Source organism: Balaenoptera borealis (assembly GCF_965194805.1).
Source record: "Balaenoptera borealis genome assembly, chromosome: X".
NCBI lineage: Eukaryota > Metazoa > Chordata > Mammalia > Artiodactyla > Balaenopteridae > Balaenoptera > Balaenoptera borealis.
In genome coordinates, this window is record NC_138881.1 from 26,925,683 (window position 1) to 26,997,771 (window position 72,089).

The 72,089-nt window shown below is 38.2% G+C and overlaps 1 long non-coding RNA gene and 1 pseudogene across 2 annotated transcripts; one reads left to right on the forward strand and one right to left on the reverse strand.

Annotated features, from left to right (window-relative positions):
• The first annotated feature begins 771 nt into the window (after window positions 1–771).
• Window positions 772–59,354, forward strand: LOC309621183. Its single transcript, XR_014239796.1, has 2 exons — window positions 772–6,948; window positions 56,870–59,354. It is a non-coding gene; the product is annotated as an uncharacterized lncRNA (long non-coding RNA).
• Window positions 19,143–24,405, reverse strand: LOC309621133 (5-azacytidine-induced protein 2 pseudogene; annotated as a pseudogene). The gene has a single exon. The product of its transcript is annotated as a 5-azacytidine-induced protein 2 pseudogene (transcript).
• Window positions 59,355–72,089: the final 12,735 nt, after the last annotated feature.

The window sequence follows — 72,089 nt, forward strand, 5'->3', positions numbered from 1 at the left end:
TATACAAAGTGTGGCCCATAGACCAACAGTAGCCGCATCACGTAGGAGTTTTTTAGAAATGTAGTCTCAGACCCCAGCCCAGAACTACCGAATCAACATATGCATTTGAACAAGATCCCCAGGTGATTCCCAGCACCTTAAAGTTTGAGAAGCATTGTCTACATCACCCCCAAGGGCGGTCAAATAGTAAGGCTTTCCTTGAACCCCTTCATTGCTTAGATGTTTTCTTCCTCCCCAAATGACGCATTTTATTTTCAAACAGTAGTGTTTTACAGAAAGATTTTTGTTATATGAAGTGGAAATTGGCATGTAAAGTGTCAACTTGGAGACCAGCACAGAAACAGCATTCCACAAGTGATAAATCCCTTTTCTTTCCCACATAAGCGCCACGCACTGGCATCAGGCTATCTTCTGATGAGCTGATCTTCTTGTACAATTAATCAACTTAAGCTTCTTTGCACAGGGCAGTCTCTCAGCTGAAAATAGAGGAATCTTTGTGACTCGTCACCTCCTCTCTCACTCTACACCTAAACAGTCAACAATTCTGATGAATTTACATTCCAGATATTCCTCCAATTAAGTATTTCTCAAGTTAGCATCCAGCAATCCTAGGACAAGGGAGGAGTGGTCAATAAACATAGAAAGTCATGGCAAAAAATTCAACATTCACTGTGTTCATTTAATGAGACGCTTAAGCCACATTCTGGAAAAAAACAACAAAACAAACTGACAGTTCTGGGTACGTACTGTTAATAAAGTGCTATTGTTTTGACCTCAAGAGGCAGTAATGCTCCAAGGGGTGCCACCACCTGGGGTACCCTACTACCACCCATTGCTTGTCAAGCAATTGCCCACCTCCCTGGCTTCTGACTCCTCTCTCTGGAAAATTTGGAATATTCTGCACGCATTCAAAATGCAATGACTATTTCTTTTCTCATGCTTTCCATTTTGCCCACCTGGAGCTGGATAACTGTTCTCACTGTTCATTTCAAAGTGTGCCTCCCACTGTGTCAGCTGTTGACCTGGAGAAAGGCCACTCGATCATCCAGCTGTGATGTAAAATGTAATTGAGAATTGTCCCTGGGCTGATGCATATTCTCCTTTGAGACTCCACTGATTGAAGTTGGGTTACATACAAGTGTGAGTATAAACATATTTCCCATATCTTTTTGACATTCAGAATGGCTTGTATTCTTAAGAACAAGAAGAGGACTTTGGTATTCAAGGGGATGTCTCTGGGCTGATAAGATAAAGTCGTGAGGATAGTTTCCCATTCTTTGGGAAATGTCTGGGATGTATGTTGAGGGGTAAGGGAGTTGTCAGGCCAGTTCTGTGATCTAATTCCCTGCAGATGAAGTTTCCTTCTTAAAATCAGTTCTTGGTGTTACTTATTACTTTGCTGCCATTGGGTCAAGGAAAAACAATTTAAACTTCTAAGCTTTAGAGTCTAAGGCATGGGGCTGTCTCGTGAGCAGGAAGATGGAAGAAAGAACATTTCCCAACTTCTTCCTCTTTGTGTGAATTCTGAATAACAATCTAGTTATAGACAGGGCAGCCCTCTGCATTACTGGGGGAAGAGTTGATACTTATACAATCCAAGCAGGACATCAGGCCCTCTGCTCACCATGGAGAATTATTTTTATTGTTTTGCTTCATGTCCAACAACTGAGGTGAGCGGTACTGAAAACAGAATACAACTAAACTCTCATATCATTGCCATAGTAACCTATCAGATGACCTAATGTTAATAAGTTTTGTTGGGAGTAAAGGTAGATAAACACTCTTTTTTATTTTATTTATTTATTTATTTATTTTTGAAACCCTTTTATAGGAACATTTTTGCGAAAGCATCAGAGTACACCCAGAACTGTCTGTAAATGAACACTCTTTTTTAAAAAACAGTTTTATTGACATACCACAAATTCACTAAATTGTTCAATTCATTGGTTTTTAGTATATTCACAGAGTTGTGCCTCCATAATCACAGTCAATTTTTGAATATTTTCATCATCCCAAAAAGAAACCTCATACCCATTAGTAGTCTCCTACCATTTCTCCCATCCTTCCATCCCTAGGCAAGCACTAATCTACTTTCCATCCATGTAGATTTGCCTATTCTGGACATCTCATATAAATGGATTCATACGATATGTGGTCTTTTGTGGCAGGCTTCTTTCATTTAGCATAATATTGTCAATGTTTATCCATGTATGGTAGCATGCATCAGTACTTTATTCCTTTTTGTAGCAGAATAATGTTCCATTGTATAGATAGTCCACATTTTGTTTGTCCATTCATTAGTTGATAGACATTTTAGTTGTTTCCACCCTTCGGCTATTTTGAATAATTCTGTGATGATCATGTACTCATTTTTGTGTACACATGTGTTTTCAGTTCTCTTCGGTATATACCTAGTAGTGAAACTGATTGGTCATATGGTAACTCTGTGCTTGACTGAGCAGCCACCGAGCTGTTTTCCAAAGTGGCTGCACAATTTTACATCCCCAGCAGCAATATATGAGGGTTCCCATTTCTCCATGTTCTCACCAACACTTGGTATTATCTGTCTTTTAATTCTAGCCATGCTAGTGGGTTTGAAGTGGTATGTCACTGTGGTTTTGATTTGCATTTCCAAGAATAAGCACTCTTAAAATATCTCTAACTCACTCCCATGTAAAAAGTGAATATTTAAATTCAATTAATTCCTGGATAGACCATGTCTGGAGAGGCTGCTAAAATTGTTTAAAATAGCTGACTAATTATCAGTCCTTATAGGAAGACCTTTTGTTACAGAAGATAATATCTTGGTTTAGGATTCAGAAATCATCATTTTAAATCATTAAATTCCCAGAGCCAGTTCCAGCTTTAACCTTAATCAATGATTCAGTTTTTACTAAGGGTAGAGGTGGTAAGAATTAGGGAAAAATTAATTGTGTATTCATTTGACAAGTTGTACAAGTTGTTTATCTTCTCTGTGGCTAAGTTTTCTCATCTACAAAAACGAGCTTAATAATAGTACTTAACTCACACCATCATGTAAGGATTAAATGAAATCTTTTTCCATGTAAAATTCGGTGCCTAACTGAAAATAAATGTTAGCTACTACTAATTTACAGGTGAATAGCAGAGGTTTTACCTATTGTAAGAGCTCGAGAAAACATCCTCTGCAAATATGAAGGATTTATTGAACATATTGATCAGCTGTTTTTCATCTCTAAAAAAGTTATTTAAAGACATTAGCTCAAAAGTTTATCAGAAACCTAAGTTAGCTACTAGTAAGAACAAACTCTGAAACAGTCTATTAAGGGAGGTGGTATACTGTCCTTTGCAGCAGTCTTTAATGATGGGAAAGACTTGCAGCTTTTCAGCAAGTAAGCTACCATCTTACCAAAGGGTGAAAGTGGCGTCTAGTTCCCTCAACCTAATAATTCTTTGCTTGTTACAGACTGAAGGTCTTTGGATTCCCTGGCAACCTAGGAAATATAACTCCCAGGCCTTGAATTCCTCAGCCTTGTCCTCAGAGATGAAGCTGGACAAAACTATAAAGTAGGTAATGCTTGTGGTTTTTTTGTTGTTCTTAGTTGCTGCTTCCTCATCCTGTTTGTTGCCCTTTGGGGAGCCAGTGCCTGCACGAGGCGCCCTGTTTACAAAGGGTCTTTTGGCATGGATCCTACTCTTCCTATTCCCCTCAGAACCAGATATGCTAGCCTTCTCTTGATCCTCTACTCCAGTCCCATCTAAACTTACCTTAACTCTGAACAACTTTTTCCATAGCTGATAATTCATTCCATAAGCCTCTATTGAGTACTTACTATGGGTCAGGCACTGTGCTAGGCTCATAGATGACTATAATATGATCCAAGCCCTGTAGTAGAATGGAGAAGATCAACAAAAGGCCAGTGGTTATAAAACAGTGTGATAATAATGGGGTAGCATATATGTCAAGGGTTGCTAGGAAAATTAAGAGAGTTAATAATTGTGAAGCACTTAGAACAGTGCCTGGCACGTAATCATTAAATGCATGTTATTAAATAATTTACATGCCAGAAGAGGGTTATGCCCTGGGGGCTGTAGGAGCACATACTAAGACCACCCATCCCAACCTGAAGTACTGAAAGCCTGAGCTGTGTGTTGAAGACGGTTAAGATTTAGCCAAGTTAAGATGTGGAAGAAACGTGTTCCATGTAGAGGGAACAGCATCTGAAAACACAAAGAGACATGAGAGAAGATGACATATCTCAAGAAGTTCAAAAGGTTCATCATGGCTAGAATATAGGCAAAATGGGAAGAAACAGGGCCTGAGACTCAGGTCAATAAATTGCTTTAATGGCCTCTCTCAGCCTCTGTTACATGAGTCATGCTTTGCCATCAAGGAACACTGGGGAGGGGAGTGGGTATTGGGTAGGCAAGCAGTAGCATTTGCCATAGTAAAACATCAAGAATGGTGTTGGGAAATATTTTCAGGCCTTAAGTACCATTCAAGTTAATGTTATGACCTATGTTTACAGTGATCTTTTCCATAAATATAATTAAAATTGAATAAAGCCGCAGGATGTTTGAAAGAATATTAAAAAGTTATTTAACTTTTTAGAACTTACAAGAAATCTAGCAGTTGTTCCAGTTGAGAGCTGCACTTTCCAGGTATTGAGGGTCAATACTGTTGTTAGATCAAGGTGAGATCCTGAATAAGATACGATGTACTACTGGTTTACTACTTAATGAACTATGCTTGATTAGTTACTTAGCTCTCAGTGCCCTTTGGGAAAAAAAAATCCTATTGAATGCTGTGTAGGTGACATTTCCAATATAAATAGGGCCACCTTTCATTTAAGTTCCAAGGAAATGTTGAAGGAATAATATGTATGTGTTAAAATACTGTAATTTAAAATAAAATTGAAAGCCAGAGTCACAGAAACATATAGAGTGATATCTTGTGATAGGCAGTATAATTGGTTCTTATAACCCCACCAGATACTTCATGTGCCCTGTAAACGTGCTTTAAAATTCATCAATTTTTCCATTGAAATGTGATTATTATTTGGGGGATGACTAACCAAATACTTATTACCACAAAGCTAAAATGTTTTGTTAAAACATATTAACATTTTTAAGTAATAATATTTTCAAAATATATAAAATTTGCTACAGTATAATTCTTCAGGACTAAATGTAAATATCTTGGGAAAATTTCTGTGGTATTTTAGGAGCTTCAGGACCTGTCCCTAGCCTACTTTCCCATTCTTACTGGCCTCTAATCCCAAATGTATTCTCTACCCTACAGTCAAATTAAAATACTGACTCTCTTTTCACTTCCTACTTCTTCATCTTTGCACACTGTGTTCCTATCGTCTCATTTTTTTCCCCTCTTTTCCTCCTCTAATCATTTGAATCCTCACAGTTTTTCAGTGCCTACTCTTTCACGGAGCGTTCCGTGGTTCCTTCAGTCATAACTAAATTTACTTTTTTTTTTTTCACTCCGTAACTCTATGTATTTACTCTTCCGTTATATGTTACCTAGCTTTACATGCTTTTCTGTCAGTGCTCAAGCTACTGCGTTCTGGTTTCTGCCTCTTCCACACCACTGAGGGTGGCCTTCAAAAAATACCTTCTCTGACTTGCCAAATCCAGCAGAAATTTTTTCAGTCCCTATGATACTCTCACCATTCCCTCATTTAAAGCTTTTCTTCCCATCTTCTGCCCAGCCCTTTGAAGGAGGACTCGGTTTCAGACTTGCTATTTCACAACATTTGGACGTTGGGTCTACTCGCTGGGCCATAAGTTGTTCTTCCACGGGTGGGTAGAAGGTGCCACAACGTCATGGCCCATCACAGCCATGTGGCAGCCCTAATCCTCCCAATGGGACATGTTATATACTCATTGCATTGGCAAAGTGGTGAGCAGAGCCTTTGGGGAAGGGAAGAGATGACAAAAATTATAGCTAACCTTGTTCATATGTTCCTCTTCCGAAATGTGACGTAATCACTCTCACTTCTTAAGTCAGACAAAGATATCATATGGTATCACTTGTATGTGGAATCTAAAAAAATGATACAAATGAACTTATTTACAAAACAGAAACAGACTCACAGACTTAGAGAATGAACTTATGGTTACCAGAGGGTAAGGGTGGAGGGGAGGGATAGATTGGGAGTTTTGGACTGACGTGTACACACTGCTATATTTAAAATGGATAACCAACAAGGACCTACTGTATAGCACAGGGAACTCTGCTCGGTATTCTGTAATCACCTAAATGGAAAAAGAATTTGAAAAAGAATAGATGTATATGTTTAACTGAATCACTTTGCTGTACACCTGAAACTAACACAACATTGTTAATCAACTATACTCCAATAAAAAATTTAAAAAAACCTCTCACTTCTTATGAGTGTTGTGATGATTATTGCTATCTAACATACTATTTATCTCACCTCCTTAGCTTGTTTATTTTCTGCATCCCCACTAAATCGTAAGTTCTATGAGGACGAGATATTTTACCTTTTTAGTTCACTGTTGTGTCCCTAGCACCTAGAACTGGGCCTGGCACATAAAAGACACTTAAAAAAAAAACAAACATTAGTTGAATGAGTAAATGAAAAGTACCTAACATACGAGAGTCATTCAATAAATTATAGCAGTACTGAACCTCAGGGAATTCTATACTCTTGTTAATTATTATAATATAGGTAAGAAGTTTCTCTCTCCCCTTTGGGTAGTTTAATCTCGTTTTTTTGCAACTTTATGGGTTTTTACTGTGGTTGCTTTTTATTGTTTCTCTTTTGTACTTTTAGTATGTACACTTTTTAGCTTGATTTTATAGTAACTTTCTGTTATTTTGTATTCTAGATGGGGTATCTATAAGGTGGACTTCTTAGAGAAGACTTGGAACTTGAAAAGGATGTCTCAATCACTTCAAATTCCTTTTGAAAGAAGGCAAAGCAGAAATAGGTAAGAATATGTTGAGTGAAATACAAAGATCGTTTTATGGGTAGAGGCAGATCCTCCTGGCTGTTTTGAACTCAGTACATATTTTTGTCATTATTGAAAGGCTTTGGACTAGAATACATTTTGAAAAGCAATTACATAGCGATTGGATAATTCCTGTGCTGATCACCTCATGTATGAGATTAGGCTGTCGATCCCCCATGTGTAGAGCCTGCTTAAGGTGTTAATCCCAGTAATGATACAGAACTCTTCACACATTGGCTTGTCAGGTGACCAGAAGCCAGAGATAGGTGAGGATAAGGATGCCACTATTACCATGAAAGAGAAATAAACTAAGTGAATCATATGGAAATAAAATCATGCTTTTGGCTTCATAAATGTTTTATTACTTCCAGCCAGCTGATCTACTTACACTTGTCACTTTCTGGCTCTTCATGTATTTATTCAACAGCTACTATTTGTGGAGCATCTGCTATAGATTTTGAGTCCCAGCTTCATACTTACTAACTGCATATGGAAATAATAATAGTACCTGCTATGTAAAACTGTGGACATACTAGCTTTTCACTGTTGAGTATGATGTTAGCTGTAGGTTTCTCATACATGGCCTTTATTGTGTTGAGGTATGTTCCCTCTGTGCCCACTTTCTGGAGAGTTTTTATCATGAATGGGTGTTGAATTTTGTCAAAAGCTTTTTCTGCATCTATTGAGATGATCATATGGTTTTTATTCTTCAGTTTGTCGATGTGGTGTATCACACTGATTGATTTGCGGAGATTGAAAAATCCTTGCATCCCTGGGATAAATGCCACTTGATCATGGTGTATGATCCTTTTAATGTATTGCTGGATTCGGTTTGCTACTGTTTTGTTGAGGATTTTTCCGTTTATGTCCATCAGTGATACTGGCCTGTAATTTTCTTTTTTGTGGAATCTTTGTCTGGTTTTGGTATCAGGGTGATGATGGATGGTCTCATAGAATGAGTTTGGGAGTATTCCTTAGACTGTGGACATATTAAATAAGCAAATATACTTGAAATAGGCTTCAGCAAACAGAAAGGTCTCAACAGATGTTAATTATCCTAGAGGCAATACATTTCCTTTTTTTAAACACATCTTTATATTAAATTGCCATTGCTTGCAAGCAAGAGTCTTAATTTAAAGAAACTGCAGCCCAGAGAGGTGACATGACCTGATTGAGATCATACAGCAAAATGAGTGGGAGGTATATCTAGAAACCCAAATAATTGATGTTATGAGTCTGGTGCCCCCGAACAGATTATTGAGACTCAAGGTTCCTACACACAGCAGGAGCCTGTGCAATTACTACTGGTCAAAGCAAGCCCACTGGATGTGGGGAATACAGTGCTGAGATCTACTTCCTGTTGATGCTTCCTTTACACCACTGCAAACTTGAGGTCCCCCAGCAGATATACTCCTCACACTATCCTGCCTACCTCCAGTATTACAGGCTCTGCACAAACACTTTTAGATAAAAACACTACCATAAGATAGCCCTTTCATTTCTCTAAATTGTCAAGAACACAGGAGTGGAGAATATGTCTGTTACTCAGATGTTGGCCCACTAGTTGCCTTGCATGTTGCTATGAGTAGTACCTGCCGACGATAGCTTGAATAAATCAGTACTCCTGATAGTAGCAAACCTTCAATCTCCACAAAAAGGCTTGCCGCTCATTGTTATTGCCTTCATGGAACTTATATTCTAGTGGGGAAATAGGATTACTTAAATAATCACACCTTTAAATTAGAGTTACAAACCCCCCAAAAAAAGTGATATGAAAGAAAAAATTTAAGTGGGCCGTGAAAACCTTGATTAAATACAGTAGAGGTCTTTCTCTTAGCAGTTTTGGGGAAATTAAAAAAAAGTTGGTTGGTTATTTCCTCCTTTTTGAAACTCTTCCATTGGAGTTCATGATAGTAGTTCATGATTTTACTCCTAATTTTCTAAACATACTTTTCTGTGCTCCATAGATAACTTATTCTCTGTTACCCGTATTATTATACAAATGTTGCCCTTTCTCTGAGCCCAGTCTTAGGGCCTCTTCCTATCTCACCTCACACTCTCCCAGTTAGTGATCTCACCCACTGCCCAGGGTCAGTTTCCATCTGTTTGCCAATGACTTCCAAATATTCATTTCCAACACAGGTTTCACCCATTAGCTCTAGTTTTATGTATCCAGCGGCCTTGGCAAATTAACCAGTCTCAAACAACATGTCCAACTTAACCCCTCTGTCATCACTCTAGAATATGTTACCATCATTCTCTCATCTGGACTAGCGCAGTAACCTCCTAGCTCATTTCTCTGTTTATACTCTGACCTTCTACCATCTGTTCACCATGTTGTAACCATAGTGATGTTTTTTTAAAAGAATGTCATTGTTCCCTTCATAAGATATATTAGCCATGTGACTTCCCTGGTGGCACAGTGATTAAGAACCCACCTGCCAATGCAGGGGACATGGGCTTGATCCCTGGTCCAGGAAGATCCCACATGCCGCGGAGCGACTAAGCCCGTGCGCCACAACTACTGAGCCTGCGCTCTAGAGCCTGCAAGCCACAGCTACTGAGCCCAAGTGCCACAGCTACTGAAGCCCGTGCACCCTAGAGCCCATGCTCCGCAACAAGAGAAGCCACTGCAATGAGAAGCCCACGCACAGCAACGAAGAGTAGCCCCCGCTCACTGCAACTAGAGAAAGCCCCCATGCAGCAACGAAGAGCCGACTCAGCCAAAAACAAATTTAAAAAATTTTTAAAAAGATATATTAGACATTAAATGAGATCAATCGAAAGGAAAAATTGTCTTACATGTGTGAAATATCATATACAGCTTTATTATTACCATGTCATTTGTAGTAGCAGTATTGAAAACAATGCTTTCATATGTGTATATTAATAAGGGATCAGCTAAGGAAACTATGGTACAGCCACCCAGTGGAATATTATGCAACCATTAGAAAAATGAATCAACTCTATTCGTAAGAGTATGGGATGGATTCCAAGATGTAATGTAAAGTATAAAAGGGAAAGCCCAAAAGAGTGTGTATAGTATGCTATCACTTGTGTTTAATAACTATAAATATTTGTCAGTTTAAATGTTTCTAGAAGAAATTGATCTTACTTGTTGACTCTAGGGAGGGGACCTGAGTGGTTGAGGGACAGAAAAGCTTTCCATTTTATACTATTCTGTATCTTTGCATTGTCTATTCCAAAATATTTTTTTAAGTTTAGGGTTTTTTTAAAAAAGGAATCAAGAACCATACAAAAATCCTGTCCATAACGGTTCAGAAATTATGGGCTTGGGGGTACTAATTAAGGCATAGATACAGGCAGGACTGAAAACAAGAAGACATGTAAAGGCTCTATAGACACCTAGGTCCCCTCCATACTCCATGCAGCCAGGACCCCTAGAAGACAGGATTTGTGCTCTCTGGCAATGTTGAACCAGAAGGACTTTCTATTGCTGTGACTCTCAACCTTGACTGCACATTAGAATCATCTTGGGAGTTAAAAAAAATCCCAATACCCAGGCTGCCCTCCAAACCAATTAAATCAATGTATCTGAAGATGGTACCCTATGAATTATTATTTTTAAAGCTACCCAGATGATTACAGTATGCAGCCATGGTTGAAAACCACTGTTGCAGTACCAGGGAGAAATACTGAAAACAAAGGAAAAATGACCCACAACATCTATGCCCAGTCGGCATAGAGAGACCACCATTCAGCAAGCCCTACCCACACATACAGAGCTATCAGCCAACACTTTAGTGCCTGTATCATGTATATATAAACATCAGCCAAGAATTACTGAACATTTGAGGAGAGCCTCAAACATGAAAGGCACAGACCAAAACAAATGGTTATAAGGCAGGGAACGTAAGAAGGCTTTTTTAAAAAACTACAATTAGCATCCTTAAGAACATGTGAGAAGATTGGCTTCCATAGACCAAGGACAGGATAACCTTTCTATAATTCAAAGAATATCAAAACGCCCTGGAAATAAAATACAGATAACTGAAGTAAAAAATATATATATATACGGTAGGGAATTCCCTGGCGGTCCAGTGGTTAGGACTCCGAGCTTCCACTGGAGGGGGCACAGGTTCGATCCCTGGCTGGGGAGCTAAGATCCTGCAAGCTGCACGGTGTGGCCTAAGTAAATAAACACATAAATAAAGTGGAAATGTTGGAAGATAAAGTTGAGGTCATTCTCCATAACACTGAACAAAAAGAAGAGATGGAAGATAGAAGAGAAAATAAAATTAGAAAATTACCTTAGGCTATCCAACATCTTACAAACAGGAGGTACAGAAAGAAGGAACCAATAAAACAGAGGTGATGAAATTACAAAAATAAAAATACAAGAATTTGTAAAACTGAAGGACATGAGTTTCCAGATGACTGCTCAAATACCATGAATGTAAAAATACCCACACTATGACGCATGACTGTGAGATTTCAGAATGCTGTAGATAAAGAGAAGATCCTAGGAACCCTCAGAGTTAAAAACAAAACAAAACACAGGTAACATACCATGGGTTGAGAATGAGAATGGCATCTGACTTTGTAAAAGCAAAACTAAAATCTGGGAGACAATGGAAATTACAAGCAGAATTCTAAGGGAAAATGATTTCCAAACTAGAATTCTGTACCTGGCCAATCCACTAATTGGATGAAAAAGAATAAAGACATTTTCACATATGCAAGGTCTAAAAATTTACCTTAAATGAACCTTCTCAGGAAGCTACTGGAGGATGCTTCACTAATACAAGGAAACATCAATAAAACAAAAGACGGCACTGAATGAAGAAAGCAGGGAATCTAACACAGGAGAGATATAAGGTGAAGTCCCAGGAAGATGGTGACAGAAAGTTTCAGGATAACCTTGTACAAGCCTAGAGAAAAACCAGGCCAAATTGGAGTAGGAAGACAGAGGACACCTCACACTCTAAAAAATGTTACTGATAAATTGCTTGATGTGTTTGAAAAGTATTGATAGGATATTAAAAGTTCGTTATGAGTTTAGGGGCAAATTGGTTAAGTAGTACATATTACACTAAGAACAAGGAAAATGTAATTATTAACTCCAGGGAAAGCAGATATAGAGAACAAACTACTGGTTACTGGTCGGGGGGACAATATACAAGTGGGGGAGTGGGAGGTACAAACTCTTGGGTGTAAGATGGGCTACAAGGATGTATTGTACAACACGAGGAATATAGCCAATATTTTTGTAATAACTGTAAATGGAGTGTAACCTTTAAAATAAAAAAATTTTAAAAGTATAATAACATAATAAATAGATAAATAAATAATTAAAAAAGAAAAGATACATATAATTGTTACCTGTAAAAAAAAATAAATAAGGGCAGAATTAGGACTAATGAGGGGAAGATTCAGGGAGGCAGACTTCAACTCAATGTAGGGCAGAACCATTAAATAATTAGAATTATCTTACAGTCGAATAGGCTTTCCCCAAAAGCAGTACGTTCCAGTCACTGGAAGTTAGAAAGTATTCCAACACAAATTATGCCAGAAGATGTTCCCAGACTGGGTGTAGAGGTCAGAGTAGATGTATTCTCAGGTCCTCTGTCAAGTTAAGGTTCTATTATTTAAGAGAAGTTATTGCCTTTTAGTTCATTTAACTTGATTAGCTTCATATTTTTTCCATCGCAAAGTTCTCCTCTGAAAAGGTGACACATGCTCCTTGGTATTTGAAGGATGAGAATAACTAGGTCACTGTTTAGGTAATTGCCTTTTGGTTGATATTCTCTCCAGAGATGCCATAGATATATTGAAGTACCAGATTGAAATGTGTTACTTTCCTTTTACTTTTCAATGAGTGTTTGATATACTTAATATTTATAGCTCTCATGATTGAATCCCGGGTTTTGCAGTCCAATATTTTCCTCCCAGAAATATTTCCCAGGCCTACATTTTCACCTCAGAAATTGGTTTAAAGTTTGGACATTGCTTAGCAGCGCACAGCAGTGTAATTAACTTTCCCTTTATTTTCTACTGTCACTTTTCATCTCTTAGGCCAGAGTATTGATGTTTGATACTTTATCCATACCCATCTGAGACTCATAATCAAGAGAAAGTTTTTTTTAAAAATTTATTTATTTAATTTATTTATTTTTGGCTGCGTTGGGTCTTCATTGCTGTGTGCGGTCTTTCTCTAGTTGCGGTGAGCGGGGGCTACTCTTTGCTGCAGTGCGTGGGCTTCTCATTGCGGTAGCTTCTCGTTGCAGAGCACAGGCTCTAGGTGCACGGGCTTCAGTAGTTGTGGCACACGGGCTCAGTAGTTGTGGCTCACGGGCTCAGTAGTTGTGGCTCATGGGCTTAGTTGCTCCGCGGCATATGGGATCTTCCCGGACCAGGGCTCGAACCCGTGTCCCCTGCATTGGCGGGTGGATTCTTAACCACTGTGCCCCCAGGGAAGTCCTGAGAGAAAGTTTTTTAAAAAAACTAATGTGAGGAGTAGAATAATAGTATTGACCAGGTAACGTGTACCCTAAATCTGTTATCTGCATGAATCATCAGGCTAGTTCAATGATGAAACAACTAGCCTGTATGTTTTGTTTTGTATAGTTCCAGCCCACTTATAATCGTGTATGATCCTCCCAATGCTGAACCCAGAGAGCAAAGGTGATATTAGTGTCTCATTTTATAGATGAAAAAAAACTGAGTTTCAAGATTATAAATTGCCCAGCACTATATCTAGCAAGGGGAAGAAAACAGAGCACTACTCCAAGAATTTGGATTCAGAACACATTTTTTCTCCTCCACACCATTCTCCCTCTTACATGAAAATGTTTCTCATGGCTTGTCATCCTCACCCCTGCACTAAATGTTGACAAAGATGAGTTGGCTGCACACTGCCAAGTTATCAGTTGCATAATAGTCTTTCTCTGAAGTCTTCTGTCAAAAGTGAAAATCTGTCAATTTACCTAAATTATCTGAAAAGCAGCTTATATAAATTTTCAAATATGCATTTATGTGTCAACTCATATTTACTGGCTCATAGTACAAAGATTTCTTGTCGATATTTAAAGGATTTCCATGTGAAACTTCCCCAAATTATCACCTTAACAAAGTATATTTGAAAGGAAAATAATATCAATAGCCTTTATTATCATCTAAGAAAATTAATACTACTGAAATTCAAGTGCTAAAATTTTATATACTTGATATGTTTTTTCCAAACTTTGCTGTACATTGGAATCACCAGGAATCTTTTTTAAAAAATGCACCTGCCTCCAGACATTCTGATTTAGTTGTTATGATGTGCCACCTGGGCATCAACAACTTTAAAATGTCCCAAGTGATTTTAATGTATGTCAAATTTTGGGAAACATTGCTGTTTAGTCTACATTTGGAAAGTGAAAATCAAAGATGTCTTAAAATAGTGTATCTTTGGTTCTCTTTGATTTGAAAGATAATTGATTGACGTCTGATAATTTCTGTTGATTTGTCCTCTGATTTCAGATAATTACAATCAGAAAATTAAAATGTCACACACAACTGTGCATTATACATTAATATATAATTTAATATGAATGTGGTTGTTGTATTCTCTTTTATTTCATGTTATGTGTAACAATCTGACAATTAATTATAAGATTTGAGGGCTAAAAAAAAGTCTGCCCATTGCCTTGTTTAATTTTAGCTGATCTCATGAACCATTTCGAAAATTACTAGGTTACAGTAGTGCATTAATAAAATCTATAAAACTAGCTAGAAGACAGAATACTTGGACACTTACATGGAAAAAGGAAATGGCAAAATATTTAAACAAATTGCACTGAAAGGCATTTTTTTTTAAATTCACATTACTGTACCATTTCAGGTTTGGGTTTAAGTTTAGGTATTTGTTAAATCACTATTTTTAATCCTATCAATACTGCTAAGGATAATAAAGATGATGGAAAAATAAAATCTTATTTGACAGTTGGCTTTTAGTATCTACTTTCATTTTATCAGTCATATCAAAGCAAAAATGAACTCAGTTGCTTTATTTCTATGAAAAATATTAAAAGTAATACCATGAATAATTATACATATGTAGCATGTTATGTGTATATAATGTTATATATGTACTAATATATATATGTATTGATCCCTGTTTACTTGGGCTGTTAATGTTTACGTGACACAAATACCGGTTCAAAAGAAATGGGCTATTATTCCCTAGTGTCTGTCACCAGGCTTCTGACGTTGCTAGGAAAGTATTGATATTTAAGGTTGCTAAAAATAAAAATGGGCTTATTGCTCCCGCTCTCTACCCAAATGTTTGTTTTGTTCACTATTATGTCAAACTAGAATCTATTGATGTAGAGCCCATAGCTTTCTGGCTACCATGACATAGGAGTTTTCCTGTAGGTCAGAATTGTAAAATGTTAGAATCATTTGTGTGGCTTATTGCATTGGTTTCTTAAGATTAAAGATTTCTAGTCAAATATTTTATTTTAAATAGTAATAAACTGTTAAGTATTCCTAAAGTATATTACCAACAGAATGTGGTATAAATATCTCTTAGAAGAGATACAAAAAACAATAAATAGTGGATATACAGGTGTTTTTTCAAAACAGAATTTTGAGCTTACAGAGGTAGGTAATGTATTCAATTTTATCAACTTAAAGTCATCAAGTTTTGATGTTTCTATTTCAAGTAAATCAATGTGTTTAATTATTATAGGAGATACCTAAGGAGGTCATCAGTTATTTGCAAACATTTATATTGCTTATTGCTGGGGTAGGATGATAGACAGTATAATCAAATAGAAGCAAAGATTTGGAAAGTGTGAGGGCAATGGAGAAATTAACATGAGTTGGGAGAGCTAAGGGAGGTGAATAGAAAGAAGCCAGATTAAAGAAAGGACTGGGAGTACCACAAAAGCAATTTAAACTGCTTATCTGTGCACTGTATTCCCAGTTGTATATTGCTATTCTCACGTAACATTGAAACCTTCATGGGGTTCACCACTGTGACTGGGAATTCCATGTAGATGAAAAACAGTAGTTAATTTTTGCCCATTATTTAAATGGGTTATTTGGTTATTTACTATTGAGTTGTAGGACTTCCTTATATATTTTGGATATTAACTATTTTTCAGATATATGGTTTGCAAATATTTCCTCCCATTCTCTATGTTGCCTTTTCATTTTGTTGATTGTTATTGTTGCTGTGCAGAAGCTTTTTAGTCTGTCTATTTTTTGCTTTTATTGTGTGTGCTTTTGGTATCATATCCAAGAAATCATTGCCAGGACTAATGTCAAAAACTTTTCCCCTGTTTTCTTATTGGAGTTTTATGGTTTCAGGTCTTATGTTTAAGTCTTTAATCCATTTTAAGCTAATTTATGTGTGTAGTATAATAGTACAATTTCATTTTTTTGCATGTGGATATCCTTTTCCCAGCACCATTTATTGAAAAGACTATCCTTTACCCATTGTGTACTCTTGGCACTTTTGTCAAAGATCAGTTGACTGTTTATGTGTAGGTTTATTTCTGGGCTCTCTATTCTGTTCCATTGGTCTATATGTCTGTTTTTATGCAAGTACCATATTGTTTTGATTACTGCAGCTTTGTAATATATTTTGAAATCTGGAAGTGTGATGCCTCCAGCTTTGTTCTTGTTCAGAATTGCTTTGGCTATTTGGGATCTTTTGTGGTTCCATATGAATTTTAGGATTGTTTTTCTATTTCTATAAAAAATGCCATTGGGATTTTAATAGGGATTCCATTGAATCTGTAGATTGCTTTGGGTACTGTGGACATTTTAACAAATATTAATTCTTCCAGTCCATGAACATGGAATATTTTTCTATTTATTTGTGTTTTCTTCGTTTTCTTTCATCAGTGTGTTATAGTTTTCAGAGTACAGGTCTTTCACCTCCTTGGTTAAATTTATTCCTAGGTAATTTATTCTTTTTTTTTAACATCTTTATAGGAGTATAATCGCTTTACAATGGTGTGTTATTTTCTGCTGTATAACAAAGTGAATCAGCTATATGTATACATATATCCCCATATCCCCTCCCTCTTGTGCCTCCCTCCCACCCTCTCTATCCCACCCCTCTAGGTGGTAACAAAGCACTGAGCTGATCTCCCTGTGCTATGCAGCTGCTTCCCACTAGCTATTTTACATGTGGTAGTGTATATATATCAATGCTACTCTCTCACTTCATCCCAGCTTAACGCTTCCCCCTCCCCGTGTCCTCAAGTCTGTTCTCTACACCTGCATCTTTATTCCTGTCCTGCCCCTAGGTTCATCAGAACCTTTTTTTTTTTTTTTTAGATTCCATATATATGTGTTAGCATATGGCATTTGTTTTTCTCTTTCTGACTTACTTCACTCTGTACGACAGACTCTAGGTCCATCCACCTCACTACAAATAACTCAATTTCGTTTCTTTTTATGGCTGAGTAATATTCCATTGTATATATTTGATGCAATTGTAAATGAGATTGTTTTCTCAATTTTTCTTTCTGATAATGTGCTTCAGTGTATAGAATGCCACAGATGTCTATATATTATTAATTTTTTATCCTGCAACTTTATTGAATTTATTTATTCTAACTTTTTTTTTTGGTGCAGTGTTAAGGGTTTTCTGTATATAGTATCATGTCATCTACAAATAGTGACAGTTTTACTTATTCTTTTCCAATTTGGATACCTTTTTTTTCTTGCCTAATTGCCATGGCTAGAACTTTCAGTACTATGTTGAATAAAAGTGGCAATAGTGTTTTGTTCCTGATCTTACAGGAAAATCTTTGAGCTGTTTACTGTTGAGTATGATGTTTTGTTATATATGGCCTTTACTATGTTGAGGTATGTTCCCTCTATACCTACTTTCTTGAGAGTTTTTATCATAAATGGATGTTCAGTTTTGTCAAATGCTTTTTCTGCATGTATTGAGATGATCATATGATTTCTATCCTTCCTTTTGTTAATGTGATGTATCTTGTTGATTTATTTGTGGATGTTGAACCATTCTTGCATTCCTGGAATAAATCCCACTTGGTGGTGTATGATCCTTTTAACGTATTGTTGGATTTGATTTTCTAATATTTGTTGAGGATTTTTGCATCTGTGTTCATCAAGAATATTGGCCTATAATTTTCATTTTTGTGCTGTCCTCATCTGGTTTTGGTATCAGGGTAATGCTGTCTTCATAAATGTGTTTAAAAGGTTTTTCCTCCTCTTCAGTTTTTTGAAAGAGTTTGAGAAGTATAGGTATTATATCTTCTTTGAATGTTTTGTAGAATTTACCAGTGAAACCATCTGCCCCTGGGCTTTTGTTGGGGACTTTAACACCCCACTTTCACCAATGGACAGATCATCCAAAATGAAAATAAATAAGGAAACACAAGCTTTAAATGATACATTAAACAAGATGGACTTAATTGATATTTATAGGACATTCCACCCCAAAACAACAGAATACACATTTTTCTCAAGTGCTCATGGAACATTCTCCAGGATAGATCATATCTTGGGTCACAAATCAAGCCTTGGTAAATTTAAGAAAATTGAAATCGTATCAAGTATCTTTTCCGACCACAACGCTATGAGACTAGATATCAATTACAGGAAAAGATCTGTAAAGAATACAAACACATGGAGGCTACACAATACACTACTTAATAACGAAGTGCTCACTGAAGAAATCAAAGGGGAAATCAAAAAATACCTAGAAACAAATGACAATGGAGATACGACGACCCAAAACCTATGGGACGCAGCAAAAGCAGTGCTAAGAGGGAAGTTTATAGCAATACAAGCCTACCTCAAGAAACAGGAAACATCTCGAATAAACAACCTAACCTTGCACCTAAAGCAATTAGAGAAAGAAGAACAAAAAAACCCCAAAGCCAGCAGAAGGAAAGAAATCATAAAGATTAGGTCAGAAATAAATGAAAAAGAAATGAAGGAAACAATAGCAAAAATCAATGAAACTAAAAGCTGGTTCTTCGAGAAGATAAACAAAATTGATAAACCATTAGCCAGACTCATCAAGAGAAAAAGGGAGAAGACTCAGATCAATAGAATTAGAAATGAAAAAGGAGAAGTAACCACTGACACTGCAGAAATACAAAAGATCATGAGAGATTACTACAAGCAACTCTATGCCAATAAAATGGACAACCTGGAAGAAATGGACAGATTTTTGTTGGTAGATTTTTGATTACTGTTTAAATTTCCTTACTAGTAATTGATCTATTTGGATTTTTTATTTCTTCATTATTCATCTTGGAAGATTGTATGTTTTTAGGAATTTATCCATTTCTTCTAGGTTGTCCAATTTGTTGGTATGTAATTGTTCATCGTAGTCTCTTATGAGCCTTTGTATTTCTATGGTATCAGCTGTAACTTTTCTTCTTTCATCTCTGATTTTATTTATTTGAATCCTCTTTTTTCCTTGGTTAGTCTAGCTGAAAGTTTGTTGATTTTGTTTATCTTTTCAGAGAACCAACTCTTGGTTTCATTAATCTTTTCTATTGTTTTTTTCAGTCTCTACTTCATTTATTTCTGCCCTAATTTTTATTATTTCCTTCCTTCTACTAATTTTGGGCTTTGTTTGTTCTTCTTTTTCTAGTTCCTTTAGATGTAAAGTTAGTTGTTTGGGGGGGATTTTTCTTGTTTCTAGAGGAAGGTCTGTATTGCTATGAACTTCCCTCTTAGATTTGTTTTTGCTGCATTCCACAGATCTTGATGTGTTGTATTTCTGTTTTCATTTGTCTCTAGGTATTTTTTTATTTCTCCCTTGATTTCTTCAATGACTCATTGGTTGTTCAGTTGCTTAACCTCCATGTTTTTGTGCGTTTTCCTGTGATTGATTTCTAGTTTCATATCATTGTGGTAAGAGAAGATGCTTGATATAATTTCAGTCTTCTTGAATTTATTGAGACTTGCTTTGTGACCTAACGTGATCTATCCTGGAGAATGTTCTATGTGCACTTGAAAACAATGTGTTTTTGCTGCTTTTGGATAGGATATTCCATATATATCTATTAAGTTCATCTGATATAATGTGTATTTTAAGTCTGTTGTTTCCTTATTTATTTTCTTTCTGGATGCTCTTTTCATTCATGTAATTAGGGTGTTAAAGTCCCCTATTATTGTTGTATTGCTTTCGATTTCTCCCTTTAAGCCTATTAATATTTGCTTTATATAGCTTGGTGCTCCTCTGTTACATGCATATACATTTATAAATGTTACATCTTCTTGCTGGATTGATTCCTGTATCACAGTGTAATGCCCTTCTTTGTCTTCTGTTACAGGCTTTGTTTAAAAGTCTATTTTGTCTGATATGAGTAAAGCTACTCCAGCTTTCTTTTCATTTCCATTTGAATGGAATATCTTTTTTCCATCCCTTCACTTTCATTCTGTGTGTGTCTGTTCCTCTGAAGTGAGTCCCTTGTAGTCAGCATATAGAAGGGTCTTGTTTTTTTTAATCCATTACACCACTCTGTGTCTTTTGATTGGAACATTTAGTCCATTTACATCTAAAGCAATTATTAATAGGTATGGACTTATTGCCATTTTGTTCATTGTTTTCTGGCTGTTATTGTTCCTCTCTGTTCATTTCTCTTTCTCTTTTCCCTTGTGTTTTGCTGGTTTTCTGCAGTGTTATGTTTAGATTCCTTTCTCATTTTAATTTGTATATTTAAATTTTCTCCTTGTGGTTACTGTAAGATCCACATATGACATCCTGTTAGGTTGGTAGCAACTTAAATTTGAAAACATTCCAAATCTTTATCTTTTTACCCCCTCCCCATGTTTTATACTTTTGCTGACAAATTTTGCATCTTTCTATTTTATGCATCCCTTAACTAATTATTGTAGTTTTAGTTATTTTTACTACTTTTCTCTTTTAACCATCAGGCTTGCTTTATAAGTGATTTATCCACTACTTTTATTATATATTTACTTTTCCAGTGAGATTTTTACTTTCGTATGTTTTCTTATTATTAACTAGCACCATTTCTTTTTAGCTTATAGAAGTCCCTTTGATATTTCTTGTAGAGCTGGTTTAGTGATGATGAACTCCTTTAGCTTTTACTTTTCTGGGAAATTTTTTATATCTCCTTCAATTCTGAATGATAACCTTGCTGGGTAGAGAATTCTATGTTAGAAGTTTTTTTTTGTTTTTTGTTTTTTTTAAGCACTTTGAATATGTCATGCCAGTCCCTTCTGGCCTATAAAATTCATGCTCAAAAATCTGCTGATAGCCTTATGGGGTTTTCCTTGTATATAACAAGTTGTTTTCTCTTGCTGCTTTTAGGATTTTCTCTTTATCCTTAACATTTACCATTTTAATTATAATGTGTCTTGGTGTGTGTCCCTTTGTGTTCATATTATTTGGAACTCTTGGGGCTTCCTCGACCTGAATTTCTGTTTCCTTCCCCAGTTTAGGGAAGTTTTCAGTCACTATTTCTTCAAATATTTTTTGACCCTTTTTCTGTCTCTCTTCTTCTGCTTGATGTTGTCCCAAAGGTCCCTTAAGGTATCTTTACTTTTTAAAATTCTCTTTTGTTTGTTTGTTTGGCTGCCCTGTCTGAGTGAGTTTCATTGTTTTGTCTTCCAGCTGGCTGATTTGTTCTTCTACTTCATCCAGTCTGCTGTTGAACCCTTCTAGCGTATTCTTCAGTTCATTTGTAACTTCTGTTTACTACTTTCTTATATTTTCTGTCTCTTCATTGAAGTTCACTCTGTTCATCCATTCTCCTCCTGAGTTTGGTGAGCATCTTTATGACCATTACTTTGAATTCTTTATCAGGTGTATTGTTTATCTCTGTTTTGATTAACTTTTTCTCAGATTTTGTCTTGTTCTTTTGATTAGAACATATTCCTCTGTCTCCTCATTTTGTCTAATTCTCTGTGTTTTTCTCTGTTTTAGGTAGATCAGCTATGTCTACCAGTCTTGAAGGAGTGTCCTTATTTAGGAGATGTCCTGTGGGGCTCAGAAGTGCAATCCCACCTGGCCACCAGAGCCGGGTTTTCAAGCCGTGTCCCCTCTGTAGGCTGTATTTGACCTTTTGTGGCAGGGCTACAGCTGCTGCAGGGTGCTAAAGGGCAGGGCTGTCACCCAGACCGGCTGCAGGGCCTGGTGGTGGCTGCCCTGGGGCACTGGTGGGCAGGGTTATAGCTTGGTCAGCTATGAGGCCCAGCTGGGGTGCAGGGGTGGGCAGGGCTTTCAGCAGGGTGTGCCCACTGTCACGAACAGGTTAGATAGAGAATTCCAAAATGGTGCCCACCAGTGCCAGTATTAGCAAGGTACGCTGAGGTTGCATAAATGGCTCCCACCAATGACTCAGTCCCCAGGGAGCATCTCAACTGGTTCTTGCCTCTCTAGCAGTTGCTTCAATATTAGTAAGTGGGTCCCCATCACCTATGGTCCATGAGCTTTTCAATCTGGTGTTTTTGCAATGGTTTTCAAGCCAAGTGAGTCTGCATGCAAGCCCTTTAAGAGTTCGTCTTCTGTTCCATGCAGTTCTGTAGTTTTCCTGAGCATTTTGCCTGTTGGTTTTTAAAGCCTGGTGTTTAGGTGACTTGTCTCTCCTGTGCAGAATCTAGGGGTTGGAGTGCTTGATGTGCAGTTGGAATCCCTTGCTCCTCAGGGAAAATATCTGTACCTTGTGATCCCTTTTGGTTGTGGATCACCACAGCTGGGATGTGGGTTATTCCCTGGGAGCCCATATTTCTCTCTCTCCTACCTATCTCAGTGCTGTCCTTTTACCCTTTTTTGTGGAGGATTTGTTCATCCAAATTTTAGGTCTTTTTCCAAGGGAATTATTCTATATGTAGTTGTAGATTTGTTGTGTCCATGGGAGGAGGTGTGTTTAAGATCTTCCTATGCCACCATCTTGAACCTTCTCCAGAAACCCCATATTTTTTAGCTATAATTCCCCTATTCCTGTGTCCCTCACCAACCCAGACCTAAAAGACCACTAATCTACTTTCTGTCTCTATAGATTTCCCTATTCTGGGCTTTCATATGAATGAAATCATATAGTATCTGGTAACTTTTGCAACTTACTTCTTTCATTGACATAATGTTTTCAAAGCTTGTTCATGTTGTAGCAAGTATCACTATTTCATTTCCTTTTTTTTTTTTGAAACACCTTAGGTTTGTTAATTTATTAATTAGTAACATATACCTGATTCTGATTCTGATTCTGAGCTGGAGGGTGTTCTTTCATACTGAAAAATCAACTATGTAATATGGTACATTATGTGCAAATGTAAATACTGAAGAACTCTGCAAAAGTTTAATCAAAATCTGCTTTCAGTTTGTTAATGATTTCCCAAGAAAACCACTGAGGGAGACACAGCAACCTCGTGAGAACATCATGAATCTCTTCAGAATTAATTTTTATAATGGCAGTTTTGATTATGTTGATCCAAGTAATGCAGTGGTGGCAGGTTGGGTAAAGGGAAAGGTTTATTTTTAGTTTCCCCAAATGTTGTCTCACTTGATTTAGGAGGGCTTGGGAATACCCAAGAATTATCTTCCAGAGAATTTCTGCCATAAGAGTTGTGTTCCTGAAAGTTTGTGCCATCGTGAGGAATGGATCGCTCATGATCTGTCCACTACTGGAGAACTGCTTTCTCTGATAAAACCTTTACATCTCCTGGTAAAGGGGAAGACATGGCATGACAAAGAGTTTTGCCGTTTGGCGAGAGAGGGGCGTGTCTTTTGTACGTTGCAGTAAAATTTGTCAAGTGCAGTTTTGTGCTGTCTTTCCCAAGGTCTTCCATGCATCCTGCTGGGGTGCAAGCTTTCTTGATTGCAGCTGGGGTTTTCAGCTTTCTTAAGTTCAGCTTGTACTTGAGTCACCAGATGTAAATTAGACATTTCTCTCTTCAGTTCCCAGTATGCACTTTGCATATTATCACTTGAAATGCTTAGTCTTTGGAGATCTCTGCTCTTCAGACTGTCTTCCTGAGATGGATCCATTTGTTTGGATTTTTGTAGCTCTATTTTGAGATGTCTACATTCTTTCCTCATCAGTTCCAGTTCTTGTTCCAAACCATGGATCTTCAGGTCACAGCTCAACTTTTCCACCTCCCGGTTTGATGAAGGTGGATTTAAATTTCTTATCACCTGCTGAGTTTCCATCTCTGTCCTCTGCTGGAGGAGTTCTACTTCTTTAGATTGTAGTTGTTCATTCAGTACTTTCAAAGATTCAGAGTCGTCTTTATTCATTTTATCCAATTTGCTCTTCAGATTAACTCTATCAATGCAAACTTCTCGATATGCATGATAGGCCTTATTTATTTGTTCTCCTCCCACAGAATTTGTTTCTTCATCCCTTCGAGCTCCTATAAGCTTTTCTTCCTAAAATCTTATTCTTTTTTTTAAAGAAAGAGTTCTCTTTCTCTGAATCCTTAAGTCGTTTCTTGATGTCTTCATATGCAGTGACAAGGGCAAAATGTGAAGCAGCAGATTCATCTCCTGAATACACTGAGACTGGAGTCACTGTATCTCTCCTATGGGCTTGTTCATGATTCAGAATGCACGTATCATCATCTACCAGTGCATCCACGACAGCCCGCACACAGGCTCCTAGGGCCGCCCCCAGAGCCGCCGAGTTTCAATTCCCCAGTGTTTGGAAACGGACCAAAAACAAACCGGGTCACGGGGGGCTTCCGGTTTCCTCAAAGACAGCGCCGCTTCCCCGGCGAAGGCAGCCGCCCCGGGAACGCTGCGGAGGGACTCCCATTTCTCCCGCCTCGGCGGCGCCAAGGCTGGCAAGGCCGGCCAGTGGGCTGCGGCCCTGGAGGCCCTGGAAGGAGGGCCGAGCCGCCGCCAGAGAAGGCCAGTTACCCAGCTCTGTCAGCGCCCGCCTGGGCCGCGCGCCACGCGGGGGGAGCCAGTTCATTCCTTTCTTTTGCTGAACAATATTTCATTGTAAGGATATACTTCATTTTGTTTATCCATTCAACTATTGATGGACATTTGGGTTTCCACCTTTGGCCGTTATGAATAATGTTGCTATGAACATTCATGTACAAGTTTTTGTGTGGACATAGGTTTTCGTTTCTCTTGGATATATATAAACATAGGAGTAGAATTGTTCGGTCACATGGTAACTCTGTGTTTGATCATTTGATGAACTGCCAAAATGTTTTCTAAAGTGGTAGAGAAGATTTTCATAAATTACTGTAATCTTTGCCATTGATGAGGCCAAGAAAAGGTTCCAACCAGATGTGTAACCTGCTCTTTTCCGGCAGGAAAGGAAATTATTGGATGGAAAAGCATACTGTGCTCCCAACCAGAAGACTTGGGTTACAATCTTGGCCCTGCCTTTCATTATCTATATGACCTTGTGTCATTCACCTTCAGTGGGCACAGTTCCCCTGTCACTGTCTAGAAATGAAGGGAATTGGATTACATGTTATCTAATTCTAAACCCCAACCCTGAGAATTTGAAGTGGTGTGACAGTCTTCACTTAATCCTTCATTTCACTCACATTCAAGATTTTGTCTGGCAAAGAAGTAGGATATGATTTTTATCTCCAGATTATATCTAATTTCTGGAGAAAACCAAAGATTACCTATTGTTACTTATTTCACTTTTCCCTTAGGTAGATCATGGGCTGCTAGTTCCACATAGAAAATACCCATAAAGTAGAAGTATTTCACATATCTTTTTGGACATATATCTTTTGAAAGAATATATTCACAGAACTGAAATTGGGTTATAAAGATGCCCATTCTGAATCTGTCACACTGGGCCATAAAACAGTTATTCATTAGATCTATGCTACTCAATGTGTGAGTCACAGATGACAAGCATTGACATCACATAACAGCTTGTTATAAATGAGGATTCACAGGCCCAGTGAATCAGACCCTCTGGGGGTAGGGCCCAACAATCTGAGTTTTAACAAGATCTCTGAGTGAAACCTATTCACACTAAACTCTCAAAATTATTGCTTCAGACCCTATGCATTGCAGTCTTCCATCTTAGTATACTATATTAAAAACTTGTTTGTAGATTTAATTTCTAATCAGTTTTGAAACAGAAGATCTGGGCTTCACCTTAGTATCTTTCATTGAAGAAGTTGGAGCTACATGTGCTGGAGTTAGCAGCCAACGCTTAATCTGTGCCAAACATGATGTCTAGTAGCAACAGCTGAATCAATAAACCTTGGTTTACTTTCATCTGGCTCAGAAGAAAAATCACTTCTTCCCTGGATAGCTTGTACAAGTAAGCCTGCCTATTTGCCTTCTTTCTTTTCTTTTTTTTTTTTTTTTAATGTGGCACATCCATACAATGGAATGTTCTTTTTTTTTTTTTTTGGAGGCATTGGGTCTTCATTGCTGCTCGCAGGCTTTCTCTAGTTTTGGCGAGCAGGGCCTGCTCTTCATTGCGGTGCACGGGTTTCTCACTGCGGTGGCTTCTCTTGTTGCGGAGCACGGGCTCTAGGCATGCGGGCTTCAGTAGTTGTGGCATACGGGCTCAGTAGTTGTGGCTCGCAGGCTTTAGAGCACAGGCTCAGTAGTTGTGGCTCACGGGCTTAGTTGCTCCACGGCATGTGGGATCTTCCCAGACCAGGGCTCAAACCCGTGTCCCCTGCATTGGCAGGCAGATTCTTAACCACTGTGCCATCAGGGAAGTCCCTGCCTTATTTCTTGATCAGTTATTTTTAATGGCAGTGAATTGCTAAACTTCCAACAATTTATTTCCTGATCATTTTATTGTATTTTCTTCTGAAGGAAGAAAACCTCTGTACACTACAAAGAAAAGAACAAATATTTGAATAATGTTTTACAGTTTCTAAGGTGTTTTCATGTACATTTTATCATTTAATTCTCCTGGGATCCCTCTGAAGTAGTGTAACACTGTGACTTTCTACATAGCATGCTGAAAACTTCTAAATGGAGTCAGAATGGATGAAAAGGTAGCCCTAACAAGATTGGGGCTAAGAGAAGTTGGCTTAGGAAGTGGGAATGACCTCCATTCTGACCCATTTACATTGGGGTTCACAGTCCAGTTCAGACAAAGCATCAACACCCAGGATTCCAGTGGAGGTAACATGAGGAAGCTCATAGTCTGAACTGTCAACATGAAATGATAGAAGAGATCAGAAGAAGAGCCCAAATGTGCTGAATGGGTCACCAGAATCCTCATGGGAAGATTTGGTCTCCCAGCTTGACAGCTGGAGACTCATATCTGGGAAAGGAAAGAAGAGAGTCATGAGACTTGTTTCTCCATTCATTCCACAAACTGAGTTCTAGTTCTATGCCAGGCACTATGTCCCTCTCTGAGAATATACTTGAGAGGGCTTCCCTGGTGGTGCAGTGGTTAAGAATCCGCCTGCCAAGGCAGGGGACACGGGTTCGAGCCCTGGTCCGGGAAGATCCCACATGCCGTGGAGCAACTAAGCCCGTGAGCCACAACTACTGAGCCTGCGCTCTAGAGCCCGCGAGCCACAACTACTGAAGCCCACGAGCCACAACTACTGAAGCCCGCGCGCCTAGAGCCCATGCTCCGCAACAAGAGAAGCCACCGCAGTGAGAAGCCCGCGCACCACAACGGAGAATAGCCCCCGCTTGCCGCAACTAGAGAAAGCCCGGGCGCAGCAATGAAGACCCAACGCAGCCTAATATAAATAAATAAAATAAATTAATTAACAAAGAAAAGAATATATTTGAGAGAAAAAGTGCAGGTGCTCCACGCAACCATGGGATTTTTAATCTTGTGGGGGAGACAGAGATTAGTGAAATAACTATGGCAATTAATGTATAATCATGATCACAAACTGAGATAAGTGCTCAGGGCAAAAAGGAATCAGAGGTCTATGGCAGGCGAGAATTCTACCACTGACCCACCCATGCACCAATCAGAGGTCTATGAAAGAGGATCCGACCTGGTTGGGAGAAGGAGGACTTCCAGAGAAGTAATTATTGAGCTGAGAACTGAAGGATTGAATAGGGGTCAGCTAAGCCAGTGTTCCTCAAGGTAATATTTATTTTCCACCTCATCCTCTTGTAACATCTAAATTTGTGACTGCGTTATATTATATATAACATATTAGCATAGCTATATATGCAATTTATAATTTATAATATAGATTTATAATATATTTGTAATTTATAATAAATGTACATATATTTGGAGGGATGTTCTTAAGCCCCCTCTTAATAATTTGTAAGTCCCAGGGCATTGGGCATGAAATGTTTTAATAGAAACGTGTAAGCGGGTGGGGACAGAGGACAAAGCAAGTATCATTACTTTCATATCTCTCCCTATTGGGAAAACTGAATAAGCTTGAACTCTAAGTAGCAAATACTTTTCTCACTAAAGGATCTTTAATACCCTCTCCCATCTCTATAACACACACAAGAATGCTAAACCTGCAGGGAAAACTTCCTCCCCCTGAGTGCTCAATATAGAAACAGAACTGCAGCCCTGTATTATATATTACTGCATAATAAAGTGTCTCAAAAATCAGTGGCTTAAAAAACATTTATTATCTCATAGTTTTTATGGGACAGGAATCCAGGCATGTTTTACCTGGGTCCTCTAGCTCTGGGTTTCCCACAAGGCTAAAGTCACCTCAAGGCACCGATTGGAAAGGAGCTGCTTCCTATTTCACTCACGTGGTTGGTAGCAGGATTCAGTTCCTGATGGACTCTTGAACTTAGGTCTCAGTTTCTCATAAGCTGTAGGCTAGAGGTCTCCCTTGGTTCCTTGCCACATGGGCCTCTCTATAAGAGCATTTCACAGTATGGCAGCTGGTTTCATCAGAGCAAGCAAGTGAAAGGACAAGAGAGTGCCAGCAAGAGGAGGCGTGCTAGCAAGACACAAGTCACAGTCTTGGAACCTAATTGCGGAAACAACATTTCATCACTTTTGCCATATTCTACTTGTTTGAATCGTATCACTAAGTTCAGCCTGCACTCAAGAGGAGAAGATTACACAAAAGTGTGAATACCAGGAGGTAGGGAGCCATTGGGAGCCATGTAAGCTACCTACCACAAATCCCAAAGCCATATTTGGAAAACTCAGCAGAAATGAGATAGCTAGTGCAACAATTATTCCATTCACCATCTTAGATTAATATTATCACCAAAAGTTTATCACCAAAAAAGTTTAGCACCGAATGTTCTACTCTCCTTTTTTTCTGTAATTTGATGCCCCAGGGCCTGTTCCCGTCTATCTAGAATATACTTCCTCTATATATAGGCCTGACTGTTCAACCCTCACTTCATTTAGTTCTCTGCCCAAATGCCACATCTTCACCCACTCTTCACTCTCTTTTACTCTGCTTCATGTTTCTCCATAATGCTTATCTCTACCTGACATTCTGTAATGTACTTTTCATTTATCTATTTATTGTCTGTCTCTTCCAACAAACGTGTACTTGTGGTCATAAATTCCAGATCCTAGAGTGGTACCTGGCACATGTAAGTACTCAGTAACTATTTGTCAAAACGGTGAAGGAATATTTTTGTATTTAACTAAGGGAAAACCTGTACTTCAAATTTATTTTTGTACCACCTTACTAATATGATACACATCCACCTCTGGTTATTAGGAATTATGCCATCATTTTTTCCCACCTATGATAATGAGGAAACGAATGATTAGAAATGGGAAGGTTTTCAAGGACTTCTTCTGGAAAAGAAGTTGACATTTAGCAATTTTAATTCCGTTAACAGATGTACTTTTGGTTTTTGCCCTAAATTCACATTCATTGAGAAAGGGAAAAAAAAAACTTTAGAAAATACTACATATGGGAATTATTGAGTTCCTTTGCAATGGTTTTCTGTATAAGCTTTGTTGTATATTTGTTTATTTGTTTCCATCATAAAGATCAACTACTGAAATGCAAACACTTACTGTCAAGATATGTTTTCAGTAGTTTCCACAAACTAACATCTCATTCTGTACTGAAAATTCACTTTGCTAAAACCAAGAGAATTGAAAGCTTATTCAGGACTCATCTTGAATGAATGCAAAAAAAAAAAAAATTGTGTCCTTAGATCAGAAGCCTCTGAATGCTTTATTTGGTCTGATTAATCCAAGTCAGTATTTTAGGGCATATAATGGTATACGAGTCAAGAGCTATGTGCAGAGAGTACTCTTAGATATTACGAGCAACACAAAGATAGGTAAGGCTCATATATAGGTGGGCAGGCAGTAGTATAAAGTATAATGCAAATTGTGTGTTCTGGTGTTAAACTTCGTGTGTGACTTCATCACACATTTGGTAACCTCTCTGTGTCTCAGTACTTACTTCATTACTGTTGTTGTGATGGTTAATTTTGTGTCAACCTGACTGGGCCACAGGGTACCCAGATATAAACATTATTCTGAGTGTCTCTGTGAGGGTGTTTCTGGATGAGATTAACATTTGAATCAGTAGACTGAGTGAAGCAGATTGCCTTCTCCAATATAGCTGGGCCCTATCCAATCCATGGAAGACCTGAATAGAACAAGAAGGCTAAGTAAGGGAGAATTTGCTCTTTCTGGCTGGTGGTCTCTGAACTGGGACATCAGTCTTCTCCTGCCTTCGAACTCAGACCCGGGCTAGAACTTACACCCTTGGCTCTCTTGCTTCTCGTGCTACTGGACTTGGACTGGAACTCTATCTTGGGCTCTCCTGAGTCTGGAAATTCTCAGCTTCCAAAATCATATGAGCCATTGTTTTAATGGATATCCTTTTATCTATGTATCTATATCTGTATCTGTCTATCTCCTGTTGGTTCTGTTTCTCTGGAGAACCCTAGTACAGTTGTTGAGTTAATTGAATGAGATAACTTATGTGAACCTTTTAATATGGTTCATGGAACATAGTAAGCACTCAGAAATATTACCCAAGAAAAGGCATTTTGTTAGAATTAGTTAAAGCTTCAAGAGACTGAAAACCCAAACTAACAGTAGCTTAAATTTGAAAAGAAGGTTGTATCACTCTCAGGTGAAGTCCCAAAGTATGGTATGACTGCTCATCAACCAGTCCAGTGCTGGTACGGCCACTCAGTACTCATCAGGAGCCCTGGTTTCTTCTATCAAACTACCCCCGCTATGCTCAAAACTTGACTATCAATTTTTGTCATGCCCGCTCTTGGTGGTTTGGGGATTCGGCTAAGCAATCAAAATTACACAACCAGAACAGGCCACACTTGGCTTTACTTAGAAGAATAATGATCTCATATACTCTCACCAGCAGTATATGAGGATTACAGCTGCTCCACATCCTCACTAACACTTGGTATTGTAAGGATTTCCATTGCTTTTGCTTTTTCTCCCAATCTCATGGCTGTATTCTGGTGTCTTATTGTAATCTAAATTTGCATCTCCCTGATTGTAAGTGGAATTAAGCAATTTTTCATACTCTTATATCATTTGATTTCTTTGTGCAGTGCCTATTCACGACTTTTGACTATTTTACGATTGGGTTATTTGCATTTTTCTTATTTATTTGTAGGAGTTCTTTATATATTCTCAATATTAATCCTTCATTGGCTGTATGTGTTGCAGATCTCCTCTCCCATGCTGTGTTCTTCTTCTTCCATGTTTGCAGTAACTTTTGATAAAATTCTTAATTTTAATTCATGCATCTTCCTTTATGGTTAGTGCTTTTAGTGTTCTGTTTTATCGTATAAGTCTTTATCTACTCTAAGGTCATGAAGATATTTTTCTGTATTAACTTCTAAAGTTTTATTATTTTGCTTTTTACGTTTGACCTATGATATATCTGGAAATTATAGGTTTGAAGTAAGAGACTGCCATTTCCTTTTTTCCCACGTGATTACCCAGTTGTCCCATTTACTTATTGAAAAGACTTACTTCTCCACTGCCATGCCCTGTTTGTCATGAATCAAGTGTCCATTAATGTTGGATCTATATCCGAGTTTTCTAATCTGTGTCATTTTTCTACTTATTTATCTGAGTACCAATGCAATAATCACTGTAGCTCTAGAATACGTTTTGATATCCAGTAGTGCAAGCCCTCCCATCTTGTTAATAAACTTCAAGATAATTTTCTCTGTTTTCGGCCCTTTGTATTCCCATATAAATTTGAGAATCAACTTGTAACATTGCACAAGAAAATTTGTTGAATATTTGACTGGCATTTTATTGACAATTGATCAATTTGGGGTAATTTTTATATACTTATATTTTTTAAAAACCTTTCTCTCTATATATATATTTACATACACACATGTATATACACACAATATCGAGCCACCCAATCCATGAATGATATGTGTATCATTTCATTAATTTGGATCATCTTTAATTTTTCGCCTTAAAACTAGGGAATGGAGTTGTTTTTTTTTTTTTAATTATTTATTTATTATTTATGGCTGTGTTGGGTCTTCATTTCTGTGCGAGGGCTGTCTCTAGTTGCGGCAAGTGGGGGCGACTCTTCATCACGGTGCGCGGGCCTCTCATTCTCGCAGCCTCTCTTGTAGCGGAGCACAGACTCCAGACGCGCAGGCTCAGTAATTGTGGCTCACGGGCCTAGTCGCTCCGTGGCATGCGGGATCTTCCCAGACCAGGGCCCGAACCCGTGTCCCCTGCATTGGCAGGCAGACTCTCAACCACTGCGCCCCCAGGGAAGCCCAGGGAATGGAGTTTTAGATTTATTCCTAGGTGCTACATAATCTTTAATTATAAATTATATTTCTTTTAGTTGCTACTACAAAGAATCCTCTGGTTATATAATCAATACAGTTGATTTTTTTAATTGAAGTATATAGTTGATTTACAATGTTGTGTTAGTTTCTGGTGTACAGCAAAGTGATTCAGTCATTTATACACACACACACACACACACACACACATATATATGCATATATATATTCTTTTTCAGATTATTTTCCATTATCGCTTATTACAAGATATTGAATATAGTTCCCTGTGCTATACAGTAGGTTCCTGTTGATTATCTATTTTATATACAGTAATGTGTATCTGTTAATCCCAAACTCCTAATTTATCCCTCCCCCCTTCCCCTTTGGTAACCATAAGTTTATTTTATGTCTGTGAATCTGTTTCTGTTTTGTAAATAAGTTCTTTTGTATCATTTTTTAGATTCCACATTTAAGCGATATCATATGATATTTGTCTTCCTCTGACTTACTTCACTTAGTATGATAATCTTTAGGTCCATCCATGTTGCTGCAAATGGCATTACTTCAATCATTTTTAGGGCTGAGTAATATTCTATTGTGTATATGTATACAACTTTCTTTAACTGTTCATCCGTCAGTGGACATTTAAGTTGTTTCCATGGCTTGGCTATTGTAAATAGTGCTGCTGTGAACACTGGGGTATATGTATCTTTTCGAATTAGAGTTTTTGTCTTTTCCAGATATATGCCCAGGAATAGGATTGCTGGATCATATGGTAACTCTAGTTTTAGTTTTTTAGGGAACCTCCATACTGTTTTCCATAGTGATTGTACCACTTTACATTCCCAACAACAGTATAGGAGAGTTCCCTTTTTTCCACACTGTCTCCAGCATTTATTATTTGTATACTTTTTGATGATGGCCATTTACAGTTGATTTTTTTTAATTAATTAATTTATTTATTTTTGGCTGTGTTGGGTCTTCGTTTCTGTGCGAGGGCTTTCTCTAGTTGTGGCGAGCGGGGGCCACTCTTCATTGCGGTGTGCGGGCCTCTCACTGTCGCGGCCTCTCTTGTTGCGGAGCACAGGCTCCAGACGCGCAGGCTCAGTAGTTGTGGCTCATGGGCCCAGTTGCTCCACGGCATGTGGAATCTTCCCAGACCAGGGCACGAATCCGTGTCCCCTGCATTGGCAGGCAGACTCTCAACCACTGTGCCACCAGGGAAGCCCTACAGTTGATTTTTAATGTTGATTTCATATCCAACAATCTTGTTAAATTCTACTAATTTGTTTGTTGGTAATTGTGGATTTTCCATATGTACACAATGATAGCATTTATGAATGGCACTTTTATTTCTTCCTTTTCAATCCAACCTAAAGGCTCCCAAGATGTCTATCATTCCAGTTACTTGCTATTATGCCTTTGTACTTGTATACAAATGCATTTAATTTTTAAATAAGTTTTATGGAGTGATGACACATATGCAGAAAAAAAATATAAATCATAATTATACAAGTTGATGAATAGTCACAAAGAAAACACACCCATGTAACCATCACCCAGATCAAGAAATAAACCATTACCAGCACATCAGAAGCCCCCTCCATAGCTCCTCACAGTCCTTAACCTAAGCTTTTTCCCCAGAGTAACGAGTATCCTGTTTTCTAACACAGTAGCTTGGTTTTACCTTTTAAACTTTATATGTATATGCACGCTTACAGTACTTAATCTTTTGCATTGGTGTCTTTCTCAGTATTAGTAAGTATCCGTGGTACTGTGTATAGCTATTCATTTGCACTGCTGTGCATTATTCCATTGTAATCTACCATGCTGATGACATTTTGGTAATTTTGAGTTGGGGAGTAATAAGAATGATGTTGTTATGAGCATTCTCATACATGCACAAATGTACATGTTTCTGTTCAATAATACCTACGAATGGAAATTCTAGGTCAGTAGAACAAAGAGGAAGGCACGCAAGATTTTAGTAAATACGCTAAAAGTATTATAAAATAATGACTAAGATCACAACAGACAGAGTTGTCATGCACATATGTCTCTGGGCATATGTAATCTGTTATCTACAGTGCTTTGGAGAAGCTGTGCAGCAGTCGTGGCCATGGAGGTTAAGTAACCTGCCTAACAACTACATTCATTTCATAAATATTTATAGATTTCCTATTCAGTTCCTGGCATTGTTTTAGACTGGGGATTCAGTGATAACCAAAATGCAGTCTGTTGCTTTAAGTTGCCTTCAGCCCAGCACAGATCTTTCTTTCTCTAAGGGGCCTTTGTAGCTTCCCCAATAGGAAACACTAGCCAATCTACTCTGTGTGATTACAGTCAGATACTCTCTAACCTATTTATTACACTATCTCTAGGTATAATAACAAGTTGCCCTTACAAAGTTACTAATGATTTAAAATGGGTCAGTGGTGTTACATCAAGAAATGAAATCATAATACCAGGGTTAGTTCTTAGGGAAATTTAATATAGCAAAGGAAAAATGTGAGAGAAAAAAAGAAAAAAGGGAATATAAGAAAGGAAAATGAGACAGAAGAGTAAGCCCATGTTATTTTTTTTATCAGACCTCTGTTTATTTAGAATGATGGGGAATGAACACTATAGTCTCTTTGCCTGTTTTTTTTGATAATATGAATAAATTTTTTAAAGAAGTCTGTGCCTGTTGTAGCAAATTAGGTCGGTGCTGAAGTATACAAAGGAGGCCTTCCTCTCTAATTTCAGTTTGTATACACTGTTATACTCTTCTGTGTGTGTGTGTGCAAATGCATGTACATGCATATATCATATGCCTATGTAACATATACACAGTAACTATACAGACATCACTTAAAAGTTAAAGTTAGAGCATATGCTAATGTTACTCTGAAACATATTTAACTCAATGTGCATATCTTTCCAAGTGAGTACATATAGAATTACCTAATTAAGTTTTTTGAATATATATTTTTTAATGTTTTAATATTAATTTTATATTTGATCATCTTTTTTTGGGGGGGATTATAGCAGATATATTTTATACATATATACTTTATAGCACAAGCATTCATCTTCATTACTGAACAGTTTCATTATGTACAAGAGGTCAACAAAGAAATTTATCATAACTTATTTAACAAATCTCCTGTTATTAGACATTTTGGTTCTTTCCAGTTTCTTTTTTCTTTTTTTTTATTCAAACAGAAAGTCACAAAAATTATAATCATCCTCATCAGTTCACTCAGTCCCATGTAATTAATTTTTTTTCATCTTGATCTTTTGTTAGCACTTTTATGAATTCATCAGCTTTCCGTTAGAGTTCTGAAAATGCTTATTCATTCAGTTCAACAGTATAGTCAGTTACCAGAAACCTGTACTTGCCAGAGTCTTTTCCATGAATTCCTTGAAGATGAAACCCTTTTATAGGAACATATTTGCAAAAGCATCAGAGTACACCCAGAACTGTCTGTAAATGACAAAAGACTTAAAAATGACCACGGTTAAAGATTTGATGAAAGTTCATAATAATGCAGTTGACAAGGAAATTTAGTTATTTCTGAGATATACATTTTAAAGTAATAGCTAGAATTATGACTTATAACATTATATCAGAACATATAAGATTTTTAGAAATTTCATGTAATGTCTGAAACATTTATATTAACATATTTCCATACAAATAACCCAAAGAAAGTTTAGTATTAGTTGTTTTTTTGTTTGTTTGTTTGTTTTTATACTGCAGGTTCTTATTAGTAATCAATTTTATACATATCAGTGTATACATGTCAATCCCAATTGCCCAACTCAGCACACCACCATCCCCACCCCACCGCGGTTTTCCCCCCTTGGTGTCCATACGTTTGTTCTCTACATCTGTGTCTCAACTTCTGCCCTGCAAACTGGTTCATCTGTACCATTTTTCTAGGTTCCACATACATGCATTAATATACGATATTTATTTTTCTCTTTCTGACTTACTTCACTCTGTATGACAGTCTCTAGATACATCCACGTCTCAACAAATGACTCAATCTCATTCCTTTTTATGGCTGAGTAATATTCCATTGTGTATATGTACCTCATCTTCTTTATCCATTCGTCTGTTGATGGGCATTTAGGTTGCTTCCATGTCCTGGCTATTGTAAATAGTGCTGTAATGAACATTGAGGTGCATGTGTCTTTTTGAATCATGGTTTTCTCTGGGTATATGCCCAGTAGTGGGATTGCTGGGTCATATGGTAATTCTATTCTTAGTTTTTTAAGGAACCTCCATACTGTTCTCCATAGTGGCTGTGTCAATTTACATTCCCACCAACAGTGCAAGAGGGTTCCCTTTTCTCCGCACCCTCTCCAGCATTTGTTGTTTGTAGATTTTCTGATGATGCCCCTTCTAACTGGTGTGAGGTGATACCTCATTGTAGTTTTGATTTGCATTTCTCTAATAATTAGTGATGTTGAGCAGCTTTTCATGTGCTTCTTGGCCATCTGTATGTCTTCTTTGGAGAAATGTCTATTTAGGCCTTCTGCCCATTTTTGGATTGGGATGTTTGTTTCTTTAATATTGAGCTGAATGAGCTGTTTATATATTTTGGAGATTAATCCTTTGTCCGTTGATTCGTTTGCAAATATTTTCTCCCTTTCTGAGGGTTGTCTTTTCGTCTTGTTTGTAGTTTCCTTTGCTGTGCAAAAGCTTTTAAGTTTCATTAGGTCCCATTTGTTTATTTTTGTTTTTATTTCCATTACTCTAGGAGGTGGGTCAAAAAAGATCTTGCTGTGATTTACGTCAAAGAGTGTTCTTCCTAAGTTTTCCTCTAAGAGTTTTATAGCGTCCAGTCTTACATTTAGGTCTGGAATCCATTTTGAGTTTATTTTTGTGTATGGTGTTAGGGAGTGTTCTAATTTCATTCTTTTACATGTAGCTGTCCAGTTTTCCCAGCACCACTTATTAAAGAGACTGTCTTTTCTCCATTGTATATCTTTGCCTCCTTTGTCATAGATTAGTTGACCATAGGTGCGTGGGTTTATCTCTGAAGCCCATGTTATTTTGAAAAAATACTTTAAAAGGTGACATTTGAAAATATCAAGAATATACTATTAATCACCTTTGTCACCAGCTATAATATGAGAAAAATATTCCCATGATGATAAACAGATGTCAAAGAGAGAGTATAGGAAGACTGTGTATACTCAGTTTAGAACTCTACTATTTGAATATCATGAGTTTGGAAATTTTAATGTAATCTTACAAATTGTTTATACTTCTGGTTTAAAATTCCTGATTTTCAGAGAGTGGGAAAAAAACACCTATTGAGGTCTCTCTGAAAAGTACAGGAGTCTGACTAACTTTTAAATCTCATGTAACATTTAGATAAAGTATAATTCTTAAAATCCAAGTTTATAAATACATGGATTTCATGCTTAAGACAAAGGATCTCAACAGAATATGTTTAGGGTCTAACCAAAATTTAGAATAAATTCAGTATCAGGTTTGGACAGCCCAGAAAGAGCATGGGATGTATCATCAGAAGTCTTTAGGTTGGATTTTTGTTCTAACACTACCAACTTGTGAAATCACTTTAAGAAACTTGAGCTGCCTGACTGTGCAATGTGTTGTCTCTAAAATAGGCGTACTACCTCAAAAGGTTGTCATTTTTTTAAATTGATTCAACAGCTGTTGTCCTTATTCACAGGATGGAGGTGGTAATAATATCATACTCATCGAGCAAATAAAAGCTACTGATGAGCTCCTAAAGCTCAGGACCCCTCAGTCCCTACCTCCAGTAACTTAAATGGAAATTCCAAAGGTGGTACTTCCTTCATTTGAGGAGGAAAGAACTGCAGCAAAGCACAGATTCAAAACTACTCTTACCATCCCCTCAGGCTCTTGGGATTTTCTATGCCAGTCATAGCCCACCTGTTTATGTGGGCTGTGGAAAATGTCACTGTGATATAAATGTTGCTGAATTCCCACTTCTATTCTCTATTAATTGTTCAAAACTTCTACAAGGTTTGATTTTGTTGATTGCATGAGTTCTTGTGTGAGAACCTTGTAGAATATATTCCTAAAAAATGCAATTCACTTTTATATATACTACTGGTAGAAATGCAAATTGGTGCAGTATTTATGAAAAGCAATAGTCCGTATACATAAAAATTTACATGCACATACTCTTTGACTCTAAAATTCTAGTTCTAGAAATTTATCCTACAGATAAACTTTCATATGTACACAAAGATGTATGTTCAAGATGTTTTTGCAGCATTTCTATAATAGCAAGAGAATAAAAGATACATGTCTGTTTTCAGAGGACTGGCTGAATTGATTTTGGTAATCCTTAGAGTAGAATATCCTGTCATCTTTAAAAAGCATGAAGTGGAGCCTTATGTAAGGGCAAGGAAAAGAGGTAATGAGGTAATATTTTAAAATAGATTATAGAACAGCATATGTGGTCTATATTTAGGTAAGTATCTACATATCCATGTATTTATTTATATGTGCAGTAGATAACATCCATTATCAATAACTCTACTTGGGGTTAGGATTATGTGGGAGATTGTCACTTTCTACTTCATATGCTTAGATATTGCTTGAATGTTTAATAAAAAGGTCATGCAGCTTCTATAGTGTTAAAAAGAGGCCTCTCCTTTTGGGAAAAAAAAATATTCTTTAAGGATCATTGTTTCAATTTGTCATGGCCATTTAAAAACATCTTCTTTAACAACCTCACATAAATCAGGAACACTGACAGATATTCTCCTCGGTCCAGATCATCAGCTAAGATTTATTCACAAGATTCATTCCTTCCATTTTGGCTTCTTCCCAGTCAACTCTCATTGACTTCTTGGATCTCCCTGAAGCACTGTGACACCATCGTGGCTCGTGTGCTCTCAGTTCCACTATACCCTACTTCCTGTTCTTTCTTACCCGCTAAATCTTTTTTTTTAACTTTTTATTCTATATTGGAGTATAGTTGATTAACAATGTTGTGTTAGTTTCAGGTGTACAACAAAGTGATTCAGTTATACATATACACGTATCTATTCTTTTTCAAATTCTTTTCCCCAATTAGGTTGTTACAGAATATTGAGCAGAGTTCCCTGTGCTATACAGTAGGTCCCTGTTGGTTATCCATTTTAAATACAGCAATGTGTACATGTCAATCCCAAACTCCCTAACTATCCCTCCCCCCCGCCAACCCTTCCCCCCTGGTAACCATAAGTTCATTCTCTAGAGATTGTCATACTGAGTGAAGTAAGTCAGACAGAGAAAGAGAAATACCGTATGATGTCGCTTATATGCGGAATCTAAAAAAAGATGATATAAATGAACTTATTTACAAAACAGAAGCAGACTCTCAGACTTAGAGAATGATCTTACCCACTAAGTCTTACTTCCTTTCACCGACTGTTCTTACCTAACTGGCTTGATTCAAGAGCTCACGTGCATTCCAGCCCACACCTTTCTACTTCTTTTTGGACCCAGTAGTGATCCAAACAACACTGAATATAAATATGTCAAATATATAAAGTACCACCCCTGTAGCACAGACATGTAATTCTTACCAAATATTCATGTTTTCACTTATATTTCCTGTGGGCAGAGCCACAACCAACTGGAGCTGGGCAATGGGCTGGGAGCAGAAATGGTTATTTGTGGGCTAAGACAATGAAGAGTTCATGTGGGACCCTCAGCATTCTCATCTTCTGCTAGGATGATCTGGGACAGCAAGATGGAAGTGGACTGCTTCCCCTTCTCTTCCAGTGTCCAAATATGCAGGTGCTTCTCATTGATGAAGTCTAATTGAAACCCTGTTCACAAGAGTGTGAGAAATACAGTTTCCAAGATTCTACCCTTGGGATATATGAGAGAGCTTTAAGGGACATAGTGTATGCACCAACAAAAAGTATTGCCCATGAGTGATATATTTTCTTAGAAACACAAGAAGGGATTTAAGTTTATTCCTATAATAACAGCACTCTCCTGCATTTGCATGCCAGACTTCCCTGAGAGGGGGAAGAATAGCATGATGTTATAGCAAGTGAGCCAAGAACTCACATTGGAGAATGTTTACTCATAAGATCATTGCTGAAACAGAAAAAAAAATGTCAAGAATTGCACTGGAGAATCTGGAGACATGTCTGCAAGTTTTCTACCCCAGCTTCATAGCAACATGAAAAGCATCATGTCCTTGATATATACTAATCAAATAAAATAAAAGGTAATAATCATACCTTAAAGATGAAAGTGTAAGCTCTGTTTAATCATCCCTAGAAGAATATTTCATGTCTTGGAAATGAGATCATTGGAGATTCTGTCAAAATGTGTGGCTTCCAATTAATCTTAGTTTCTTGACTAAACTAACACTGGAATTGATTCCTTCTACATACTTCAGAGCAGTTTTTCACTGTATCGTGTAAGCGTTCATGTCTTCTTAGCCACTACCCTTGGTGTTAGCCATTTCACTAATAATAGAATGGGTTCTTCACTTATAGGATGATAGGAATTTAATCAGTCATTTTCAGGTCCCCATTGCACTCCTTCAGGCTTCTGAGAGGCAGTATAGGATAAAGCTTTCTTTCTTTTTTTCCCCTTTCAAATGAATATTAAGGAACTTAAATATTTTTATGTTTATATTAGCCATGTTTTGAGTATGGCCCTTCCTTATGTTGACTTAAATAGTTCTTTTCAGGTTCATGTTACCATTAATCTGGAGGTAGTAAGGAACAGAGATTAAGCACAAAGAGGATGGCATCAGACTGTTTGGGTTTGAATCTGGCTTAACCACTACTAGCTATGTGACCTTGGGCAAGTTCCTTAATCTTACTTTGCCTCAGTTTCTTCACCTGTTAAGTGGGGATAATAATAGTACCTATCTTATAGGATTCCTATCTTATAGGATTGCTGTGACAATTAAATGAAATAACATATGTATAGTACTGAGAACAGTGCCAAGCACCTAGTAAGAGCTCCATAGTGTTAGCAATCATTATTACTTAATGACATATTTCCCCCACAGGCCTAATCAAAACTGCTGTAACCTCTATTTGAAGCTTCCTTATTCCATACAATGGCAGTGGCTCTAAGAATCTCTGTGTGCATCATGGTGTGAGATTTGTGTGCCTGGTGGATTGAATCACACACTGATTGCAGAAGACATTGTTTTATCTAAAAAAGAAGTAAAGAAAACAATCCCATTTACAACAGCATTGAAAACAATAAAATACTTAGGAATAAATTTAACCAAAGGGATGAAAGATCTCTACACTGAAAACTACAAGACCTTGATGCAAGAAATTAAGAAGATGCAAATAAATGGAAAGGTATCCCATATTCATGGATTGAAAAAAATAATATTGTTAAAATGTCCATAAAACCCCAAACCATCTGTAGATTCAATGCAATCTCTATCAAGATTCCATTGGCATTTTTTACAGAAGTAGGAAAAACAATCCTAAAATTTATACGGAACCACAAAAGACCCAAATAGCCTAAGCAATCGTGAGAAAGAACAAAGCAGGAGGCATCACACTTCCTGATTTTTGAGATATCTTATGAACTCTCTGAAGCAGAAAATGCTTGGGAAGCACTTTGAAAGTTGGCTCATTTCCCCACACAAAATGGAGGTTGAAGGCTCACTGAATTACATGCAGTTTCCCAAATATGCTAGGCTATCTCACTCCTCTGTAGCTGTACATGTGCTGTTCCTCTGTCTGGGATGTCCTTCATCCTTCTGCATCTGGATAACTCCCTTAAGACACAGTCTAAACTTTGCTTCCTCTGAGAAGCCTTTACTAACATGCTACCACCTGCCATCTCTACTGGGCAACCCAGTACCAAATTGAGTGAGCTAGCCATCACTGTCCTTCCCCTGGGTCTCTGTGTACTCCTCTGTCATGGCACTTATCCACTATCATTATACCATTTTCTTGTCTCCTTCCATCACCAACCTATGTAATCTTTCAGTGCAAGAACTGTAACGTTTACCTTTGTCCCTTGCATCTGGAAAAATGGCTTCATGGGACAGAGTAGGAGTTTAATAAACTTTCATGAATGAATGAGTAAGCATATGTCTACCAAACACACCACTCCATTGTTCTGGATGTGTGCATACCAAAGAAGATAAAGCATGAATGACGCTGTGAAGAATGTGTAATCTAGTTAGAAAAGAAGGCACTGACACTGAAAATGTAGAAGTAAAAGATGGTGTATCAGCAATTGCTGCAGTAAGGCTACATAATAACCTCAAAATCTCAGTGATATAAAGCAGCAAGCATTTTTTTCACTCAAAGACATGTTGTTCAGCTGGTCAGACTTAGGATTGGGTCCAAACTAGATTCAGATCTGCACTCTCAGCAGCTAGCAAGGGCGTGATCTCCTCATGGTGAATCCCTGGGGCACAAGAGGTAAGCCAGACTGCCAGCACACACTTAGGCTTCTGCTCACATTCCATTGGCCAAGGCAAATAAATAACGTGGTCAAGAATAGCATCCTTAGGGGAAGAAGCATTCTCTACCCACGGTGGGAGAGGGAGGGAGTGAATATTTGCTGAATGATAAATTGTCATGCAAAGTATCAGAATATTCTAAATCCTTGGTAATGCCACTAAGTGCTCTGAATGTACAGAGAAGAGAAAGATTTTAATGGGTCAGGGTAGTCTAGGAAGATTTGACAAATAACACGTCTCAGCTAGGCCTTTCAAAATAGGTAAGATTTAATTAGACTCAGTGAGGAGAAGGGAGCATTCCAGGGGCGGTGGTGGGGAGGAAATGAATGAGCAGAGGTAGAGAGGTGGGATAGTCATAGTACAGTTCACAGTGTGTTTAAGATCAACTGAGTAGTTTAAAAGGGACCAGAAGGGTAGACTACAGAAGTTAGAATTTATCCTTCAGTACCTGTTTAGCTATTGAAGTATTTGGAGCAATTAGGTGATGTGACTCCTAACTACTTCTTTGCTCATTTTGCCGGCACAACTTCCCTGCCTCTAAATGTCAGTCAGGATTCCTTAGTTGCAAGCAACAGAGACTAGCTCTTAGCATAATAGAATAACAAGGAAGGTGAGTAAAGCTGGACAGGAAAATGGAGGCTGTGTGGGAGCCATGGCCACAGTCAAATCACATCCCATAAGTCTCAGGAGAGTAGTATGTGTTCTGTTAAAAACTGGATTCAGAACTCACACCATCACCACTGCAGCAAACTGGGACATAGGACCCCGACTCTTACCATCAGCATCACTGTCTCTGTGGCCTGTTCAGCAAGGCTGGCACTGCTGCTGCTGCTTCAGCCACTGCTCATTTGCAAAATAGAGTCTAAGTAGTGCTTGCTGTTGTGCGCCTGTTCCGGATTTAAACTTTGGAGTGGGTGTACCTAATTGGTTGAGCAGAGCTCACCTGTCCGTATCCTAGCTGCAGAGAATGCTGGGAAATCATGTATTTAGCATTTTCAGTGTTTATACTGAGAGATAGGCCCTGATTCCCATTCGTAAGGCAGAAAAGTCTTCAAAAGCAGGAAGTGGATCAGAAGCGGACAAACAGAAACATTCACTGGACCTCTACCTTGAAAAACTAATCCACATCTTTTTTTTTTTTAAACTATTAACATACCAACCTCATACTTTCTTCCTCCGAAATCCTAGAGCAATTTGTATTGAAACCACTCCTTAGGTACTTGTCTCATGCAACTTTGAATTTTCAGAATGCATGTGTTCGTCTCTCTAGCTAGCTTGTAACCAGTGTGAGGGCAGTGACCATGAATTACGTTTCTGCGTATCCAAAGGGCTTATCCCTGGGAATTGCTCATAGAGCCTCAGTGATTTTTATTAATCGACTGATAAAAGCAGTGAGCGAGCACTGAGAAATGGAGGGGGCAAACAGATGGTGACATTCTTTTTTTTATATATAAATTTTTATTTATTTTATTTTATTTATTTATTTTTGGCCGCGTTGGGTCTTCGTTGCTGCATGCGGGCTTTCTCTAGTTGCAGGGAGCGGGGGCTACTCTTCGTTGCAATGTGCAAGCTTCTCATTGCGGTGGCTTCTCCTGTTGCGGAGCACGGGCTCTAGGCATGCAGGCTTTAGTGGTTCCAGCACGCGGGCTCGGTAGTTGTGGCTCACGGGCTCTAGAGCGCAGGCTCAGTAGTTGTGGCGCACGGGCTTAGTTGCTCTGCGGCATGTGGGATCTTCCCGGACCAGGGCTCGAACCCGTGTCCCCTGCCTTGGCAGGTGGATTCTCAACCACTGCGCCACCAGGGAAGCCCCAGATGATGACACTGTAATATTATAATGTGGTAGGCAAGCAGTAATAAAGGTGTGAACTGTGTGTTGGAGTGGAAGGGAAGAGACAGATGCAAGACCTTCAGACAGTGGAGCTCTGGAGCTGCTAGCACCTGCTCGGGAGAGCCCACACAGCTGCTCAGCCTTCAGAAACACCTCACCTAGCAGCTTGGGCTAGGCCATGGTGGGAATATCTATACCACAGAGTTCTGCCAACACTACAAATAGGGGCTTTTTTTTTTTCTTTTCCAGGGAGCCAGTTGGTAGACATTTACCAGTATACCATTGCACGAAGGAAAAACAAGGATTCTCTGTACTTTCTTTCGTTTTTGAACCTAATATGCAGCAATTTAAACCCTTTTGCACATAGGTTATCCAGGTTTTTAATATAAGTCTTCCTGATGTGGATATCTAAATATGAATAATTTTGTTTACCTGTAGGGAAACAATGAGAATATATGAGAGGGTGGACGGTTTATATATTCATGTGTTTGATAAGAAGACCTTTTAGTTTCATTTTTAAGATTCTGATAGCATATCTTAAAATGATAATCAGATGACAATTCAGTAAAGTGTGATTTGATTTTAGGAGGTTAGTTAGGTAATAACGATGTAGGAAATAAAACAGGTTAACAACCAGAAGCAAGTTCCCAACTCAGTCTTCGTCCCCTGCCCTTCCACTCCCACTCCACCAGGCAGCTTCCGTCGTTAAAATGGGTATTCTTACCGCACAAGGAAGAAACAATGAGGCATTTAATTCTGTGGGCAAAGGACAGCCGTGGCACTGCACCGTCAAATGAACACTGGTGTAAGACAATGGAAAACAACTCCCTTCAAGTAGAAAATAATATATGCGTGTGCATTTGAACTGCAGGATTCTATTACAGCTGCATAACCTTCTTCTTCAAATGTTAATGAAATGCTTTTCAGCATGCTTTAATAGTCAGGATCGGCTCAATGAAAGCTTCACAGCTAAATGTCACATCCAGCTGTGTTATTCTCCCAGGGTTGTGTGGACCCTGCTGCCATGTGTCCGTCAAAGGGAAGAATGCAGAGGGGTCTCCAAACGATGCCTTTGGCCAGTGTTAAGGGGCAGAAATGACACTGTTTCCCTTTGTGAAATGAAGGAGACGTTTGCACTTAAAAGTCTTTAAGAAGAAGAAATATTCAGAGCAGTTGCTGTAAAACCTTAAAATTAAATGTGTGGTTTTTCTCTATTGTGCTGCATCTGGTTTCTGTAGAATGAATCTTATTGATGCCAGTTTCAAGGTTGCTATTCTCTGTGCTTTTCAACCAAGGTCAAGTGAGAGGCAGCTCAGAGGCCTTGAGATTGTCACTGACAAGGAAAATAGAAGCTTTATAGCTGGAGCACTAATTAATCACTTCTAGAAAAATAGAAATCACAAAATATATATATACAAATAGAATTTTGCATGTCAACAGCTAATAGAAAATTTACTTTGTGATCTTATGCATGTAATTATATGTGTATAAACATCCTTTAAGGCATGTTAAAATATATACTCTGTAGCTAGATAAGTTTAGGGGAAAACTATAGTCTATATTATAATAGCTTTCCAAATTACTGTGTTGTCAAGGTCGCCCTTCAAGAAGCCCAAAGTTTCAGAGTTAACTGTGTCAGTTAAAATCTGACTCTGTATCGTAACTTGTGTTTCACTGGATTCTGATATCTCCTAAGTAACTTGAGACAAAGAATGCTGTTGAGAGCATGTTTATCTTCGTTTACAAAATGTAACAACACCAGAAGAATTCACATATGAAGCATTTATCAAAATAAGTATTTAAATTCAAAACTTGCACATGAAAATTTATTTGTTTCAAAGTCATAGTTTACTCATTCTGACTGGTCTTTAGCAAACCTTTAATGAGGACTTATTACATGCCAAGTGTTGTGAAATGACTTTATTACAGACAAAAACTATATTTCACATATTCTTTTGAAATAGATAACATAGTGAAGAGCTTCTTCAGAGTAGGCTCACAGTTAACACTTGTTTGTTCATTGCTAGCTTGAAAGTTCTGTTGGCTTTTCTTTTACCTTAAAAATATTTACCTTAAATGGAAATTTAGAAATTGTTTTCAGGAAGAAATTCTATTTTATTTTAATACAAATGAGTAGCGTCACACTCCTATAAGAAAGCAGAGTCTTGTAATTTAAAGAGATAATGTGAGTAGAGTAATATTTCATTCTTTCAGAATGTTAGGAAATCAAATATTATATATAATTCACTCCTTCATTACACAAACAATTAAACATTTAACACTTAAACACTGAAAACTTACTGTGAACCAGGAATTGTATAAGGCTCTAAAGATACAGCCGTGATCAAAATGTCAACCATTTCTGCCCTCACGGAATTTTGGTTCTAGTAAGGGAGCTCAATCGCTTTTCTGACAGAAGTAAAAAGCACCTTCTGTGGAAGGATTCAGGAAGGCCACTCAACCTAGAATGGGGGTTCAGTCAGGATTCCCCACAGGAGATAGCCTCTAAACCCAAACCCAAACGAGAAAAGGACTAGCCAGGCCAAAGAAAACAGTGGCTTTCCAAGTAGCAGAAAGAGTAACTGTTCAGGAGTGGAAGAAGACCTTGAAGGGACTCAAATCCATTTAGTTGTGTCTTGAGTTTAGCATTTGAAAAACAAAAACAAAAACAAAAAACAACTGGTGAGAGCTGAGGTTCTGAAAGGTGAGCGGAAGCGACCTCAGTACAGCTCTGTGTGCCCTGTTAGGGACTAGGGCTTCATGTTGAGGGCAACCCCAAGCCACTGAGTGTTTCAGTAAGGACTTATGATAAGATTGTCTTAAAACGATCACTTTGCCCATGAGGTTGAGAATGTAATGTAGGACAGCAAGACTGGAGGAGATGAGACCCTCATGGTATCAGAGTGTGAGGGGATGCTGACCTGAAGTAAGATGGTGGCAGCGGGGGTAGAAAAACAGTGGTCTGATTGGAGCAGTGATCAGTCGGTGGAATCAGCAAGATTGGTGATCGGTGGTACATGGAAAGTAAGAGTGAGCTAGGTCTATGGCAGAGTATTTCCACCTGGGCACTATTGACATCTTGGACCACATCTTTCTTTATAGTTGGGGACTGTCTGTACATTGTAGTATGTTTAGTAGCACCCCTGGTCTCTACCCACTAAATAACAGAAGCCCTCTCCCCCTAGCTGTGAGAATCAAAACTGTCTCCAAACATTGCCAGTGTCCCCTGGAGGAGCAAAACCACTCCTGGTTGAGAACCACTCACCTATTCAAATGACAGTGTTTTTCCAGTCTTGGCTCCATATTAGAATCACCTGGGAAGATTTTAAAACACACTGATGCCCTGCCCTTGTCCACTACCCATTAGATAAGAATCTCAGAGGGTAAGACCTAGGCAGGGCTATTTGCTGAAGTAAATTCTGATGTGCAGCTATGCTTGAGAGAGAGCTGCTGCTGTAGATAGCATTTAAATTTAAAATTTAAAACCTGGGTAGATTAACATGCTTCTGCAAACACCACACCTTTTGTTAAATTTTAAACACTTTGAAGTAAATTTTTAAGTGTGCTTCTCTTCATAGTGAACATAATGTAAATGTTCTCTTGTGATTCAGATCCATAATTATGAAAATATTAATATGCAATTGAAGAAACTGCTCTTAGGCATTATTGCAGTGGGTGGCGTACCTAACTCATACACCCGATGGCCCAAGGCTACGATTCACTGATGATTTTGTCCGTTTTTGGATGCCTCTAGCAAGTCCAAGAAATTCTGACTTTGGAGGGTCATTTCTTGTCATTACCAATGTTTCTACATCTATTCATCTCTTCCCTTGCCCTCACTCAGAAATCTTTATTCACCATACTTCATGCTCTAATTTGGAATTTTAATCGACTGTAGACTGAGAAGCACTCTAAACTAGATTACTATAACTGAGCTAAATAACAACCAACATGGCTTTCAGGAAAAGGTTAAGAATGTCTTCAGCAAAGTAATATATTAATGTTTAGTGCATGGAAGGCTTCCCAATTCATTCTAAGAGCTTAGTATAAGGCCAGTATCTAATTCAGACAAGATACCACGCCATACACGCACACACACATACAGAGGGAGAGAGAGAGAACTCATACCAATATTGATGCAAACACATAAATAAAACATCAAATCAATGTATTAAAAGAATAATACATTTAGAATCTACAAAATTTACTCCAAGAACAAAAATGATTCAACATTAGGAAATGTAAGAATGAAATATAATACATTAAAAGAAAAAAGGAGGAAAGGCATATGATCATCTTTAATAGGTATCAAAAATGTGATAAAATTCAACAACCATTCTTGTTTTTAGAAGAGACTTAAATTAGCCATCTAGAAATATGACTTTCCTAAACCTGTAATACAATGAACACAGAAACCACCAAAAAAAGGGTTGATGAAATTTGCCACATAAAAATGGAAAACTTTCATATCACAAAAGAGAGCCTGAGCAAAATTGGAAGATAAGCAAAAGATAGGGGAAATATATTCAGATATTTTTGAAGTGGCAAAGAATTGTCCATAATATTTTAAAACTCCTAAAAACTGTAAGAAAATGACAAACGTAACTTATAAAATCAGCAAAGGCCATAAACAGTGGCTTATTAAAGAAATGTAAATGCCAATAAGTATACAAAAAAAAGCATAATCTCACAAGTAATTTTGACTATCGTTATAGTATCACTTTCCCTAAAATATTGTAAATACTAATAACTTTAGAGTTTGCAAAGGTATTGAAGAAAAGGAGCACTTTCTTACATGTTGGTGGTGGAGTGATGCTGTTACAGTCTTTTAAAAGGGCAGTTTGGGGGCTTCCCTGGTGACGCAGTGGTTGAGAATCTGCCTGCCAATGCAGGGGACATGGGTTCGAGCCCTGGTCTGGGAAGATCCCACATGCCGCGGAGCAACTAGGCCCCTGAGCCACAGTTGCTGAGCCTGCGTGTCTGGGGCCTGTGCTCCGCAACAAGAGAGGCCGCGATAGTGAGAGGCCCGCGCACCGCGATGAAGAGTGGCCCCCACTTGCCACAACTAGAGAAAGCCCTCGCACAGAAACGAAGACCCAACACAGCCATAAATAAATAAATAAATAAATAAAAATTTTAAAAAAGGCAGTTTGGTAGCAGTTAACAAGATTTTAAATAAACTGGACCCAGCAAATTCCATTCCTAATCATACTGCCTACAGAATAATCATATATGTGCCCAAAGAAATATATATGTTTTGTGAATTGTTTTCAAACGGGAAAATTTGGAATCTCACTATTTAGGAACATCAGTAAAGATTAAATAAGTGATGGCACATCTATATCATGGAATACTGGAAAAGTGTGTAATTATTTAAAAGAGTGAGATGGGTACATATGTAGTAGGATGGAAATAGCTCCAAGATGCACAGTTTACAAAAACAAAAAAGATTATATTTTATGCTTAGTTTCTTACCGTTCTCTGCCCTGTTGCCCTCAGTAGCTTATCAGTTTCCCCCGGAACAGTTCCTTAATAAATCACTTGCACATGAATCTTCATCTCAAGGTCTGTTTCTAGGCCAATCAACCAAAGATGGACTCCTACGGGGGTATAGTGGAGTGGAAGGGAAATCTTTTCACTTATCCTTAGGGGCTACTGAAGAGAACCAGCACAAGATCTCCTGGTTAAATGAAACACTCGCCTGTGTATGTAGGAAAATGACCAAAAACGTCTGTAAGGTTACATAGAAAATTACTGAAAAGTGGTTATCCCTGGGAATTAGGGATGAGGGAACATGAAGGGGGATTTTTACTTTTGACTCTGCATACTTCTATATCATCTGAATTTTTTACTGTGAGCATGAGTTCAAACATTACAAGTGTAGTAAAAAGCAGGGGGGAGGCCTTGTCACTGCCACTTTGTCTGCATAACAGTCTTCATACTGGGTTTGGGTTATACTGGGAATACATGAAGCCTTTCCAAGGGGTATATGGGCACCAAGAACTTTAAGAAAATCAATTTCCAGATCTTAACTTCCATATGCACCCTTACCTAAATCTGATGATACTGACCTTTTTTCAGTCTGCCTTTGCAGAATTGCAATTCCGTCACTTTATTTCTCCCACATTCTAAATATTACTATAATACCTATCCCTCAGAGTATTAAAATACATGGGGTGCAAAAAAAGGTTAGAATTATTAGCATTGCTCTTGGGAAAATAAATGAGTCTAAAGACTAGGTAAAATCCTTTACCATGACAGATGGTTTCCAGTTTTTTTGCTTTTAACAAAATGGGAGTACGTAACTGAGTTGTCAGCTGATAGATCATTAAAATTTATTTTTGATGATATATGACTACTTTATATTTGGCATATAACTCAGAAGGAGTTGAAAGAATTGAGTGTTATACCTTTAACAAAATTCTTTCTATTCCCATGTATTTATTTATATGAAGGTTTGTCAGTACTTACACCTAGAAGAGCAAACAATGCGAGTAGACTTGATGTTGAATTCTGTCTCTTTGTGGAATTAATTAGCGTTCATCCAGAAATATAAATGAATTAGAAAAAATACCCTAGCCGTTTTATCAAGAGATGCACTTGTAGTAAATACTACTTTTAATGTTTAATCATTATTTATCAAATTGTATAGTATATTGCTAGTGTTTTGGTTAATTGTGTTCTAATAATAACTGACAGATAATCCAATAAAGAATTTTTTAAACCCAAAGATTAATGATCATGGGAATTTTTTTAAATTAATTTTGATTTATATATATATTTTTGCAGTGGAGGAATATAGAACAAAATCGTGTCATAGAAATGGAATTAAAATTCAGGGGAAAAAAGGAAACAGTAAGACTTCCTACTGTTAGAAAAAAAGAGCTTGTGCATTTATTTTTAAATTGATAATGCTTGACATCAAATAACAATGATACTCTACATACTGTGTTATGCTCCAGGATATATTTGTTTTTGGGAATGATGTAATAGCCTTATTTCTAAATGTATAGCTAGTGGTAGCTAGCACATTTTTATTAAAGTAAGCATAATTCTGTGTTCAGAGCAGTGTTCCAGAAGGTGAGGCTTTTAGAGTTCCAAGCTCTACAGAAATAAAGGTTGACTGTGTGACATTTTGGAAGAGAGGGAGAATCTCATCAAGTTATTTTAGTCAGTGCCAAGAAGGAACAGTCTCTTCTAGGATGTGAGCTCTTCAGATGACAGGTTTGGGTACATGGGCGACCCTGCTAAGCCGTGTTTGAAGTAGCAGATTGTGGCAGTGAAGGGGCAGGAAATAGCTGAACACAGGTTAGCAGGAAATGTCTTCAGGGAACATTCTGCTCCTGAAATAAGCAAAGTCGTCTACTTTCTCTGACCAATAACTCATGACCTTTAGAATCTGCTTCTTGGAACTTAGCTGATCTTCCATTGTGTGCTTTGAACCCACTCTTTATTTTGTTAACTTCTAAAAAGATTGTTACTGATATTTGGTAGAATGCTGAAAGTAGGATTTTTTTTTTAATGCTTTTATGTTGAAATAATTATATTAAGAAACCCAAATAGACATTCCCTTAGGAATCTAAAAATTGTCACACTGGTTCACTTGGTACCTGGACAACCAGCAGAGGAACTTATCTATGACAGCTGTTGCTAAAAATGTTCAGAAATCGAATATAAAAACTTAGGTCCACACAATAGCCTCAATCCCCTCCATAATCACTAATACTTATTGAGCACTTCATATGTACCAGACACTGTGCTAAGCACTTTACATAGAATATCATGTAATCCTCATAGCAACCCATGTGAAAGGTACTTTTTTATTTCCATTTTACAGATAAGGAAACTTAGAACCAGAGCCCTTAAGTAACTTGCTCCAAGTCACACAGCCTTCATACCCAGCATGTCAACTTGTTTGCAAATGACAAATCTGGGATTAGCAGGTGTTTGCCATGCTGCCGATGGTTGAAGCAGGTCCTTTACACTTCCATTGCAATTGATTATCCATTAGTAGCTCTCAGGATAATTTATTTCATAAATTTATTCTCCAGGATCCATGATGTAGATTGATACTTAAAAATAATTATTGTGGTAAATGTTTGCATGTTGAAGATGGTAAGCTGAACTTCCTGTTTTGTAATTTTCATTTTCAAGCACGTACTTCTGCAAATCAGTAGTCCTTTTCCTCTTCCTGTTCCTCGTTTTTCCACAGGGGCGCGGGGACATGGTCATGTTAATACAAATGAAAGAATTGATCAGAGACAACTTCACAATGCAACTTTAATTTTTTTTAAAATTTGCTTGGAAAAGGGCAAATGACCTCTACTCCAAAATTATACCCTCAGGTCAGGAAATAAATACAAATGATCCCAGCAGTTTAAAAATTGTTGCGAAAGGAAGAAACCAAGAATTAATTGTGATAAAGCCAATGACGTTTATCAAAAACTTGTGCTAACAGCAGTAGGACAAAAGTGCAGGGTCCATTCAAAACTGATTCTACATTTTGGAGACTTCCTGTTACAACATAAGCTTTGTAAGCGACAAGGCTCATCTGTTTTATACAGTGATTTATCCCTAGCTCTTAGGACAGGGTCTTGCACATAGTAGATACTCAATTTCTATTTGATGAGTTAATTCATTCTTCTTATGTATTACCATACTAAAAAAATGATCATCATATTGGTTGCCAGAAGATGATTTTAATTGTATCATTTCATTATTTCTCATTACTGAATATTATTACACAGAATAGTGATATCCTCTAAACAGTGATACCTGCATGCTTACCACTTTCTGCTTGTCTGAGACAGCAAGATGGCTATGGTATTGCCAAGGAAATAATTCAACAGAACCCATCTCTACCATCCCCTCCTGCCCACAATCTCTCGTCGCAGCGCTACTCAGAATGTGGCTCCCAGGTGGTCCCAGGCTGTGAATTGTTTGTTGCCTGTTCACAAGATTAAGTACAGAAACTGAAGAGTAAGCAAATGAAAAACCTTTACAGCAATTTTACATTGCTGCAACATCTAGGATTTGTTTTTATTATGATTTACAAAAAAAATATCAGAACTTGGTAAATCCGAAATTCAAAACAAAAACTCTCTCTTTCTTGTGTACCAGCAGGGCCAGTGTTAAGTACAGACTGGATTGGAGCAATCTATGTTTTTGTGACTTGAATAGAAAGAAAGTGGTCCATCCCTAAATATAAAACACAGTCTATGCCAGACCATTCTTGTAGCATAACTCCTTTGAGTACTGAAGTCTTTTGATGTTTGAGAAACCCCCTACGAAGGGCAAATATCTCTAACAGAAATCTTGTTTACATCTACTATTAATACTTTAATCATCACCTTCCACCTTGGCATAATAAAGGGGAAAAAGGACAAGTCAACTGGTACTGAGCGTGCCTAGGAACAATCTCGAGTAACAGTGATAGTGGTGATAGAGGTTTCCAAGCGTAAAACCAAACGGCCTTTAGTCCTAGAAATAAGGCAACTGCAAAATTCAAAGCTTGTTGCTGCTGCTGCTGCTGCCCAGTTCCCAGGTGTCGCAATGACCCGTGATTTCTAACTGTCTGAGTAGTAGTTGAATATCTATTATTTTCATTTGTCATAATATAAAAATTTATCAGTAGATAAAATTCAACCGGTAATTTACTATACTATGTGACTTTGTTTCTTGAAACGCTACTGTTGACTTAGCAATATCTTTAAATAGCTCCACTCTATCAGTTAGATATTGCCACCAAAATTCAGCATAACAAAGTGGCATAAAACAATAGTGATTTCTCCTTGCACACACCTCTGCAGTTTGGCTGAGGGCTAGCCAACGAGGGTTTGCCTCAGATGGCCTTGGTGCCACACTGCAGATTGGGTTCAGGTGAACTCCATGTGTCCTTCACCTTCTCCTTCTCGTGGGACAGAAGCACTAGAGGGTGGGTGGAAATACAGATGCCTCTTAAGGCACTGTCACTTCCCCTCGCATTTCATAGGCCAAGGCAAATTACATGGGCAAGCCCAGAAAGAATGCTCTGCATCTAATGGGAATAACTGAAAAGTCACGTGGACAAGAGAGTGGATGTGAGTAGTAATGACAAGTTGAAAAATTTACCACATCCAATAAGAATCTTACTAGAAATTCTTTTTCATGAGGTCAGGGACTGTGTCTGATATACTTTGCACTGTGGTTTTTGCTGTGTTAAAAGCCTCCCCCAAATTTAGTAGGTTAGAGCAACCATCACTTATCAGCTTAGGATTACATGATTTGAAAATTTGGGCTGGGCTCCTCTGGGCTCACGCACACAGTTAGAGTCAGATGGCAGGTTTGCTAGGGGCCAGCTGGTCTAATATGGCCTTACCCACATGCCTGGCAGTTGGTGCTGGTCTAGTATGGCCTTACCCACATGCCTGGCAGTTGGTGCTAGCTGTCAGTTGGTGCAGGACTGCTAGCTGGAGTGGCAAGGGTTAAAGTGCCATGTATCTCCAGCAGCCTAGTGTGGGTTTATTCACATGCTGAAGGTTCAAGATTTCTAGAACCAGCAAGGAGAGCAAGTTCTAATCCATAGATGTTTTTAAAGCTTCTGCTTATGTCACATTTTCTATTATACCATTGGCTGAAGGAAATCACATAGCCACGCCCAGATTCAGAATACACAAAGGCACAGATACAGAGAATGTGAACAAATTGTGATCTGTTACTCCGATAATCTTCCATATCTGGTACTGTTCCTGACACATCATGGGCACTCAGAAATATCAGTTGAATAATTGAATACTGAGATTTGTCTATTATATTTTTTGTTATCAGTTATAGACATTTAAAATCTTCCAAATTACTATTGACACATGAGTAATATATTGATCTCTACCAGAGTAAGGTCTCTAGTGATGTGCTTTCCACATTAAGGGGCTATCAAAGGCATGCTTTTCAGATTTCCAGATGCCACGATGTTTGAACTAATACATTGGATGATATAATAAAAATCCAAAATATTGGGTTGGAACAAACATAATATTTTTATTTATTTATTTATTTATTTAATTTATTTTTGGCTGCGTTGGGTCTTCATTGCTGCGCGCGGGCTTTCTCTAGTTGCGGCGAGCGGGGCTACTCTTCATTGCAGTGCACGTGCTTCTCATTGTGATGGCTTCTCTCGTTGCAGAGCACGGGCTCTAGGCGCGTGGGCTTTAGTAGTTGTGGCACACGGGCTCAGTAGTTGAGTCTCGCGGGCTCTAGAGTGCAGGCTCAGTAGTTGTGGCGCACGGGCTTAGTTGCTCCGTGGCATGGGGGAATCTCCCCGGACCAGGGCTCAAACCCGTGTCCCCTGCACTGGCAGGCAGATTCTTAACCACTGCACCACCAGGGAAGTCCAAACATAATATTTTTTTTTTTTAAACAATGCCTTCCAAATTGCTATCCAATTTTTTTTTTAAACTTTGGGTTTATTTATTTATTCATTCATTCATTCATTTATTTATTTATGGCTGGGTTGGGTCTTCGTTTCTGTGCGAGGGCTTTCTCTAGTTGCGGCAAGTGGGGGCCACTCTTCATCACGGTGCGCGGGCCTCTCACTATCGCGGCCTCTCTTGTTGCGGAGCACAGGCTCCAGACGCGCAGGCTCAGTAATTGTGGCTCACGGGCCTAGTTGCTCCGCGGCATGTGGGATCCTCCCAGACCAGGGCTCGAACCCGTGTCCCCTGCATTGGCAGGCAGATTCTCAACCACTACGCCACCAGGGAAGCACCCAAACATAATATTTTTTAAAAAGTAATTAGTAAGTCCTGCATTTCGATGCCAAAAATTTACTTTTAAAGTTTAGAATGAAAGACCACATTTGGCCACAAGTCATTTGAAAAACATGTTAGGTTTTAAATAATCCTGAGTTCAACTGATGCTCAAAATGTAATATGTCCAGTAAAAAACATAAAAATGCAATCTTTAGCCTACATGGATAGTTATATAGTATCATCATCATGAAGCCTAATAGTACTGGTGAGAACATAACCCAAACCTTTCATGTATTTCTAGATGATCTATCCAAAGGACTTTCGCATATTAGAATGTATCTCAAGGAAAGCAGCCAAGATGGTGAATGCTCTGGAAATCATTTTACCTGAAGAAAAGTTGAGAGAAGGACAGGTATGTATCCTAAAACAAAGAAACTTCGAGAAACATGATATTGCTCTTCAAAGTCTGAAGAGTTACCTCATGTGGAATTAGAAAACAACCTGTGACCTTCCAGCTGTTTCCTAGAGCCAGTAGCTAGAAAGTTACAGGGAGGCAGATTCTTGCTCAATACAAGGCCTAACAATTAGACACAAATGAAATGGAACACCTAGTAAAGAATGAGCTCCCCTCACTGAAAGTATTCAGGCAGACACTGTTTGGCCATCTTTCAGAAATGTTGCCAAAATATATATTTTTTTAAATTTGGAATAAGGTTGATCTAATGCCATTTAAGTTCCCTACCAGATTCAAGGTTGCATCTGGTGCTTTGTATGTATTGAGGAAAGGGAAGGTTTGAAAAGGGAGGGCTGTTGGAAATATTAGAAGAGACTCAGTATTTTCACTTATATGTGAATTAGTTAGGATAATAATGTTGCAGAGGACCATACTGAATAGAAAACAGTCAAGGTTGTTTTCTAATGGAAACCGAATTACTGGCAGATATTGCCAAAATGAGACTCACAAATTCATTTCAAATAAAGCAAAACTAGACATTTTCTATTTTAATTATTTTCTGTACAAATTCTATTGTTAGCACACCCATGAGTTTGCCCTATCCTTCCAGGAAAATGTATGTTTTTTTTTTCTTTTTTCCTCTTCTCTCAATGTAGTGATTTTTATCCTTTTATTACTGTTAGAGGCAAACATTTATTTTTAAATTGTAAAACCCTTTTTATACTTCCACTAATTAATTCTATCTCTGTGGCTGTGGTTTGTAAAGTACTGCTTTTCCGTATCTTGAAGTAGAAACAAAACTGTTTTTAAACTGTTCTCTGTGATGTTAAGCACAAAGAATAAAATAAATAAGTTCTGTTCACTGTCAAGATTTATCTGTTTCACATTTTTCTAAGGCACAAAGCATTATTAATGAAGCACTTAACATTAAACTCCCAACAGCCTGGTGTAAAACGACAACAGTAATCCACCAGATAAAGAGAAACATGGGAAATAGTTTGCAGTGGGAGCAGGGGAGGGATGTATGCACTCTTAATAGAAGTTTATAGGTTCCCTGTTCCATTATTGTGTCAGAGATATGAAAAAAGGGAAACTGAGTAATCTTTTAATTGGTTCCAAAAAGTTTAGAAAACAGTGGAATAGGTCTGGAGACTAGTAAGAGTTAGAGTGAGTGGGTGAGAGCAGATTCTCTTATTAAATTTGTAAGGTGAACCCCAGGGATCCAAAGGAAGTTCAGCAGTAAAAACCAGAGACACCATCTTGCTCCTTACTGGTGCAGTTGCAAGAAGGCGGCCATGACAGGAAAGAAGGCTGTCAGTGAACTCAGATTAGGAGCCCCCTAGATAATCTTTGTTAGCAGAAGAGATGGAGGGATCGATCAAGGCTGTCCCTAATAGGAACTGAGTTGGTGCCAAAACCTGCTAAAGGAGAAGGGGAGGCTGCATTTTGAAATGACAATCATGCCCTTTCAGTGCAAAAGAATGTGTATGAGAAGCTACGAGGGGTGTCTTTGTGAACAAGAAGCAACAGAGTAAAGAATAGGAGTCCTTTGGTCTATACGATGTTAGAAGCACATCAAAGTTTTCAAAGATCACATTGTACATTTACCATTTTGCCTGTTTCATAGGTCTTCATCCATATAGATGATGCAACCGATCCACCTGTCAGTAAGATATACTTATGGAGTCTTTATATTTTTGGAGATGGACTGGACTAAGACCAACCAGATCTTGAGCCTTATCCCTCTCGTGGCCAAGGACAGGTATGTGAGATGGCTGGCTGTGGTTTAAAGTAGTATTTTTTCCCAAGAAACCTAATTTCTCTCTTTAAGAGACTTATTGACCCGAATAGAAACCATAAAGTTAACACAAGTCTGTAGATACAGAGCTCATAGAAATATTACCCATTTCAATAGATATTAGGCTCATATGAAAGATTTTCTTTCCAAAAAAGTAAATATGCTTATTGCTAAAAAATCAGATATAACTTTATGAAACTGCCAGATTTTTAAGTTCAAGAATTAACATGATTTGCAAATCAAAACTACGATGAGGTATCACCTCACACCTGTCAGAATGGCCATCATCAAAAAGTCTACAAACAATAAATGCTGGAGAGGGTGTGGAGAAAAGGGAACCCTCTTGCACTGTTGGTGGGAATGTAAATGGATACAGCCACTATGGAGAACAGTAGGGAGGTTCCTTAAAAAACTAAAAATAGAACTACCATACGACCCAGCAATCCCACTACTGGGCATATACCCTGAGAAAACCATAATTCAAAAAGAGTCATGTATGACAATGTTCATTGCAGCTCTATTTACAGTAGCCAGGGCATGGAAGCAACCTAAGTGTCCATCGACAGATGAATGGATAAAGAAGATGTGGCACATATATACAATGGAATATTACTCAGCCATAAAAAGAAACGAAATTGAGTTATTTGTAGTGAGGTGATTGGACCTAGAGCCTGTCATACAGAGTGGAAGTAAGTCAGAAAGAGAAAAACAAATACCGTATGCTAACACATATATACGGAATCTAAAAAAAAAGAAAGAAATAGGTTCTGAAGAACCTCGGGGCAGGACAGGAATAAAGACACAGATGTAGAGAATGGACTTGAGGACACGGGGAAGGAGAAGAGTAAGCTGGGACAAAGTGAGAGAGTGGCATGGACATACACACACTACCAAATGTAAAATAGATAGCTAGTGGGAAGCCAGCTGCATAGCACAGGGAGATCAGCTCGGTGCTTTGTGACAACCTAGAGGGGTGGGATAGGGAGGGTGGGAGGGAGGGAGACGCAAGAGGGAGGGGATATGGGGATATATGTATATGTATAGCTGATTCACTTTGTTATGCAGCAGAAACTAACACAACAGTGTAAAGCAATTCTACTCCAATAAGGATGTTAAAAAAAAAAAGAATTAGCATGATTATGGCACTGGGCATCTTCCATGTGTCCAGGATACCTACTCTTCCCCTTTCTCCACCCTGCTGTGACCCACGAGGCTGCCCCAGATGAACTGTGTCAGTGGGCTGCACTTCCCTCAAGTTTTGGGTTCAGTTTGGCTGCTAGGGTGTACCGGCAGGAGAGAGGAAGGAGGGGAGGGAGGTGAAAGGATTTAGTCCCCAGCTCCCTCTCTGCCTGGTCACCTAATCTTGGCTGCTTTCCTCCATCAAAAGCTACCGCTTCTAGCACCCTTCTCTCCTCTCCACACTGCCTTCTCTGCCTCCAAGTCCCAATAACAGTTCCCTCCCCTTACACCTTAAAGCTTAGGGGTGGTACCAGCATTCAGTAGTTACTAGCTCTGGGGTCTTCCACACCCTTTGTGGTTTTCCTATACTCTCTCTACTCCTTTGTAAATGTATTTATTAAACTATCCCCAAATGACCCAGGGTTGATGGTGCCATTCCACAGTAAACGATTTAAATACCTAGCAAATTTACTAATATATAAAGAGCAGAGACCATTCATAAGAAAGTGAAACTTTCATACTTGGGTTTTCTTATTAACTACTATCAAAAATAATAGCTAATGTTTACTGAGAGCTTACTCTATTCCAGAAACTGCTCTGAGGAATATACATACATCTGTTAGCTCATACAACCTTACAATTAAACCTGTGAAGATGATACAACCATTATCCATGTATGCAAAGGAAGGTTAAGTGACTTGCTCATGTGACATTGTGACTTATAGTAAGAAATATATATTTGTTCTTACCATATGATATCACTTATATGTGGAATCTAAAATATGGCACAGGGGCTTCCCTGGTAGCACAGTGGTTAAGAATCCACCTGCCAATGCAGGGGACATGGGTTCGAGCCCTGGTCCGGGAAGATCCCACATGCCGTGGAGCAACTAAGCCCGTGCGCCACAACTACTGAGCCTGTGCTCTAGAGCCCACGAGCCACAGCTACTGAGCCCACGTGCCACAACTACTGAAGCCTGCACGCCTAGAGCCCGTGCTCTGCAACAAGAGAAGCCACCGCAATGAGAAGCCTGTGCACCGCAACGAAGAGTAGCCCCCACTTGCCATGACTAGAGAAAGCCTGCGCGCAGCAACAAAGACCCAACGCAGCCAAAAATAAAATAAATAAAATAAAATAAATTAAAAAACAAACAAAAACACACACACACAAAAAAATAAAAAAATAAAATAAAATATGGCACAAATGAACCTGTCTACAAAACAGGAACAGACTCACAGACATAGAGAACAGACTGGTGGTTGCCAAGGGGGAGGAGGGAGGGGGAGGAAAGGACTGGGAGTTTGGGATTAGCAGAGGCAAACTACTATATATAGGATGGATAAACAACAAAGTCCTACTGTATAGCACTGGGGAGTATATTCAATATCTTGTGATAAACCATAATGGAAAAGAACATGAAAAAAAAGAATGTCTATATGTGTATAACTGAGTCAATTTGCTGTACAGCAATAAATAACACAACATTGTAAATCAAGTATACTTCACTAAAAAAATTACAATAATAATAATAATAAAATACCAATTAGCGTACAGCATTTAAAAAAAAGAAATATATATTTGTTTTAAGTCCCTGTTTCTGACACAGAGCTCCTAAAACCCTTGGAATTTCCTAAGTGATAAGAGCAATAAATGTTTGTTGATATTCATAAACCTGTTTCAACCACACCTGAATTTATGTTAATGAGGTGACTTTTAGAAAGCAGTTATGAAAGGGGGCTGGTTGCCAAGGGAACCAAGCTTGTGGTTGGAGGGTTGAAACTTTCAGTCTTACCCCCCTGACCTCCGAAGAGGGAAGAGGGGGTGAAGGTTGAGTTCAGTAACCAGTGGCCAGTGATTTAATCAGCTTTGCCTCTGTAATGAAGCCTCCACAAAAACCCAGAAGGATGGGGTTCAGAGAGCTTCCTGGCTGGGAGGGCGGCATGCTCAGAGAGCACGGCAGCTCCATGCCCTTCCCGCGTACCTTGCCCTGTGCATCTTCCATCTAGCTGTTCCTGAGTTATATTCTTTTATAATAAACCACTAATCTAATAAGTAAAATGTTTCTCTGAGTTCTGTGAACCATAGTAGAAAATTAATCAAAACCAAGGCGGGGGTTTTTGGAACTTCCAATCTATACCCGGCAGATGAGAAGCACAGGTGACAAGCTGGCCTTTCGATTGGTGTCTGAAGTTGGGGTGAGGGGGGTTAGTCTTGTAAGAGTGAGCCCTTAACCTGTGGGATCTGATGCTGTCTCCGGGTAGATAGTGATACCGAAAACTTAACCTCTGTGCACCGGTGCCGAATCAAATCTCTAAGACAGAGTTTTGGGTGAAGTAGAAAAGAATAGCTTTATTGCTTTGCCAGGCAAAGGGAGGACACAGCGGGCTCCTGCCCTGCAAAACTACGTGTCCCAAGCCGGCTGCGTGGGAGAGGTGTGGAATTTGGTGAGGAGTTTTATAGCAATGGTTCAAGGGCGGTTTGCTGATAAGGATCAGGGTGTGCCAGGACCTGTATTCCTTTAATCTGGCCTCCTGTGGAATCCTAATAAGCTTCGATGTTATCAAACTGTGACCGTCTCTCAGGAACATCTTCCATTTGGTGGGGCTTTTAGTTCTGCAGAAGAGTTTAGCTTTGTTGTTACATGTGTCCCTTGAGGCAGAACCAGGACCTTGTCCCAAGGCTACGCTATAGTTTCTTGACTCCTCCTCCCTTGTCTCTGCATCCCCTCCCTTCCCTGATTAGCAACTGTTTGAAAGGCTTTTGTGCCCAGGAGACATACAGGCTCCTGGTCAGTTTCAGTGGTGTCAGAGTTAAATTGAATTGTAGGCCGCCCAGCTAGTATCAGAGACTTGCCCGGTGTGGGGAAAAAAACAACATGTCAGAATTTGCACCAAAATTGTACTCAGTGTCACACAACTAATAAGTGGCAGTGTTGGGATGTGAACCAAAGAAGTCTGACTCCTGAGCCCATCCTGGTAACACAGAACAATACTGCCTTTACATACAAGAATGCTAGAAGTGTAATTCATGGGAAAGGGTATGTGCTTCAAATGGAAAATTACATTGATTGAAACTTCCTGAATGTATAAAGTTGCTACGTATTAAAATTAAACATATTGTATTTAATTTTAGCAGAAAATATTTAGAAGATATAATGTTATGCAGGGGAAGGCCCTATGAGAAATGAGAAATGGTACTTTAGAAAAGGTACATTGGGAAGGAAATTTGTGTTTGTTGAGCACCTCCTCTCCTACCAAAAGGTTTACATACAAGCATACAGACTTACATATATATTTTATTTATATAATCCTTATAAGAAAGCTGTGTGACAGCTGCTGCTGTTCTTATTTTATAGATGAAACAGGCTCAGACTGAAGTCACACCACCACAAGTCATTGACCTCCTTGGTTAAAATCTGTTCTCCACCTCAGTCTCAGGGGTTGGCAGCCTTACTCTCAACACAGGACAACCTGGAAATTAGGGGTATATCACAAGACCTGCGTGGAGCTCAGAATTCTGAAGTCATCATAAGACAGAATGAGATCATAATGATGACAAACATAACCATGACAAAAAACAAGCCATCTTTTGCCATATTTCCAGCTGGTTCTGTAGAATCTGGCTCTGCTCTCAGTCTGAAATGGCCCTTACATCTAAAGCAGAAGTCAAGTCAGGCTCCTTCATTTTCATAACAAAATGGTAACTTTGCTAGCACAGCTGATATCTTCATTTAGCAATTTTACACATTCCTTACAGAGTCCAATTTTGAACTGCTAACTATCTGTTCTTGCCTTAAGTACAGTTGAGACAACCGATCATTGAAAAACTCAGACTAAGGAACATTAGTGATGTGTTACATTTAGTGATGTATTACATTTTTTTTCCTCTTAGTAGATGAATGCCCCCCCCCCCACTTTTCTTATGGGTACAGATCCTGGATCTCTCAGGCTTCTGACTGCAGTGCAAGAGGAATAAAATGTGTTGCTATCTTCTCTCTGGGTGCTCTGCCTAATGAACCAAAGCATGGGTAAGGGATTTTTTTTTTCTTTTTCCAGTTTCATAAGCCATAGCATTATGAGAAATTTCTCCCAGATTTTGGCAATAGCATATCTGCTCATCTTTATTCTTAGCCCTGTTTTTAGTTGTTATAATGTGTGAATATTCGTCAGAATATTTTTTGTGAGACATTAGGAGGATCAACAATCAGAGACACCTCTTTCAACTCCCCCATTACTTTTTCTCTCTTTTATTATAAACCTAAATGAAGAAAGTTAAGGAATAAGGGCAAAACTGGTACCAAGCAAGATATCATGTCCTATTATGATTTCTAAAATTGTCTTTTTTTGCTTCCTTTCTCCTATCATATGGGACAATTTGCCTATTTCTAGAGACTTCTAGATCATCTAGAGATATCTTATGTGGGCATTGCAGTTTTAATTAACAAATTATAGAGCTGAAAATTTTCATTTTCATTTTACATTTCTTTAGCTCCTTTAATTCTGTTCTTAGTAATAAGTTAGTATGTAATGGCCTTGTAATATATCAACTCAGTTCTATGATTAGCTACATAATTTGAACGGCCCAATGCAAAATGAAGCTGTAGGACCTCTTGTTCAAAAATTTTAACAACTTCAAGATGGCAACAGTGGAGCATTAAACTAAGCCCTTCTAAACATGGGACCCTGTGCAATTGTATGGGCCACATGCCCATGAAGCCAGCCCTGCTCATTTTCCTAGAGTTATGTTCAATGCATTAAAATATTTTAATTGTATGCTTTCTTGAGTTATTGTTAAGCAAGAGCTTATATGACAAATGGCCAAAAGGAAGCTTCTTGCCATGTGAAAGGCATTAATTCATACATTCAATTCCTTAAAAAACAAGGAAAAAAAAAACCCCTAAAACTTTTTTTCTAGTGTTTAATGTTAGGAAAAATGCTCTTCCCAAACAAATGCATGTGCTTTCTTTCATTATTCATTCCTTCATTTACAAATATTTACTGAGTAGTCACTCTCTGCAAGCATTGCTCCAGACACTGGGATAGATCCATGCACAGTTGAACAGGGCAAAATCCTTGCCTTCGTAGAGTTTACAGTCAATGAGTGGAGTTATGAGCAATTTCCTAATAAGCTTTTCAGGAAAACTTTCAGTTCTCCTGAAGGCTGACAGTGTTTACAGCCTTTTCCTCTACTGTGTGTTAGCGCAGTTTGCACACTATATTAAAGAAGCAAATATTTAAAATTTTATTTTGGTGCACAGTAGGAGCGAAATGGGGAAACCACATTCTAACATAACAACCTTCCTGTACATCACAGAACTTTTTTTTTAATACAGAGTAGACTTAAAATTTGTATGAATTTAGATATGAATGAAAAACATGATTCTACGTAACTCATTGACTATAAATAATCAGGGTTTTGTGGGCAAGTTTTAGGCTTATCTCAGTCACCTTCTATCATGACCAGGCAGCAGTGTTAGGTCTAGTCCGTAATTAAATAAAAAAGAGGGAAAAGAAGCAAAAAAATATCTAAACAAAGCTTTTTCATTGAATGTGAACACTAAATGGCAAAAGTAGAATATATTCACAGCTGGCACTCTGAGATTTCAAAAGCCCATATTCCAACAAGTATACCTGAAATTCCTTGACCTGGCTACTGACCCAGGATAGTATTTATTGACAAAACAACAGCGCATGGTTACTAGGGGCTTTGAGCTTTGGAATCAGACATTTTGTCATTCTGATTCTTTATTGGAATCCCTAAACTTTCCCAAAATCAGGTCCTAGAGGGACGAAGAGGCAGAGCACAGAGGGGTTTTTAGGGCAGTGTAACTACTGTGTATGATAATGGTGGATACGTGTCATCATACATTTGTCCAAATTCATAGAATGTACAACACCAAATGAACCTTAATGTAAACTGTGGACTTTGGGTGATAATGATGTGTCAGTGCAGGTTCATCGATTATAACAAAGGTACCACTACAGTGCAAGATGCTGATAATGGGGGAGGCTGTGCGTATGCAGTAGCAAAGGGCACGTGGGAAGTCTCTTGTGCCCAGTACTGCTGTGAACCTAAAACGGCCCTAAAAAATGAAATCTATTTTTTTAAAAAAGCCCACATAACCCTCTCAATGCACTATATCCTTAGCCCATACACCACTCTCATCTTTAGCTGGACTTTCAATAAAATACAGTTTGAGACTTTCTACCCAAACATAACAAGCCCAGATCAACTCTTTGAAATTTAAAATATCTCCTAACGGCTTAAAATGTCTTAGAAGGTAAAGAAAACACTGAGTCAGTAGAGAATGACAAGAAAGTGAATAGCTGGTAAGTGTTCCCTCTTTCAGACAATGTAAAAGTACAAATTATTGAGACAGCTCCTTAAATTACCACCATAAAATCCTTAGGAGTGGAGCTCAGTGGGAATCAGGAGAGCTTTTCAAGACTGGGCTTCACTGGGTTACAGTGTGTCTTAGCTTGGGCTGCCGTTACAAAATACCAGACTGGGTGTTTTAAACAACAGATATTTATTTTTCTCACAGCTCTGGAGGCTGAGAAGTCCAAGATCAAGGTACCGGCAAGGTAGGCTTCATTCTGAGATCTCTTCACTTGTAGGTGGCAATGATCTTGCTGTGTGCTCACATGACCTCTTCTTTGTGCATACAGAGAGAGAGTGAGTACAAGCTCTCTAGTGTTTCTTCTTATAAGGTCACTAATCCAATCATGAGGGTCCCACCCTCATGACTTCATCTAAACCTAATTACCTCCCGAAGACACCAGCTCTAAGTACCATCCACACTGGGGGTAAGGATTTCAACATATGAATGAGGGTGGAGGGAAGCACACTTCAGCCCATAGCACCATTATTCAAGTCTGATCTCTCAATCCTAGCCACAGAAGATAAAGAAGGGAACTTTGTTTATAAAGCACTTATTCTATTCTGGTACTAAGTTAAGGGCTTCAGTGTATTATTTCATTTCATGGAGTAAACCAAGAGGCTCAGAGAGGTGAAATCACTTTCTCCAAGTCACAGAACTAGTAAACTTTGCAGATTCAAACTCTGTCCCGTTTGACCCTAGTGCTATAGTCTTTCTGGTAGCCGTTGGGGCCTTTCTTAAATTTCAGTATTTACTGGTTAGCTTATTTAAGAGTGATTAGGCCCAAAGAAAACAGGCACATACCTCCAAGGTCACATGAAACCAATTTGAATCAGGAAGTCAGTGATTTTATTTCATAGAGGGAACTGTAGTTGGTCAAAGAGCATGTTTTTGCGTTTGCTCTTTAATCCATGAATGAGTTCAAGAAATTGATTTTTTTTTTTTTTACATTGCTTAGTTAACATGAAGTCAGAGCAAAGGGATTTGGATGGTCTGCAAAGGTATTTCAGTATTAGCTGTTGTTTAGTATTCTTATTCTGTTGACCATGTGATTTTTTTCACGTCCCTTCACATCAGTATCATCTAGCTTAGGTAGGTAAGGACTATGTCGATCTAAATTATTACGTACAGCCAATTATAGTAGCAAAAAGAAACAAGAAAAAGGAAAAGAAGCTCAATAACTCTTCGTCGTCTGGCCACATCACTCAGTACACCTTCAAATACTTTGCTGCTAAGCCAGGAGAATCTACAAATGTTCTTCCTTGCACTTGGAACCAGTGGATCCAGCCTCCAAAATTCTTGCCCCTCTCCCACGTTGACCCAGTACTCATCACTTCATTGTAGTTCCCCTCCCCCACCCCATAGTAGTACAGGGGTTGACGATTTTTTTCTGAAAAGGGCCAGATAGTAAACACTTTCAACTTTACAGGCTCTATTGATCTCTGTTGCAACTATTCAACTGCCATTGTAACATGAAAGCAGCCACAGACAATATATAAATAAATGTGTGGCTGTGTGCCAATAAAATTGTATCCACAAGAAAATGATGGCATCCCAGATTTAGTCCACTAATAGTAGTTTTCCCACTCCTGCACAAGTAAATAATGTAGTTTTTCCTGAAATTGGTATGATGAATAGAAGAGTGTTCATTTACAGTACACACTTCATAAAAAACTCAATTAAAGCCCCCACTGAAATTCTCATTGTTTTACCCCAGGGTCTGTTTCTGGCCTCCGGTAGCCCAACTCTCTTCTCTCTCTCCCTTTCCACCACAAATCTTTCAAAGGTCCCAATATTCTCCAGAGCATTTCAGTTCTTCCTCAAAATTTACAGACCCCATTAAACCAATACCCATTGTCCTTTAAAAGCGGTTTGAGTGGCTATTGTTATTAGAGTGTGTCCCATGAAGGTCTCACCCTGTCCTCCAACATTGCATTAATGCAGTGTCCAATAATCACATGAAAAACTGTTCTATATCATTAATCAGCAGGGGATCACAAATTAAAAACTCAATCAGATACCACCACTGCACACTCACTGGAATAGCTAACATTAAAAAAAAAATTGACAACTGTTAGCAAGGACATTGCTAATGGGGGTGTTAAATTTTACAGCCACTTTGGAAAACTGTTTGGCAATTTTTAAATAAACATATATCTACCCTATGACCCAGCAATTGTACCCCTATTATTTATCCAAGAGAAATGAAGGCATATGTCCACATAAAGACCTGTATATGCTTGTGCATAGCAGCTTCATTCATGATAGCCAAAAACTGGAAACAGGCTAGATGTTTATCAATAGGAGAATAGATGAAGAAACTGTGTTATATTCACAACATGAAATAGTACTCAGCAATAAAAAAGGAATGACCTACTGCTATGGACTGAATGTATTCCCCCCAAATTCATCTCTTGAAGCCCTAATCCCCAATGTGATGGTACTTGATAGTGGGGCCCTTGGGAGGTAGTCAGGTCATGAGTGGAGTCCTCATGAGTGGGATTAGTGTCCTTATAAGAAGAGATACAAGAGAGATGTTCTCTCTTGGCCATGTGAAGGTACAGCAAGAAGACAGCAGTCTATAAATTACAAAGAGGGTTCTCACCAGACACCAAATCTGCTGGCACCTTGATCTTGGACTGGACTTCCCAGCCTCCAGATCTGTGAGAGAGAGAGATTCGTTGTTTACGCCACCCAGTCTATGGGATTTTTATAGCAGCCCAACTAAGATGACTACTGATATGTGCAACAACATGAATGGATGTCAAAAATATTATGCTAAGTGTAAGAAGTCAGATGAATTAAAGAGTACATACTGTATGACCCCTTTATATGAAATTCTAAATAGACAAAATTAACCTATGAAAATAGAAATCAGATTAGCAGTTCTTAGGTGGGATGTGGGGATTGACTGAGAAGGAGTGTGAGGGATCTTTCTAGAGGAATGGAAATACTATGGGTCTTGATATGCACTTGCCTAAACTTATTGAACAGTAGTATACTTAAGGTCTGAATGCTTCATTATACATAAATTTTACCTCAATACAAAAATATTAAAAATAATGTAATTACTTGATATTTTAAAAGTCCCAAGGTGACTGCTAGAGTTCCAACCATCACATCTGCATTCCAGGTAGGGAACACATGCCTGATGTCTGATCTTTTTTTTTTTTTTTTTTTTTTAGTTTTTATTGGAGTATGGTTGCTTTACAATGTTGCATTAGTTTCTGCTGTACAGTAAAGTGAATCAGTTACACGTATACATATATCCACTCTTTTTTAGATTTCCTTCCCATTTAGGTCACCACAGATCACTGAGTAGAGTTCCCTGTGCTAAACAGTAAGTTCTCATTAGTTACCTATTTTATACATTGTCTGATCATTCCTAAGGAGACGCGAAGTTCACCAAGAACTTCCACTTAATTCTCATTGGACAATCCTAGCTAGAAGAGAAGTGGGAAAATTGGCACATGCACTATTTGGCCAAGCACCTTCCAGATAGAATAAAATCTGTATTTATACAAGAATAAGGGGAGAAAGGGTATTGGCTATCCATTGGTACATTCAACCACACCACAAAAAAAAGTGCATACGCACACACACACAATTTCTTACACAATTTCAGGGGATTCATGGGTCTTCACTGAATCCCATTTTATCTGAATTCTGTATTAAAAACCAGTGGTCTAGGGAGTTTGACAACTAGTTATTATTAAACACAGTTAATGAAAAGTGCATGGATGGCAAATTCACATGGCAATGGGCATTCACGAGATGCAAGAATATGCCATGCTTATCCGCCTGGAATAAATTTTATTGCCTATGTCTCCCAAAGGCTCCAATCCATTAAGTGTCTTGTTCTTAATTGAGCAGTATTTAATTCTTCTGCCATCTTAAATATATAATATGTGAATGCAGGAAGATAGGCCACTTCACGTAAGTGTACATTCTGCTTACACACTTGAATTGATGACATTAGTTTGCAGGTGTCTCTACTTCAATTAATTGCATATTGACGACACGTGTAATTTAAACTCAGTACAAAACTGAAGTATTCAAATGATACTCTCTTCAATATAATTATTCCACATAAGTTGGAGTGCTGACAAGATGTTGTCCTTTATTTTTTTTAAATAATAACTTCAAGTATGTTCAAGATTAGATAACACAGAAAATGTCAACAAGATATGACAAATATGAAATGAAAATAATGAGATTAAAACGTTATATCTTTAGCTAATTTTTCCTCCATAGATTCACAAATGATTGTTCCTTATGAAATCATGTCACAGACACCCAATGCCCTGCATAGCTTTTTTTCAGCCTGATTTGAAGAACGAGAGAAAGTACCTTTAAAAAGGCCACATAAAGACACAGTATTTTTGCTGACCAGTAAGTTAGATGTTGATCTGTAAAAATATGCTGACTTCCTTTTATTGTAATAGCAAAGACAAAATGAAAATGATTCAATTCAATGGAAGAAATACACAACTTATTCTATACACTGTATTTGAAGACTGACTTAAATGGCTTTACTTTTCTTATAAATCAACCTCTTGCCTGAGTAGATATTGAAAAGTAAATGCCTGTGTCCTTTCACTATACCCAGAATGTGAAAAATGTCATTTTATCATTGAGTCATTCACTGACACAGCACCACACTGCTAAATTAACATTTCACATCCAATGGTAATAAACATTGTTCTATTTATTAAGCACCTAGTCAGTGGTGGGACCTTTACATACAACATTTTTGTTGTCGGCTGAATAATGGCTCCCTCAGATCCTAATCATTGGAACCTGTGAATGCTACTTATATATGGCAAAGGGAGTTTTGCAGATTTGATTAAATTTAGGATCTTGAGATGGGGAGATTATCCTGGATTATCTGGGTGGATCCAGTGATATCAGAAGAGTCCTTATAAGAGAAAAGGAAATGTGACGATTCAACCAGAGAGAGATTTGAAGATGCTCTGCTGCTCGAAGATAAAGAAAGAATCCACGAACCAGAGAAGGCAGTAAATTCTGGCACACTCTAGAAGCTGAAAGAGACAAGGAACAGATTCTCTCCTAGAACCTCCAGAAAGAACCAGGCCTGCCAACACCTTGACTTAGTTAGCCCAGTGAAACTGATTTTGGACTTCTGGTCTCCAGAACTGTAAGAGAGTAAATTTGTGTTGGTTTAAGCCTCTACATTTATGGTAATTTATGACAGCAGCAATAGGATACTAATAGAATTTCTAATTTCAACACTGCTATGGAAGGATTATTACTAACACACACACACACACTTAGCAGATGAAGAAAATAAGACACGAAGAGGTTAAAAAAAAATAACTAGGCAAATGTACACAGCTAGGGAATGACAGAAGTGTGCCATGTAGGCATGGCTTAATGCCCACAGATCATTCTTTATCATACTGGCTCATAGGAACCACCAAGGCACATTTTACTATGTCTTATACTGAAAGATTTTCCCTCTGTTTAGAAAGAAAGAGAAGCAAATCTAGTATCCCATGTTACATTCATTTTGAAGGACAGTATTCTAAACAATGAGGTGATTGAATCAAATGTTTGCAAGGCCCTAGACTTTTTCCACAAGGGGGTTTTTATACACCAAATTAAACTCCTTTGTCCCTATAAGTAGGAGAAATATAGTTATAAAACAGCTATCAAGAATGGATGCTGCATGAAAACTCCCTGGAGATGC